The sequence below is a fragment of the Styela clava genome, chromosome 10, assembly GCF_964204865.1.
Source record: "Styela clava chromosome 10, kaStyClav1.hap1.2, whole genome shotgun sequence".
Classification (NCBI taxonomy): domain Eukaryota; kingdom Metazoa; phylum Chordata; class Ascidiacea; order Stolidobranchia; family Styelidae; genus Styela; species Styela clava.
The window spans coordinates 18,831,469-18,889,648 of NC_135259.1; the positions used below are offsets into that span (position 1 = coordinate 18,831,469).

Consider the following 58,180-nt stretch of genomic DNA (forward strand, 5'->3'; position numbering starts at 1 on the left):
CTTAGACTAGCCGAGCACAATATTAACTTTACTAGATGCCTCAACTAGCCATAATACTGAGCAACACAATATGTGATTTTTCTCCTAATGCAACGCGGACCACAAATAATGAAGCGGCGGGCCTGGGTTTGCGCCTCTGATTACTCTGCGTGGGTTCGCAGTTTCGAATCCCAGATGTGGATGGGGATGTGCGATAGAATTGTTAGACTCCTCGCTGCCATAGGGTGGTTCACGTAATCTCTGGTCGGTTACGACTTCCTCAACCATGCTTCCGAAAACAAATAACTAGCTAATCCCATACCCGACATGAAATGGTAACGGACGGGAGGCCGTGGTTCGCCCTAGGGTTAAGCCGTCGTATCGGCTTTCCTATCTCCATGGATTAATATGTGAAACCCATATAATTTGCTGATGATTTTGAAGACACTTGCATACATATACATAGCAAGTGAATATACCCAAGTTTCTCTAGATCAGAATTTTAGCTTGCAATCTGTATCGCGAAGTATCATTTTTACGTCCCTACGAACCTAAATTACTACACTCATCGAAGCTAGCGCTGCATGTCCATCTTTTTCATAGACTTTAAAAAAGTAAATGGATTACAAAAAGAAAAAGTTAAAAAAGTGAACTGCTAAAACTGACATGGGGAAATTACCCCCCGCGGGCCAAATCCGGCCCGTTGTGTAATTTAATCTGGCCAGCCTGATGCTGTCACAACCAAACTGATATCGAATTTTGATGTATTAGCTAAATAATTAGCTCAAAGAATTTGTTGAGATTGCGATTAAATTGAGTTTTGGCACGAGGACTATTGTTTTCCACTTTTGCTTTTGTAACACTTCATAATAATAAAATACAAACAATAATAAAACTTTTTACGCCACACTCACAAGGACCGCCAGTCTTGGTGGGCAAAGTCTTTGGCCCCTGGTCCAAGCCATACGTTTTGCTGATTATCCCATCATTCTAAGCAGCCCAATGCCACAGAGTATTCCCAACAAATAATGCAGGCACATGGCAAAAGCATTCACATATGTGTATGTGTACCAAGATGTCGGATACCGAAATGTAATATATGTACCAGGTTAGGGTAAGGTCATAATTTTAAGTACTACTATTATGGGAGTCACTCGGCCAGTCCCCGAAATTGTAATAGAACTAAAATAAAGAAAATCGGAATAAAATTATGGCTCAACCCTAACCTGGTACACATATTACATTTCAGTGTCCGCCATCTTGGTACGCATACTTCAGGACTACCAACATAAAAATGTAATTTTGTAGACAGGGCCAATCAGGACGTGAGTGCTTGATAGATTATGGAACTGATAACCTTTGACCCTGGTGGTCTTGTATAAACTTGACTCATTTAAGTAATCATTTATTATCAACTAGCACTGACTTTATATAATCAAAATGAAATTAATAAAACTAAAATAAATTAAAAGCATGCACTACATAAATAATCAAAATAATATTAGTCAGAAATCTTCAAACTAATCAGGCTCACAAGTATTAACAAGAAATAATAATACTTGATATAAAATTAAAATATTGCATTACATGGTTAATAAAACAGATGTAGTTACAAATTATCGACTAAAGGGGTCTAACAGTAATAAAAATATTGATAGTCTAACTTTAGACAGCTTGTCAAAATGCTTTATTTATGGCCTCACGGGGGAACATGATTTCATATAAATCATCGTGTAAATATCTTATGTCCAAATTGTTATATAACGAAAACATTACATCACATTTTTATGTAAGTGAAATGTGAACCATTGAGTTGGTAAGAAAATTGGATGAGTTATTTGTATATTGTCACTGATATCTGTTTTTCTGAAGCCATGGAACTTTTGAAAGCTCCATTCATAGAAGTGACACAATATCTACCTAAAGAATAATAGGTCTAATTGCTTCAATGACCGTGCAATACAGGGTTATAGTTTATAACTTTTATGCCTTGACCTTGGATGGCATTCACAGCTGCGCTTGATGGTTCCGTTGAAGCTGAAATAATTGATAAATAGACATAAATGTCGGTGGTTTGCTCCAGCCAAGCAGATAAAATTGTTAGGGCAAAACTTAGTTCGACATTTTACTGTCAAGACAACACTCAAAAATCGAGAAAATGTGTTTTCCAATAACTGAGGGTAAATTATATTTCAAATTGCAGTTGAAACATTGTGTTGTGTGTCTGTTTTTTCGACTTGATTTAGTATTGTGTGTTTACAATGTTTCATGCATGACGAAAATAAATTAACTGAATCTGAATATCTGAATGTATGACTTTCAGATTAAGAATATGCCAGAAGTTCCTTTTGTCATATGCTGCTACATTTAGGTATTTTAGACGAATAGATTTAAATAAATTTCAATAATGTGGCATATCCGAATACTTACTGATTGCATTTTTATCTAGAGGGTATGACACTTGAGTTTTCTTTTCAACTGGTCGGGGTGAGTCATCCAATAATCGACTGAACAGAAGAGTGATTCTGTCTTGACCGACGACTTTATCCATTTGAAAATCTTGCATGTGGGACCATTCTTTGACAAAATCATAATTGAGAGTTGTTTGCCATTCACCAATTAGCCTCTCTGGCTCAACACCAAGACATTTGAGGAAAAAGCCAGCGGTTTTATCGAAAGTTAGTTCAAAAGTTGGGATAATTAATGGAGATGGTATATAGTTAGCCTCCATTAACGTTGTTTTACATTTCTGCTTGATAGATTCATAATCCAAACATGTGACACACATAAAATTGTCATTCTTGTCAAAGTACACCATGTTGTGCATCCAGAAAGAAATATTGGGAATCAGACTGTATGGCAATTGAATAATTATTGCTAATGTATATGGAGAAAAATGGTCACACCTAAACTCGACTGCACTATTTTCAGTCAAAACACTGGAGCATACTTTATCCCACTTATTGTCCTCAAAGCACATTACATCGACAGATATAGTTTTTTTTACAATGATATGGGGTAAAGTAAGTTTGCAGATAACAGGCTCATCAAATTTTTTTTGTGATGAACGAAAGTCCATTATAGGTGTAATGCAGAAGTATTCATCAGGGAAGGTTGGTACACTCTCCGCACAATCTGATATTTCAATTTTGGTTCCATTCTTCACAGCGCGTTCCGGAAAAATAAGTGTGCAATTTCCAGCACGAACAATGTCTCCTCCCTCTCCAATTGTTTTACCTAGTAAAATAAATTTAATAACTCAAATATGTGGTAATTCAAACAATACAAAGGGTTGAAAGAATAAAGAGATCCCTAACAGGTACATATTTCAAATTGCATTTTCGTACCCAGAGAAAATAGAGAGCCATTGACCATCACCAAAAAAGCTATAGATGGCTCGCACGCCATGGGTCCCTGGACCTCGCTCTTCACAAATAAAAATGTAGTGTTTATTTGATAAAGCTGGCTTGTCAGTTGACATATAAGTGCTACCAACATGCTTGTCATTGCTACTTGGTTTGCTCTTTGCCATAATAGGGTGTTTCACGTAACCGCTGGTCGTTGTGGTCCCTCCGGAGTGGAATGATAACCCGACGAGAGGCCATGTAAATGGGCCATCTTACAGACTCTTTCCCATAATGAAACGGAAATCCCATCTTATTTCAAGTATGTTTAAATACGAAGATATTAATTATACAGAATGTTGACTTTATATAACATTGGGTTAGTTGTGTGAAAATCTACAACAAAACTGCAACCTACTTGTTTGAATGTCAGTTTTGGATATAAGCTTGTGGTAATGACCATCAGACATATCAAATATGGAGACAGAATATTTGTCTCCCGGATCTATGCCATTTATGACCGCTGAACTTCCAGTCGATGTTGTTGCAATTTCATGGCCGCTTGATAGAGATTTTGCGACAACTTTCATATTTCTTGGAGATTCATTTACCAACTGGACCCAGATTGACGATTCTGAAATAAAGAGGTTTCAGATATAAAGGATGAATAAATTTAGCATATAGTTTTTCAACTTGGAAATCGTAATCTAAGATTGATTTTTAGCGACATAATAAAACATATAGATATGTTCAATATACATATGTTACATATAGTAGAATGGGGCTACTAAACTAGCAAACTAGAAAAAAAATATGGCCTCACCCTAACCTGGTACACACACTACCGGAGTATCAAAAAATTACCTGGAATGTTTTCCACTATTCTAGATTTTTTTCCACTTGGTAAATATTGTTGCTTCGACCATTCATTGAACGTTATATGACTAATCACTGTAGTAGCACTCACGATTGAGCATGTGATGGTATCACTTTTCTGTTCTTGTCCTTTGACTGCGATCTCATGACATTTGAGGGTTTTTGAAATATTAATGTTTTCTGGGTCAAGATTATATTTCCAGTCAAATATGACGTTCTCAGACTTCTTTACCATAATATCGACTGTTTCTCCCATTTTCATGGTAAATCTTTGATGAGACACTGGTGATCTTGTTATGGTTTCCACACCATCATTCATTGAAACTTCACTAATTATTTGTGAATGTCCTACTGGGTAGATTTGGCAAGTGAAGTGAAAGAGGACATTTCTCGTACTTGCATCAGATGGCAAAACAATTGCGTAGGTTTCCCCAGCATCAAGCTCACAATGTACAAACTGTTGTCTTGATATTTGAACAGCCCCGATGTTTTTCCATTTATCCTTCTCTGATTGGACAATTGTAGCTATCACTGTTTTTTTTACGGAAGTGCAAAAAACAGGAATAGTGCATGAAACTTTTTCCAATTCAGAATGGAGAGATTTTGGAGTGGTGAATACCTTGCTTAGCTTTATGTAGCCTTGGAAAGAATGACTGTCTTCAATATTTATGAACTTTATTGGTAATCCAACATCGACGGGAAGTTTAGATATGCCTTCTCGGGCATGTAGGGTGCTGTAATCGCTCTGTGATACTATTGTGGAAGTATCTTTAGAGGCTTCTCCAATGGGTTCTAAAAACAAGAATTATTGAAGTTCAAAATACTATACATAAGTTAGTTTCAAAATGTTTCCAAACACTGAGGTGAGTTTCAAAATAAATATTGTATTACCTGTGTTTGACTTGTTTGACTTGTCTACAGAATATATTGATGACATTGACACACTTCGTAAGTTTTCACTGTGTGGGTGTGATTGATATTTGGATGAATGGCGTTTCAGAGACAAAATACTTGAAGAATCTTTGCTCTTCATCAAGATTAGCTGAAAAAATTGAATTATTTAGTTAACTTTTTCAAATTACAGATATTAGTACAATATATTAATTGTGTAGCAATTTCCAAGGATGGAGACCATAAGACAGATTGTCATTTCTATTTGTTTAAGCCATCATATCATCTTTTTCAATATTAAAATCCAAATTTCTTTAAATAGTCAATAGATAATTAAAATTGAAGTTTCTAATACAGATCACAATGCTCGGCACTCCCGAAGAAAGTGTACCAAGATGGCGCACAACCTGATAACCCTAACCTGGTACACATACTATGTTCAGGCTGTGCGCCATCTTGGTGCACATACTATGGGAGCACCAAATAATGTTCCCATCTGCCATCAAATTATATTTATGATATCGGGAGCACCCAATGCTCTACTAGCATTAATTTATTTCTTCGAATCTGGTTTGTGGATGAGTTGGTAGAGATGAAATAAACAAAAATATATTTTTGGTGTCCTAAAGTGGAACATTAAATCTCAAATGAAACACGAAATTTGTCAGTTTCAATAATATGCATTCGGGAATCTAAAAACTAAAATTCAATAAATATCTACGCAGAATATTCAACCCTTACATTGCCGTTTGGGTTCTCTCTTATTGCATTGTCTATCGACAATGTTTTTGTTGCATCATTACAGGCGTACTTCACTTTCACATTGGAGCAGAATTTTTTTGGTAGCCTTCTCAGAAACTCAGATGCTTTTTCCACTTCATCAATTGTGCTTTTGTCTAAAATTTCAATTTTCGTTTTGCACATTTGTAAAAGTTTTCCATCATTAAGTTCATTGCAGATTGAAAACCAGTTCAAAGTTATTTGTGGTTCAATGTAAATTTGATTTAGGATATTTCCAATATTGTCTTTGATAAATTTCTTTACAATCTCACATTTATTGAGAACTTCTCTTTCATCAATTACTATATCAGCTGGTTCAAATATTTTCTTCGCAGCTTTCATTGTTTCTTTTCTCAGCAATCCTGCAATCATTATCCATATCTTTGCAAATGAGCCAAACTTTAAAGATTTTTTTCTCAATCTTTTCTTGAAATCATCTAATTTGCAGAAAAATGCAAAGTACATGGCAATAGTAATGTAATCCTGCAAAACGTCACAGTTTATTGAAGGTTTTCTGCTGACAACGGATCTCTCTTCATACTCCAAGAATGATAGACCACCACTGTTTATAGACGATTCCATGACCGATGTAGCAACTTGTGATTGGCTGTTTGACCTGTCTTTTCTTTTTTTCACTTTCTCTGGATTAATATTAGCGGCTTCAATTCTTTTTGGTACTTCATTAATTTTCTGCCACAAATGATTTATTTTGACTTTCTTCTGAACCAATGGATATCTGCTTATGCTTTTAAGGAAAATTTGAACAAGTATGGAAGAGAATGAGTCGAGATCTGCCTCAATTTTATTATTTTTTATCATGTACAAACTACTTTTACAGAACCCTGGAATTGCACAAAAAAATTGGAAAACTTCGGGAAGATCAGCAATATCGCTTTTCTCTCCTAAAATGTTTTTCTTCATATTTAGGATTCTCGTACCATCAAAGCCATCAATATTTAGGGACAGTGTGGGGTTCAAAAACTGTTTCACCGAATCATGTGATGTAGAGCAGAATACTTGGGACTTGGGGAATACTTGACGATTGGTGACTAGTAAGTTATAAAAAATTTGATTTGGTAGACCTTCATTCTCATAAAGAAGATGCTGAGGCTTGAATTCAGGTGATAAGCTGAAATTGTCAACAATGAATACAACTTGGTTAGAATTATTCTTCATCCAGTGAAAAAAAAAATCCATTTCCTCATTAGACAGATTAAACATGTACTTATGCAGTATTGATTTCACATTAAATTTTGTTTTGAGTGTTTTGACTTCTTCGTAATTCAAAAAAAATGCCAGTTTCGCATTGGGTACATGTTGCAAGAAATAGCTGCAACATGCAGTTTTGCCTGTGAAAATCTCTCCCATAAGCATTATAGTGCCTCCTTCTTTAGTTTGAGTTGCAAGTAATCCAAGATCCTCTATGACATCACCACTCGGAACTTGAATGAGCTTTGGCGTGACGAACATATTTCTGTTTAGAAAGTTTTCAGCCATTTGTTTGAAGTTTTGTTGCAGAAGACGGACAACTGTAAAATAAATTTATGTACATATAAATGATTTGACTGCAACGACATATGCAGGTACAACAAAAAACGAGTTTTACTGTATTGCTCTTAAGCCAGCTCAACAGTGAATTTGCCCAGATATGGGCTCGTCCATGTGGCGCATCATGCTACACACAAGGAATAGCTTGCCCCCGCATCTATGATTACCCTGCATGGGCTCACAGGTTCGAATCTCATGTGCAGATAATTATGTGCGAGAGGATTGCTGAACTCCACACTGCCAAAGGGTGGTTCACGTACAGCAGGCCGGTTATGGCTTCTTCCACCATCAAGTCTATGCATCTGAAAATAAATAACTGGCTAACTAATCCCACACCCGATATGGACTGCTCACCGGACGAGAGGTCATGGTTTGTCATATGATTAAGCCGTCTTGTCGGTTTTCCTCTCCCTCGAGATAAATATATAAATCCTAGCCTATCGGGAGTTCACACACATATTAAAATGAATGGGATTGATAGCAGTCACTCACTATTTAGATATAATGTTGAATATCCCAACCATATTCAAGTATTCTGAATATTAGTACGCCATTTCATTAAAAAGCTAAAAAACTAAGCCAGTGGTTTTTAACCTTTGTAAGCCTGCCGAACCCCTACGCTATTCCGCAAGCTCCTGTTGAACCCCAAATTTTCAAACTAAGAGTGCAACCAGGCTCTATTAGGGGTAAGCGGATGTAACCATCTTTAATGGATAGAATGTGATTTCGTTGCCTTGCTGTTGAGCATAATAATGTTGTTTTTCCGGGTTAAATTTGAAGGTCATGCTTTGTCAAGAGAGTATCAACAAACGAAAGAACCCTGGTTGCGCCATTGGTTGTGGCAGAATAAAATGCAACAATCTATAAACTTTATTCATTTATTGGTGACACTTCTGCTGCCGTTTTTTGGTGACCAACCGAGAGATACGTAGCTTTGTTTAAGAAAGAGCAATTTTTATGTCATTTTCTCATTTGAGTCACTTTCAGTTGTGCAGGTAAAAGCCATACTGCACATAGCCATCGGACCAAGTTCTTTTCCTGGATGGCATATTTCATGAAAAAGACTCCTCGGAATTGCATGGAGTTTTTGGAGAAAGGAAACGTTGAACCACTCTGAAAATTGCGGTGCAATCATAGATACCAATACGGCCGTATTGTCAAAACCATTGTTATGTCACTATAGCGTCGGCAGAAATGGCTGGGAATTTTCGATTACCTGATGATATCAGAATCGAATCGATTATTTTTTTGAATCGAATCTCGAATACTTGGGAGTCAATGGGAGCGACTTTTTTATTTTAATTGATCCTGTATACAAATGATTTACTGAAAACATAGAAATACATCACTAAGACCAATTGCGGAGCGTTCACGCACGATAACAAAACACTCATTTATCAATAACTCACTACAGAAAATAGTCATATGTCAGAATTGCATTGAAAAAAATACGGCTACAATACAAAAAAAATGAGTTATTCAACAGGACCATTGGCGGGAAGTAATAGACAAGTATGTGGAGCTTCGAAATTTTTGCTCTGGACCGTTTCGAATAATTTGCTATTCGAATCGAAGTGCCCAGCCCTACTCCTTGGCAAAAAGAGTTTTTTTTTTGTTATAAAAGTTGGTGATTCAGAATTTGAGATAATGTAACGAAGACATTGGTGGCTCAAGTCATACACATCATAGATTTCAACATGCCGTCAGATAGGTATAAAAGCATTTGCCTATTTTTTCACAGAAACAGACATACGATATGTAAAAGCGGCTATGCGCTATATTGAGGTCGTCGACGGGTGTAATTCAAACGTGCCCTACTTTCTAATTCATGTATGTACACTTATTATATTCAACTTGATCGCAAAATTGAGCAACGCGGTATTAGTAGGTTATAAATAACAGGCAGTTCAAGAAAATATTCAGGTTCACAATCCCGAGATTTGTAATAACAACCTTAGATACAATAAGGCCATACGTAGGTACATCCAAGAGCGTGAGGTCTCTCATTGACATGTTTCATAAAACATTTATCTTCGCAATAGTACACATAAATGAGCTATTCTATGAATGGTCTGAATGTTGAAATTTGAATGTTTGCCTTAAATTATAGTTATTTTTACATATTTAATTGGTTCGAAAATAGAAATAAATCATATAATACACGAAAAGTTCACAGGACCTTCGTCGAACCCCTGGTACAGCTCCCCCGAACCCAAGAGGTTCGATCGGACCCAGGTTAAGAAACACTGGTCTAAGAGCATTAAAAAGCAGCAAATCTGAGGGGTCAAACACCCCTACTTATAAAAGGTTTATATAATGACAAAATGGTCAAACATATCTGAAATACGTATACATAATGTCTGTATTATGAATAAACATATCATTTTTGTCTTCAAATTGCAAGCTCTAAGAAGCTATAACTGACAAAACTGTTATGTCTACCGTACATTTTTACAATTCAAACTCCATTTTCATTTTTGTTCAATTATCACATATTGCGTTTATCGGCTGTAATGCAGACAGTCAAGTCGAAAGTTTATGTGAAACAACATGGTGGAAATTGGATGGTTATAGTGGACATTTCAGCGTACCTCTGATATAAGAAGTTTGCTAAATGTTACTAAAACAAGGAAAATAGTAATACAGAAGTCTCTATTTTTTAAATATCTAAATATGGAGTCTTTTTTTTAAAACATTGTAACTTTGTTCAAATATATTACCTTGTCTGAACTTCAACACCTCTGATAACTCGCTTTCCCCAGCATCATTGTAAGACTGCACAGTTACTTCTAAATTGACCTGGTTTTCACATTGCAATGTAAACTCAGGAATTTCAGAAACATAACTAATATTGTTGATTTTGAAAATATATCCGTCTGCACCTTCGCAGGATTTGCATGATATCTTGACCTCTTGGGTTGAAAGTATTTGTTGTTGAAGATCAGTTGGAACAGCAGGAACTGGAAAAAATTGATGAAAATGGGGTGAATAACTTTTTAATATACTGTAATGTTGTTCCTGTCACTATATTACTTATTTCTATATCGGATGGTGACGCTACCAATAATGCCATATTACAGGGGTCCTGAAACAGGGGTACTGGTACCCCCAGAGCTACATTTCTTTTTAAGGGGTACATTAGATTGAGTTAAAAGGATAATTAAAGGATAACCTATAATCTGCTTAATAAGTTGAAGATCTGAGGACCTTCTTGGGAAGTCACAATTTCATCCCCTTAGAAGCATTACCTATAACTACAGTAATTACCGAGTCTACTGTCATTTAACAAGACTTTATTGTCCAACCACAACATGAAAAGTAATATTGGGGGTACACGAACGATCAATAAAGTTTCTTAAATTTTCAATTTTTGGACCAATGTGAACACTATGATTTCAATAGTTTCCGATAATAATCTACACTAAGAAACATTTTAATCATTTTTACTTCTGCTTACCCGTGACAAACTGTACAATGGGAGACTTTTCACCTTCACCACTATCATTAATTGCAGTGACGTAGACTTCATATTTTTTCCCAGGTTCCAAGTTTTCCCAAATAAATTCGTCTTGATTAACAGTTTCTTGTTGCCAGGTTTTATGTTCTACTCTCCAATGAAATCTATATTCCGATACATTGACTATCTTGTTCCACATGAACTTTTGTTCGTCATGACTGATGCTCATGGTTTCACCAGACAGCGATGGCGGAACTAGAGAATAGAAACAAGGTAATGGGCTAGGAGTGTCATACTAATACCAGGAGAGGGGAAAGCGGATAGGACATCATATGGCGTTTCTCCGACCCTTTTCGATTACAAGTCCTTGCCATGTATGGAATAGGTTAGCCAGTTATTTGTTTCAGAGGCAACTCAATTTTGGAGGAAGAGTTTGCAACACTAAATTATATATTTATATTCAAAACTTATGGAATATCTTACGTGTCCATATCGGATCGGACAATATTTCTTCGCTATCTAGTTCTTCATCTGTTTCATGAACTGAAGTCACTCCTACTTTATATTTTGTACATTCATGTAGTTCATTCATTCTAATTATATTTCCAGATTTTATAATTTCTTCGACTGTCCCTTCTTTTATGTTGAATAATCTGAGTTTGTATTTTGTGGTCGAAGATGCTTCTGAACCTTCGAGTCTTACAATAAGTTCAGTGGTTGGATTTTTCTGGCTGTTCTCCATCAATACACTTTTCACTGGGCGAAGTGCTACAATACAAAGATTGTAAATTTGGTATACAGCAAAAATGAAAACTATATTTTTTTATCAAGCATCTAATATTATATATTACAGGCGAATTTAACAGCTGAATATTATGTACAAATTATCTTATATTCCATTGTTGTTGATACAATCAAAATGTTGTTTATTGTATTGGCATTTCCATGTTCGCATTACAACTGTAGAATTTGGTAGTTCATTTGGTAGTTATTCTGTTCGTTTTTAAAAACACCACCTCAGCCATGGTACAAGAATTTTTTTCATGAAAGTTTGCTCAAAGCCAGGCCTTGATGCTAACTAAAATGTAAAAAGCACTGATACAAAGGGTTGCAAGAGTGATGATTGGTTTCTAGTAGTTATTTATAAGTAAGTTTTGCGACAGAGACACCAGTAGAGATTGGTTGACACTAAACAAGAAACAATTTTAGTCATTACTACGAAAGAAACAACTATGAAAAAATTGGTTACAAAGAATAGAGGTGATTTTCATAGTTTTATAAATTAATTCCATAAATAATAATTTCCAAAAGTACAGTCCCACGTATACACTAAGAGCCCCACATCATTGCACAATTATTTACTGACCTGTTTCAAATAAAAAAAATTCCGATTTTTCTCCGAAACCACCAGGATTCAACGCTGTTACTGATACACTATATTGACAATTGAGTTCCAAATCTCCGAAATGTATATTATTAGCAGTTGTGGAATATGTGACTGGTGCAATTCCCTTTTTCTTTAGTTGTACATTGTATGAAGTTGCTCCTGGAACCTTATTCCATGTAATAATTTGTGAATTTGTTGAATCTTTACAAACTTGAATATTGGATATTTTGCAAGGACCTGAATACAAAACGAAAATGTTAAAAAATGTTTTTACAGATAACTGAGCTCATCGACTTGTATTTGTATTTTGGTATTGTATGGCAGAATGGAACTTGCTAATATACTGAAGTTAAAACAGATTATATATATCATGCTTTCCTGCGACTTCCTTATTGTAAAATTAGTCATCAATCCTTATTGGGAATAAGATTCTGTAAACTACCGTGAGCTAATTGAATAACTTAAACTAGTTCTGTAAATAAATTAATCTTGTCATTCAAACTCAGTAACAAATGACTATTAGCCTACTTCAATTTATATTCATATGTGTGAAATGCAGAGTTTAACACAACCGAGGTTAATACCGCATTAACATGTTTTGCACATAAGATTGACATTTAAGGTATTTACGTCCAAATTTGAAAATAAATATTAGGCAAATGAATGACCTTATAATAAGAATTTCAAAAAATTGTAGCTTTTATTTCATTTTCAACTTTGAATATAAAATATAGTCACACTCCAAATACCTAGGTATGTTCGCATTCTGTTTTTCGATGTTGCATGCTTTATATTATGAAACTTTTATTGGGTTATGATTAGTAAACTGTAAATTAAGATAGAAGTGACAGTTTACTCTTAACGATAGCAAAAATGCACTTGAAAAAAATTAAAATGTTTGATTTTTCCCTCTCATCAATTTATGTGAATGCTATATACTGGTACTAATTTTTTAGATAGATATCTGGTATCTATTTTGTTTTGAACAATAGACTTACTTGTCCATATCTTTGTAGAAAGAACTTTTTCACTATTTAGTTTTTCATCTTCTTCATACACCGACCATGCTTGAACAACATATTGTACCCCAGGTAAAAGGCCACATATTCTGGCCATACAGAAATTTGTGTCTATTTTCTGAATTTTGCTTCTATGTTGCCCCGAAACCGTAATTGCCAGTGCATGATAGAATGATGGCTTGTTTTGGGGTTGAATTAATGTGCAGTTGATGGATGTACTAGGATTGTCCGGATTGTTAGAAACTTCCAAACCTGAAGGAGGCATCATTCCTGAAGAAATACAGGCAAGTTTGTTTGAATAGATTTCACAAAATCCTCCAAAACATGCATACAGTACAATTGTTGCCATTCATAGAAAAAAATGTTCTAAACCTTTTTATGGTATTGCACTTTTTGCTTCTGTGAATGCAGTTATTTCAATTTTTGTCTCATCTCGTAAAGTCTCGTATTAAAATATGCGCTTGCCTTATCTTTCGTTATTTAAAACCCCACCTATTTATAAATTTAAATTTTATATAAATACTTGCTTTCGTATCATTATGCAGAAAGTCGAATTTCGCATACACATCCTAGCACTTTTTGATTGAAAAATATTTTACAGTACAAATATTTTATGTTTTATCGTAATCGTGCTGTCGATTTGTTTTACGATTTGTGGGGTCGGCTTATATGCTAATTTCTATGAATTCATCGTTGCAAGGCAGTTTTTAATGGGTCGGCTTATAAGCAAGTATATACAGTAATGGATTTATGTCTAGTTGTAGAAAATTAACAAATTTCAGGTGCACATATATCAAAGTTATTATTCATTTACAGTTTTGCCGACTTCTATGTTTATTTTCATACAAAATAACTGCTTCCATAATTACCTGTTGTAAACGAAATCGAATCTGAAAGTTCACTTGTTCCTGCTGAATTCACTGCGGCAACACAGACTTTATAAGTTTGACCACGATCTAGATTCGAAAGTGTGAGCTCTGTGTCTAATGTTGGAATTGTTTCGTAATTGCCATCAAATCTTTTCTTCTTAACTAAGTACGAATCGGCTCCAAATACAGGCTTCCAGCTGATTATTTCCGATGTTGGTGACATTTTGTCAGTTGTAAGACCTTCCACTTTTCCTGGATCTTAAATAAAAAGTTATGTGAAATTTGAAATATTCCACTTGATTAAATGTTTTTTAAATATATGAAATTTCAATTTTGATTTGCATGAGGTGTTTTATGGGTATTTTATCTCTTCGACTGTAACAAGTTACTGGTAGGCCCTAGATCAGGAGTGGGCAAGGTTTTTGGACCAGGGCCAAAAATTTTGCCCATGTAGATTGGCAGGCCCTGTGAGTGTGACGTGTAGAGAGAAATTTTAAAGACAGAATTTTATTCGTGCATAGAGCAATATGCTTCGTGCCAAAACTAAATTTATTGCAATCTCGACAAATTCAGACTTCAATAACAACAACTATGTAGTGCTTACAAAATTGGGTAAAAGCAGAAATTCATGTAGATGTGCTGCTTTGATATATACAACTAAAACCATATACCGTATGTATCAATAAATATTGTTTTATGTATTTCGTCTTGAATGTTCAATGTATGTATATGTATACTAACATATCCATTGTCAGAAATTTGATGACTAAATAGCTCCAACTAGCCAGCCAGTGGTGATGTTAACCATTCTACAAAGGTGAGGAGTCAAGCAATCTTCTCAAACATAAATATACACTACTACATTTGAACTTGTGAACCCATGTAGGGTAATCAGCAAATGGTGAGTATGTACATAACATGGGTGATGTGGCATGTCACATGTGTTCTCAATGCTTAATTCATGTGCAAGTCTTGTTCTTAGCAAAACAAGTCATAAATGTATCTTACATGTTTGTATTGGATCCTCAAGCTTGCAGGGTTCACTTTCAACCCCTTCCTTGGAGGCAACAACCCATATATAATAGGTATCACCAGGAGTGAGATTTCCAATGTTTGCAAATCCTTGGTTAGCTTTGGCTATTATTGTTTCTCCTATTGTTAAGCTTCTGTAGTAAACATCGTGTTCAATTCCTGGTAATTGTTGATAATTAAATTTCCCTATGAATGATGTATCTGGTGAACTGCGTCCAGGCTGTACACAAAGATCGGTTGGTTTCTCTAGATCTGAGAATACAGAACACAAAAGAATTAGGAAGAGATACATAAGCTATTCAAATGATTAAAGCCATCTCATAATGAATACAGTACCACAAGACACATAAAGCGTTTGCGGTTGTTCCATCACGCTGAATTTTTTTAGGGAATACCGATTGCTCTGTGTGGAGTTGCAGGTTCAAATCTGGTGGATATTAAATATCAATAAAACTTCTTATCCATCTCAGAATAGTGTTTGTTTACAAATCTGATTATATTTATGTTCCTTGATATAGTTCGGATTTATTCTTCGGAACAGTGAATGTCAGTTATAGACATTATAAATTGAATAATTTTAACCATTAGTGAAAATTCGTAAATGGAATTTATTTGTAGATATCTCTGTATACGTGGAATGTTCAATATCTATTGTTGAAATTGGGACACTAAACAAACACATCTCATTAAAATCGTTAAAATCAAATTTGAATCATTGATATAACTTGAATTCGAGACTGAAAAATAAATGTACAATGCCATATACATACTTGTAGCCAGTGGTATCTCACGTTGGCTCATAGCTCGGCTTTATTTGATTTCCATAAAATTCCCAAAAACTGAAACAAATATACATTGTTATTTTAATCAATACAACGTAACAATGTCAAACTCTTTGATTGCAAAATCCCTCTTCTAACATCATAATATTCTACAGTTTCTCAAATATGTTTTTAACAAAGTCATGATATGCGCTTGAATTTAATTTGTTGCCTTTTTCTACATTGCTTCTAATGTTATAATCTAAGAGTTGTCCAAACTAAGGGCTTTAAAATCCTAAATGCAGTAAACATTATGAAAACGCATTTTTGGGATGACAGGTTTTGTTCAAGGACGACAATTATAAGAAGATTGATATTATGAAAAATATGACGAAAGACTCATCGATTTTTATTATGATGTACGAAAGCTAAAATAACATACCTGTGACTAAAGTCTTCTGCCTTTTAAAAATTTATACAATCGTTTGTGATCAGACTGCAATAACCACAATTGATTGGTGTATATATCTCAATATTGTTTAGCTAGTAGTACACAAGTGTTGAATACTTTAACATTAGAGATCTAAAAGAAGAAGAAATACAAATTAGGATCAAATTACAAACAATTCAAATCAAACTACAAATAATGCATGAAGTATTCATTCCTAATCTCAGATTTAAAGTCCTAATTAATCTCTGGGAGTGCATGATATTATTACTTTGTATATATTCAAGATTTCAAGATATCAAAAGAAATTTTGAACTTCGTAGTTATACTTTCTAATTGTTTTAACTACTTCACTGTGAGGTGGATGAGGATCTGTGATTGAGATGAGTAAATATCAGATTCAGAATTTAATGCAGGTGCAATATTTTGGAGAATGCATAAATTAAAATTATATCTTTTTAGTTTATATCTATAAGTCCTCACATTTGTTAATGTTTATTTCACCTAGCTAGCTATTCCCTTATGACTTGACTCAACTTGGTTCAACCATCAATCGCTATCTTTTGGCATCTTTGTGATAAGGTAAATCAATACATAGTTTAGTATATCAGTGGTTATTTATAGCTCTGCTATAAGTATTCTTTCCTCTTTGGAGGCTTAGGTCTTAACTTTGAACAAATTTTTCCTCCTTATTTACGAACGTGTTGAAATATCTGGAAAAGTTACATAACAAAAGAATATAGATACTTTCAACAAGAAATATGCTGGATTGATATTTTATATCAATCACAATGAATATAAATAACTGTATTGTTAGGAATACAATAGTAAATTATTTTGTAATGTGGTCAAGTACCGGTTTGTGATGTGAGGCAATCAAATAGGATAGAATTCACATATTTATTAACTTATGAATTAACCATATTATGGCAAACCACAGTCTTTCGTCCTGTTACCATTCCATGTCGGGTATGGACAAAAAACAATTTTACCCAGTACTCTTTATATTAAATCAATGAAATGGAAAGTACTGATGATAAAAAAGTTGAAATTCGATCAATCATCAATCATTTTATTCTCGTAAATTTTTACCATCTGTCTAATTGGAAATGTTTTTTTTATATACGAAACTGACATGGGCGAACTACGGCCCACAGGTCAAATCCGGACCGTTGGTTGATTCAATCTGGTTCACCCGAAGCTGCCATAAATTTAAGGTTTCAACCAATTCCGCATGCACTCATAATTTTTGGTATTGAAATCTATATGATGCAATAGGTTTGTTAGATTATGATCGTAGTTTGTGTAAGCTGTATTTTAGTTTGTCACAGACCATTAACTTTCATTCTTGTTCATAGCTCACACATCCTTGCCATTCTGTTCATAAAGTGTAACTTTATACGTCACACTTTCATGGCCTGCCAGTCTAGGTAGGCAATATTTTTGGCCCCTGGTCCAAAAACCTTGCTCACCTCTTATATTGAACCATGAGAATATTGTTCTTGAACAATTATTTGAAACTTTTTACTTTCCCAAGTAGTTTTCAGTCCACATTTGAATCGATGTAGAAAAAAAGGTATTATGCAGACATCAGCATATTGGACAAATCAATAAGAATTTGTTTATATAAAATCAATAAGATTGCAAGAAATCACTTCCTCAGTTAGAACAATTTAAAGAGCTTAGATTCTACCAAATATTTAGTATGCGCTACATGATGGCATAAAAAAACAGTCTTACTCAGAACTAAGAGATACATCTTGGGTGAAAACTGATATCTAGTACAAAGCCAGCGTTATATACCATAACTTATAAAATAAAACTAAGGGCAAGGGCAATAATTGTTGAATGATATTTTTTTGTTCTGAGATTTGGTAAACACACATCGACATACTGGGATACCTATTTGTGTGAAAACGGATTTCTAAAAAAATAACTTATAACAAAGCCAGCTTGTATAGCTAATAAAATAATTCCTCACCTAATTTCATCATAATAACCTATACTTAATAGTTTATACTGAGTATATGTTGTTATATAAAGAAATTATATGGACAAAAAACAATTTCCCTCAGTACTTCTTTATAATAAATAAATTGAATTTTGAAAAGAGGTAACCAAGTTAAAATTTCTATACATTTTACCATGTTTTTACTTAGAAATTTTGTTTTTTGAAAGAGAATCAATAGTAGCAATAAATTATAATGTGCCAGAAAAAGTATTTGGTGGCTGAAATATTTTCAAGTTGTTCTCAGTCCACATTCAGATTGCAAAAAAAGTATTGTGCAAACAGAAGCATTGTTAAACAATGAGTCTAAGCATAATCTTCATGGCTATGTCTTATTATTTGTTAATAATAATGCAACTTGCTTAGTACTGTGCCTGTACCCTGATATAGTTCTTTTCCAACCTTTATGGCTCGTGGCCCTCTACAGGGGCTTTTAATACTCATGACCCCCCCCCCCCCCCCCCCCTAAATTAGGATTACTAAAATGAAAGAGTACTATTCTAAAATAACATAAAATATGTGATAAACTGCCAACTATAAATAAATTGGAGTCGTATTTTTGCGATTTGTCAAACTTGATTTGTTCTTTGGCAGTTGAGAATATTTTAATAAGCAAGATATATATCGTCGTTAAAAAAATCACAATGCCTGGGCAAAATACGAACAAAAGAAAATTTATTTTATTACATTCGGCTCCGTCGGTAGTTTCAGAATGTAAGAAAAGGTACATCGCACGCACAATTGACTGTGTTTCGATTTCGCAGTTACTACGATGAAATCCTAACATAACACCAAATTTTGTGATTCACAAAGTCTATAAAAGCGTTTTCAAGCTGAGGTGAGTCTGCTGAAACCAAACGTGTGATCTTCCATTTTAAGTTTTAGTTTTAATATTCTAGAATGCCACTTTTCAATCAATAGTTGCGGATTAACACTTTATTAATTATTATTTTTAGCATTTCGTCGCCAATGACTATAATATGGTAACATGTTTTTCACATTGAACTCATAATTCCCCACGAGAACAAAAAAGCAATTAACGTCGTCATTATGTAACAATACATGTACATGCCGGGGGAGATTTTTGATTTAGAGAGAATAAACACCGGCGTAAAGATGTTCAAAGGTTCAAAAACACACCATGCTGACAAAAAAAATCGGCGATTGTAATAAAATGCAATCGCGCATGCTATTAGCGGCCTTTTAGGTCTTCCAAAAATATCAAAAGAGAAAAGATTCGACCCCTAATTTATAAATATGTTTGTCAAGTGTCAAATTTACAGCTTTAGTATATATAATTTATGTTTGAAATTTAGATTTATTTATGACTTGTATTAACCCTATTAAAAAAGGCTCAGCATTTAAATTAAGTAAAGTATATTTAACTTGCTCAGGAATATTAATCCGGAAGTTACAATTTTAACATTTATTTTGGGGCTCCGTGAATAATAGTCAACCTTTTCAAGGGCTCCGTAACACCAAAAGTTTGAGAACCCCTGCACTATATCACGCTATCATATTCAAGATTAGATTTCAAGCCTTTTCCAAGTATCTATGACAGAAATGTCTCAGTTGTTAGATTGCTAAGCTATATCATCCATAGGTTTGCGATTTAAATCTGCCCCTTTCAAAGTCGGTGCAAGTGCAGCACAAAATTTTACGCGTTCTTCTAAAGTAGATTTATACTCATCTAACATCATTATAATGGCCTATACTGAATAGTTTATGATGGGTACAGTATATAGTGTTATAAGAAACAATCAGATGGACAAAAACTAATTTTACTCATTACTCTTTTTAATGAATAAAACAAATTTTGAAACAAGGTAGACAAGTTAAATTAAAGTTAAATTCTCATACATTTTACCATGTTTTTACTTGGAAATGTTGGTTTTGAAAAAAGAATGAGCAGCAATAAATGATAAGAACAAAGAATTGGTTCTTTATATCTTTCCAAGGTTTTCTCAGTCTACATTTAGATTTTAGATTAAAGCAAAAAACGTATTGTGCGGACAGAAGCATCGTTAATATTCAATGAGTCTAAGCTCAATTTCAATGATCATGTCTGATCAGAGGTCAATAATATTGAAAATGTTTCACTCTTTTTCTCACTATTAATAAATTTTGCAATCAATTCCTACCTATTATCTGCAAGGTAATAATTTTTTTTTTATCATTCAAAATAGCAGAATGGAACTTGCTAATATACTGAAGTTAAAACAGATTATATATATCATGCTTTCCTGCGACTTTTTCCATACTCTGATACAATGGTTCCCAACCTTTTATGGCTTGTGACTTTCTTTCTGAAGTTTTTAACACTCATGGAAAAAAGGGGAACTTCAACATTTGTGCAATTGTGGAACATTAGAGTTATTTATCCATTTATCCACACTTATCCATGCCTTTTGCTCCGAAATTGGCACTAAAAAAGCACCGCTGATATCTTTCATTACTGCATTATCTGTACAGCTACTAATTATTATTAGAAATGGCCCCAAAGTTAACCAATTCGCAAATGCCTGATCAAACATCCTAGGTGATTAGCCGATAAAGTTCAGATTCCCATGTTTAGAGCTGTATTCAGTCTGGATGGCACTTCTAATAACACAGACTCCCCCTTTTCCTAACTTCATCTATTTCTCAAGGTTTTCAAATTTCAAGTTAATTTCAGGCAAGTTTTCATGGTACTACTCTAACTAAAACTATATTTTCTTGCAATACAGGGTGTCCATAAAGTCCCTTTACAGTTTCAATCTTGTTATGAGGTCAGTTCTCAATATATCTTAACCAGGCTTGTTGTTTCATAATCAGTAATTGTTCTAGCATTTTTATTTCATTTAATACATCTGTGAGGGCCAAAACAATATATGATATTGATGAATTCCTTTGCAATTTTAAAATTTTTTAAAATTTTTCAAGACTTTATGGACACCCTATATAGAATAAAGTTATTGGTGATGAAATTCCCACAACTTATTTTATTTGTTATCTCCACTCCAATTCGGCACGTTGTTACAATACTCGTTTGGAGGATTTATTTTGTAAAAATATTTATCTTCATATAAATCTGTTTATATTACGCTTATTCACTTCTACCGCTCCGAACAAGGCCGTGTGCATAAGCCACTGATATTTTAACTCATCCACATACTAACATAATTCCCAAATACTAACTAACTGAATGATAATACCTCTTTTGTGCAAAGATTTAGAAAAAACAAGTGCCGCCGTATCAAGTGGGGTGAAAAACGATACCTAACAAAAGAACTTATAACAATGCTTGCGTGATATCACCGATTTATTAAAATTAATAGCTCAACAGATGGTTCCCAACCATTTTCGTTAAATTTCTATCTTCTGCTATTTTGGAACTCATCATAAGACTAATTCATTTATTCAATCTTTAATGAATCAGCTACCTTAACCCCATGTTGACCCCAAGAGGCATTTCCAGTTTTGTCCAGTTCAGGTTGTTTAGAATGTGTGTATAAAAATATTAAAATAATAATGAACCAAAGAATATTAATAATACTACATCAGATACAAAGCAAAAGTTCTCGCTAATAACTAGATTCTAGAATATCCTTCTCTGGGTAAAGGTTTAACTTTTTTTTATACTGGAATACTGCTTCACCAAGCCTGAGAACTAGTTGGCGTGAATGGCCGATGATGAAATTTATTGTTTCGTAACCACAGTAACACCAACCAGTTCAATGAACGCGTTTGTTAGTCAAGCATGGGCCAGACATATTTAATAGCCGTGATTAGAAATCGCCGTAAAAAAACTGTGAGCAGTTATAACAAGACGATTACCACCAGGTATGTTCATGAAGTCGATGAATAATAAAGCGAACTCGTTTCTGCCTGTGCGTAAATCGCTCTTTGAAAAGTCGCCAAGCTTTAAAAAATAACTTAGATCTATTATATCATGCTACTGTTTAAAAGATTACATTTACGTTTGTGTCCTTCATATCATGCCCTAAAGAAGTTTTTCTGCATAAAATTTTAAAACGTCGGTAAATTACGTTATTTTGTTAGCACGGTTGTACTTTTATTCATCCTCGGAAAGGCGATGCGATTTTCCGTGTATTGTAATACCGGACCTACAGAAATACCTACAGAAATACCGGACTCATACCGTAACAGAATTCGCCATGAAACAAGCCGTCTCATAGGCCTTTCTCACGCTCTAGATAAATATGAATTCTACCCAGTACTAAGCCCTGCGCGAAAATGTAGACAGAATGGGGAACCCACAAGCCGACCGTAACGATCGAATGGTAACACTCATGACTAACTAGCAATAAGAAAACGCCATGTTGCTGTCTTAGAAAAAGCTTTACCTGAAGGTTAATGGTCTGGCAGTTTTTGACCTAAAAACGAAGCAGCAAAATATGAATGCGTCCACAATAAAGCACTGGGTAGAAAGGCCTCATCGTACCCATATGGCACCAATACAAGAATAAATTATTATAAAGTGTGGGATCACAACCCTAATTTTCCTGATCTACCAGCAAACACACACATGAAGTCAAAAATCGAACTGTTTGTCAGAAGAATATTTAATCGTATAATGTTTGAAATAGTACATATAGTAATTACAAAATATTGGTATTTTATTCAACCCAACAAATTTTAGGCAAACTTTAAAATAATAAAGAAAAACTCCATATTCAGTACAAAAACGGCGTTTTGCAGATATATTTACCCCGTGGATGCAAATTGACATAAACAGGTATAGTTGCAGTGGGTGCTTAGGTCAGTGAAATGAAGTTTAACACAAAAGTTCACAAAAAAAAATTGTTTTGAGTGGATTTCAAACATGAATCTGCATGAACATATATAACATCGTAACATGAAGAGATAAGGTTAATTTTTGGTACTCCGGTAGTGTGTGTACCAGGTTAGGGTTAGGGCATAATTTCAATTCAATTTTAAATATTTTAGTTCTATTACGAGTTTTGCAACTGTCTGTCTTACCCAAGTGAATATACCCTCTGCCCATAGGCTTCCGTCACTTTACACAACTTGATGTAGAGTAGGCGAACGAAATTGGTTACCTCCAATTTGGTGCACATACTTCTGGAGCTCCTAATTTCGTATATACGCTAAATTTTTTTGGAGACCATTTTTGGACTGGATGTTGAATAAATCGAGCAAATAGACAGGAATTCACAATGAAATACCTAACATTTTTCAAAACAATGAAGAAGTCTACAAATATTTAATGATAAATAGATTTCAAGGCAATATATCGTTAAGCCTACTGGAGCAATAATAGTCATTGTCAAAATATTTTATCAACGTCAAGCCTTAATCAAATGCATATACAAGCAAACTGCCCAACTATGAGTTTCAATTCAAGAGTTTAAAATAATGTTATTGCATTATGGTATAATAGCGCCCCCAGTGGCGGACCATTCCTATAATTCGTTTAAGACTTTATTCAGATTGCAAAAACAACAGAAAAAGAATAGACTTCAATCGAAAGAAATCTGAAATATTTTTTTCCCATTGTATAATTTTAAAAATAGGGCTATATTGATGGCACAATATCAGTAAATTATACAGCTAGATCTATATAAGTAATAAACTAAGTATAGCAACTGAGTGTAAAGAGAAAAAATGGAAAATTCAGTTATCGAGGAGTATAACAGAAACAATATGCATGACACACTGATGGTGATTACATGTTAGAAACAGACAAGGCATCTGCACGATAGCCAAAATATTTAGAACAGGGTGGTCCAAGGTTGTTTTTGCATTGTTCGCGGGTCACAATAGTGAATAGTGCCAAGAATAGGTAAACAGTGCAATACAAACAATTTTATTGTGCAAACACACACGTTATCGGTAATTATAACAGAACAATACGCATGACCCACTGATGTTGATTACATATTAGAAACAAGCAAGACATCTGCACAATGACCAAAACATTTAGAACATGTAGAGAAGGGTTTCCCAAACTGGGGTCCGTGATGAATGCACAGGGGGTTCGCAACAATTTGAAAAGAGTCTGATCGATCTTTAATGATTGATTTCAATCAAGAAGCTGTTGCATCTTTTTGGTTGCTCGAGAATAGGCATTAACAATTTTAGGCAGTATTTGCAGCCACTACCAATATGATGACAAAATACAGGTTGAGATTTGCCGCAAGAGTCGTACATACGAGTTTGCTTGTCACAAAATTGCTCCGAGAAAAGAAATTGTGCAGTGAAAAGCAACCTCATCAATCATATTAATGTTGTTTGTGTTGTAAGGATGGGACATGTCAAGACTAAGATTTACAAACAGGGGTCCGCAGCCCAAAAAGTTTGGAAAAATCTGATTTAGAGCACAATCAGTGTTAGCAAAACGATATGATTTGCTAATGTTTGGTGAAAACACTTGCATACATATATATATACAGCAAGTGAATATACCCAAGTGTCTCAATAGCCGGTGGTGATGATGCACAGTGAGGCCCTGATTCAGTGAGGTACCGCAATCACATTTTTAAACGTGGCCGTTAATACCGAATTGATAAACAGAAGTGAACAGGGAAAAAACATTTAATAAAATATATCCCTCATGGAAATGAGTAGGATATCACCGTCATATTTGGCAAGAAATATATTATTATTCCACCGGAAATATATTCTACGAAGACTCCAAACTGCCGAGGATTTGGAATACAGTGGCTCCCAAACTGGGGGTCGCACCTTTCAGGGGTCAAGTGAATAAAGTGAAAAAAATGTTGAATGCGCGCTTTCTTTTTTGATTAATATCGGTTCTATTTCCTCATTTCTTCTCCAGTTACGTGCCACTGCACTCTTGTTTCTAGAAAAATACATAAGGGTGTCGCAGCACCTTGAAATATATATTCAAAGGGAGTAGTAGAGCAAAAACGCTTGGGAATCACTGGTTCAGAATGTCAACTTATCGACTTCAGGCAGAGCTCAGGCCATAGCAGAAGTGCATTATTGTAAGTTGTTCCAAAAGTTTTCTTCCAAATGAGAAACACTAATCAAACTGATTGTTTTTGGTTTTTAGTGTTCTTCTCGATAAGTTCAATATTTTCCATTGCTGCGAGAGGTAACCGAGTTCCAGGACCGAATATACTTGCTATACATAACGCGCCCCAACCAAAGATCTGTGCAAAACAAGCTTGCACCTATATTTAACGATAAGTAATCAGTTACCCTTTTGGAAGGACTGAAATCTTTCTGTCTCTGCACTGCCTACCTACTTTTACTATACCCTGAGGTAGTGGGCATGGTATGTGGAACCTATGATGCCAAACTATCTAAGTCTAATGATTCATAGAATTAACGTAACCTCTTTCCACGAAATAGCAAGTTTATTTATTAGCTTTCGTTAGATCATAGTCTAACTAACTTCTTCAGATAAAACAAGATATGGCTGCAAATGGTAAAAATCAATAGTCAGTTAAAAATAATATACTAAAAAATAGGAGAATATTGGGGATCGATGGGTTGAGTCTGTCTCTATTGTGCTGTCTAAAAGATTGATGTTGGGTGATTCCAGGTTTGAGAACATTTTGTTTGTCTTGTTGTTGTTTGTGTTTGTTTTAATTTTGTTCTAATGATTTACCCACTAAACAGTGATTTTCAACCAGGTTTGTGCAGAACCCTGGAGCTATGCCAGTACAGACCACAAGTCACCATTCAAATCCGAGAGTCTTCATTAATAGTTTTATATTGTTTAAACGTAATTCAATGGGTTTATCACTATTATTAAACTTGCAACATTTTGAAGATAATTTAGTTTTGCCAGTATTAGATTTGCTTCTATATATATTATCATACATGCAATTCAAAAAATCAAACTATTGCACAAGGGTTCCTTGAGCCTCAACTCCATAAAAAAAAACTCATGGTCTTTCCAGTAACGAATTATCAACACCCATCACTGCGAGAACGATTTTATATTTATCTTTTATATAATTATCTCAATCAACTTGAATAGCTCAGGACATCCTCATGTCAACGTGTATCAATACACCATGTTGGGCTCACAGTTTAGAGGTTTCTGACTAAAACTACAGGCATGAATATAACCTTTTAGGCAGGCTGAGCAAAACCAGAATAGATACATATTAGTTTGAGACAAATCAGAGCTTTCCTTCCCTGTTATGAGATATTATGTAAAACATACAAAATCATCACTCATCACCAAACTCCAGGCTTACCTCCGGCCAATACAAGTATGTAAGATCTTCCCATTTCTTAATAATAAATAATAATGTGACAGAAAATGTATTCTATGCTTTTCAAATTTCCCAGCAGTTCTCAGTCTACATTTGAATTGGTGCAAAAGAAAAAGGGAATGGATTGACAAAATGAACATCTTTGAGTCTAAACTCAATTGCAATGTCTGATAAAAACTGAACAATATTACAACCAATTACTACCTATTATCTACAAGGTAGTATTCTCTTTGGGTACTCCCATAGTGTGTCTGCCAAGTTAAGGTTATGCATAATTTTATTCCAATTTCCCTTTATTTTAGTTATTTTACGAGTCCGGGGACGGTCTATGATAGCCAAGTGAATATGTCCCCTGCCCTTAGGTTTCAGTCCGTTTACACCACTTTATGTAACGTAGGGTAACAAAATTAGTTACCTCCATATTGGTACACACACTTGTGGAGCGCCCTTTTTCCTATTTTTAAACATGGAACATATAATGGATATCTTGTAGTGGCATTTTAGTTAGTTAGAAGCAGTGCCATGTCCAACTTTTCTGCTGCCCAGGGCGAGTTTCTGATAATGCTGCCCCTTATTGTAACTTCAAAAATAATTTTGTGGATAAAAAAATATATGTTGTTGTTATACATGAGAATAAATAAATAAAAAGTCAAGTAAGAGTGAAATGTTTGTAATATTATTATTAAAATCATCAAACTGAGCAACAAACTCACCCATATAAGGTGCTGCCCGTGGCGGCTTCCGCTTTGACCCCCTCTAGACATGCCACTGGTTAGATGGCTTTATATATATCATTATTACATACTGTTGAGTTCACTTTAAAAATCGTATTATTGCTCTCGATATCTAAATTTATCTTTTATAGTACAATCCATTCCATGAAAGTATATATAACTCAATTTAACATCTCCCAGGAGCCAGACACTAAGGTTATCTTATCAAAATACTTTCCCATGCAATTAAAAAACATTAGAATTGTTTATACAAAACTTATTCGTGCCTTCCGCTCCGAACAAGGCCCTCTAAAAGCATCTTTCGTTATTGAAATCCGATTTATTACACCCTATGTCAGGGGTGTACAAACTGTGGCCCGCGGGCCAAATGCCACCCGCAGAGAAGTGCCACTTATGAATGATGTGCCCGCGAAACGAGTTTTTAGTTTAGATAATCTGGTAAGTGCAAGAAATTCCAATCTCTTTGCGTCTCTAAATCTATACAAGTATCTGTGTGCCACTGTCATATTAGTAAAACTAGCTAGCAAAATCCTGTTGCAAAATTCACAATGTTATAAAAACACGATTCTTCCTGAATTTGCTTAAAGTCGGTGTGACAATAAATTCAGAAATTTTAATAGCAGTTTTTTTTCAGAAATTTTTGCGTTTTAACTCACTTTTTCTGCAAGGACCCCTAGCAATGCCATAAGATCAATAACAAAAAGAAACAATTTTTTGTTCCTGCAATTACTAGAAAGACTGTTTTAAATAAAGGTGAGGCCCGCGGCTTCAACCAGTTACTCGTATCTGGTCCTATTTAATAAACGTTGCACATCCCTGCCCTAGGTGATTTGCATTGCAATTTGGACATCAAACCATCATGCAAAGTTTATGAATCATGAATTAGGTATTGATTACACTTATAACATATCCTTTCTTATCCAATAATATCATCCATTGGGCTAGATTTTTGATTTTTTTTTCAATTCTCATTATTTCCAATGTTCATCTGACACTACTCTGTCTGAAACTATATTTTTCTAAAATAAAATGGAGTAATTTGTGATAAAATTTTTACATTTTCTTCTATTTGTTTGTTACGTTCACCAAGCTTTGAATTAATTATTACAATATTCATTCCGAGTCATACTAAAAATGAAAAATATACCCTAATATATCTTTTTATACCAGCTTATTCACGACTTCCACAATCAGTGTTAGCAAAACGATATAATTTGCTAATGTTTGGTGAAAACACTTGCATACATACATATATATACAGCAAGTGAATATACCCAAGTGTCTCAATAGCCGATGGTTATGATGCAAAGTGAGGCCCTGCCTGATTCAGTGAGGTACCGCAATTACATTTTCAAACGTGGCCGTAAATACCGAATTGATAAACAGAAGTGAACAGGGAAAAAAACATTTAATAAAATATAGCTCTCATGGAAATGAGTAGGATATCACCGTCATATTTGGCACGAAATATTTTATTACTCCACCGGAAATAAATTCTACGAACACTCCAAACTGCCGAGGATTTGGAATACAGTGGCTCCCAACCTGGGGGTCGCACCTTTCAGGGGTCAAGTGAATAAAGTGAAAAAAAGTTGAATGCGCGCTTTTTTTTTTTGATTAATATCGGTTATATTTACTCATTTCTTCTCCAGGTACGTGCCACTGCACTCTTGTTTCTAGAAAAATACATAAGGGTGTCGCAGCACCTTGAAATATACATTCAAAGGGGGTAGGTAGCAGAGCAAAAAATCTTGGAAACCACTGGTTCAGAATGTCAACTTATCGACTTCAAGCTGAGTTCAGTTCATAACAGAAGTGCGTTATCCAAGAGTATTCTTCCAAATGAGAAACACCAATCAAATTGATTGTTTTTGTTTTTTAGTGTTCTTCTCAATAAGTTCAATAACCTCCATTGCTGCGAGAGGTAACCGAGTTCCAGGACCGAATATACTTGCTATACCAACCAAAGATCTGTGCAAAACAAGCTTGCACCTATATTTAACGATAAGTAATCAGTTACCCTTTTGGAAGGACTGAAATCTTTCTGTCTCTGCACTGCCTACCGACTTTTACTATACCCTGAGGTGGTGGGCATGGTATGTGGAACCTATGATGCCAAATTATCTAAGTCTAATGATTCATAGAAATAACGTAACCTCTTTCCACGAAATAGCAAGTTTATTTATTAGCTTTCGTTAGATCATAGTCTAACTATGTTCTTCAGATAAAACAAGATATGACTGCAAATGGTAAAGATCAATAGTCAGTTAAAAATAATAAACTAAAAAATATGAGAATATTGGGGATCGATGGGTTGAGTCTGTCTCTATTGTGCTGATTTTCAACCAGGTTTGTGCAGAACCCTGGAGCTATGCCAGTACAGACCACAAGTCATCATTCAAATCCAAGAGTCTTCATTAATAGATTTATATTGTTTAAACATAATTCAATGGGTTGATCACTATTATTAAACTTGCAACACTTTGAAGATAATTTAGTTTTGCCAGTATTAGATTTGCTTTTATATATATTATCATACATGCAATTCAAAAAATCAAACTATTGCACAAGGGTTCCTTGAGCCTCAACTCCATAAAAAAAAAAACTCATGGTCTTTCCAGTAACGAATTATCAACACCCATCACTGCGAGAACGTTTTTATATATATCTTTTGTATAATTAGTTTTAGTCAACTTGAATAGCTCAGGACATCCTCATGTCAACGTGTATCAATACACCATGTTGGGCTCACAGTTTAGAGATTTATGACTAAAACTACAGGCATGAATATAACCTATTCGGCAGGCTGAGCAAAACCAGAAAAAGTAAGTTGATAGATACATATTAGTTTGAGTCTACATTTGAATTGGTGCAAAAGAAAAAGGGAATGGATTGACAAAATGAACATCTTTGAGTTTAAACTCAATTGCAATGTCTGAAAAAAACTGAACAATATTACAACCAATTACTATCTATTATCTACAAGGTAGTATTCTCTTTGAGTACTCCCATAGTGTGTCTACCAAGTTAAGGTTATGCATAATTTTATTCCAATTTCCCTTTATTTTAGTTCTATTACGAGTCCGTGGACTATCTATGATAGCCAAGTGAATATGTCCCCTGCAATAGGTTTCAGTCCGTTTACACCACATTATGTAGAAATTAGGGTAACAAAATTAGTTACCTCCATATTGGAACACACACTTCTGGAGCGCCCTTTTTCCTATTATTAAACATGGAACATATAATGGATATCTTGTAGTGGCATTTTAGTCAGTTAGAAGCCATATCCAACTTTTCTGCTGCCCAGGGCGAGTTTCTGATAATGCTGCCCCTTATTGTAACCTCAAAAATAATTTGGAGGATAAAAAAATATATGTTGTTGTTATACATGAGAATAAATAAATAAAAAGTCAAGTAAGAGTGAAATGTTTGTAATATTATTATTAAAATCATCAAACTGAGCAACAAACTCACCCATATAAGGTGCTGCCCGTGGCGGCTTCCGCTTTGACCCCCTCTAGACATGCCACTGGTTAGATGGCTTTATATATATCATTATTACATGCTGTTGAGTACACTTTAAAAATTGTATTATTGCTCTAGATATCTAAATTTATCTTTTATAGTACAATCCATTCCATTAGGGTGACCATACGTCATCTTTTTGGAGGATTTGTCATCCTTTTTCGTTGAAAATTTTGTGTCCTCCGAGGACGCTCTAAAAAGTCAAAATGTCCTCCTTTTTCGCGGGATAAAATATTTAAATTCTCTTATGATATACTCAACAGTTTTTGATGTGTTAAGAAAATTTCAAAGTAAGTAGAAACTTATCAATATCATTACACATATGACACGCATGACGCAATTTATTGCATTGAGATAGCATACGATACCTTTAGGTCAGTGTTTCAAACCTGGGTTCGGTGGAGCTGTTCCACAGATTCGCCGGAGGGCCTCTACAATAGTTATATAAAATAAAATCTGTCTAGTACACAGCTTACAAATTAAGAAAAAATATCAAAATTACGATAGTCCATCGAAGATATACAATCTTACACGTAACAACTCGTGAAATGGCTCAGCCGGGTGTATATGTTTTACTGGACATGTCAATGACCGTTACATCTTGAATTCAGTACATTTCATTAAAACTCAGATCAAAATGGCTCTAGTTCATAATGTAAGCTATGTCAATTTCGGCAAAAATCCGTGAAAAAAAAAAACGCTTTATTCCGCATTCGGATGCAGTTTGAAGTTTTGGACACGAATGACTTAAGCTACCAACATTTTTGAGGTATCATATCATCTTTCGAATCTCCAAAATGCAACTTTTATACAACAAAAGGTGGTTGCTGCGACACCATTGTGACACAACAATCCCTATTTACACACACAGCGTATTAATTAGTATCTAGTTCTAAGGTTACATCACATTGATCATTTTATATAACTTTGCAAAATATTAGCTTCCCCTTTGTGAAGTTCTGATTGAGATCCTAGTTTAAACCTTTGACGGGAGCTTGCACAATAGTGGAGAGGTTCGGCAGACCCGCAAAACTTAAGAAGCACTGCCCTAGGTTAAATGCATATTTGTTATGCATAGCCGTTTATCACGGAAAATCGTGTTGTTCTGCAATTATTTTTACGTCATTTCATTTGTATTTCGCAATTTAGTGAAGTTTCGATTTTGACAGAAAATTTCGTTTGTAGACCCAGAAAAAACCCATTTTACCCAAGAATTAAAGCAGAAGTATCCATGCCTCAGAAAAGATAAAACTAATAGCGAAGCGGGGTGCATTACTTGCGGATACGATACTTTCGTTTCTGAGGTGAATAAGATTAGCTTTTTGTTGCACGTTGACAAGACAAAAATGCATTATTGCATCGTCGTCGCATCGTCTATAGTAACTTCTATATTTAAGCATAGATATTTAGTAGATATATAATGTATACATATCAGGCACGGGGAAAACATGCTTCTACCAAATGATGTGTCCTCCATTTGGGGTTTGGAAATATGGTCAACCTAATTCCATGAAAGTATATATAACTCAATTTAACATCTCCCAGGAGCCAGACACTAAGGTTATCTTATCAAAATACTTTCCCATGCAATTAAAAAACATTAGAATTGTTTATACAAAACTTATTCGTGCCTTTCGCTCCGAACAAGGCCCTGTAAAAGCATCATTCGTTATTGAAATCCGATTTATTACACCCTATGTCAGGGATGTACAAACTGTGGCCCGCGGGCCAAATACCACCCGCAGAGAAGTGCCAATTTTGAATGATGTGCCCGCGAAACAAGTTTTTAGTTTAGATAATCTGGTACGTGCGAGAAATTCCAATCTCTTTGCGTCTCTAAATCTATACAAGTATCTGTGTGCCACTGTCATATTAGTAAAACTAGCTAGCAAAATCCTGTTGCAAAATTCACAATGTTATAAAAACACGTTTCTTCCTGAATTTGCTTAAAGTCGGTGTGACAATAAATTCAGAAATTTTAATAGCAGTTTTTTTCAGAAATTTTTGCGTTTTAACTCACTTTTTCTGCAAGGACCCCTAGCAATGCCATAAGATCAATAACAAAAAGAAACAATTTTTTGTGCCTGCAATTACTAGAAAGACTGTTTTAAATAAAGGTGAGGCCCGCGGCTTCAACCAGTTACTCGTATCTGGTCCTATTTAATAAACGTTGCACATCCCTGCCCTAGGTGATTTGCATTGCAATTTGGACATCAAACCATCATGCAAAGTTTAGAGCTGAATTAGGTATTGATTACACTTATAACATATCCTTTCTTATGCAATAATATCATCCATTGGGCTAGATTTTTGATTTTTTTTCCAATTCTCATTATTTTCAATGTTCATCTGACACTACTCTGTCTGAAACTATATTTTTCTAAAATAAAATGGAGGAATTTGTGATAAAATTTTTACATTTTCTTTTATTTGTTTGTTACGTTCACCAAGCTTTAAATTAATTATTAAAATATTCATTCCGAGTCATATTAAAAATGAAAAATATACCCTGATATATCATTTTATACCAGCTTATTCACGTCTTCCGCACGAAACAAGACCGTGTGCAAAGGGCCACTGATATTTTGTGCGCGAACATAAATCACCCAGACAATTACCAAAATAAACTTTTATACAAACCCCATCCAAAAAAAAACGCCACCGCTCAAAATTATTAAAAAATAGTAATTATACCGTTAGGGTGAGGGCTATAAATGAAGAGTGCGTTGAAAATTCAAATTTTCAATTCAAGCCTAACCCGAATTTTAACGGGTTAACAAATAAACAGGTTGCTCGTAACTCTTTTCATTGTATTCCTTTCTTCGCCTAATTTTAAACTTTTTATACCTCCCGTAAAAACATCATATTACTAATTTATTTATCCAATCTTTAATGGATAAGCTAGTGTCGCTTTCGCCCAGTTCAAGTGGTTTATAATTTGTGTATGATTTCTTATATTCATAATAAAAAACATTCAGTAATGCTACAGCAAACACAAAGCAAAATTTCTCGCTATGGAATTCATAGTTTCGTAACCACAGCAACACCAACCAGTTCAATAACCGCGTTTGTTAACCCAATCATGGGCTAGACATATTTAATAGCCGTGATTGGAAATCGTCGTAGAAAACTGTGAACAATTATATCAAGGTGATTGCCACCAGGTATATTCGTGAAATCGATGAATAATAAAGCTAACTTTTTTCTGCCTGTGCGTGAATCGCTCTAAAAGTCGCCAAGCTTGTTCGAACTTTAAAAAATAACTTCGCTCTATTATATCATGCTACCGTATAAGAGATTACATTTACGTTTGTGTCCTTCATATCATGCCCTAAAGAAGTTTTTCTGCATAAAATTGGAAACGTCGGTAAATTACGTCATTTTGTTAGCACGGTTGTACTTTTATTTATCATCGGAAAGGTGATGCCGTTTTCCGTGTTTCGTAACTACAGAAATACCGTGCTCATACCGTGACAGAATTCGACATTAAACAAGCTGTCTCGTAGGCCTTTCTCATGCTCGCGATAAATATGAAAACCCTCTCCTACCCAGTACTACGCCTGCGTGCAAATGTAGAGAAGATAAGAAAACCCACAAAACCCGCAAGTCGGTGACACACATGACTAACTCACATTAGGAAAACGCCATATTGCTGCCTTATAAAAAAGTTTTAGCTGAAGGTTAATGGTCTGGCAGTTTTTGACTGAAAAACGACGAAACAGAATATCTAACGTTTTTGTCTTATATTTGTCAAAAGGGGTGCATGTCGCACATTCGTATTTGAGGCCAGTAGGTCTTGTGCATGCATCCCGTCTTGAATATTAATAATTGTCAATTAATATTGCTCACTGTTACGAGACGAATAAACAAACATACATATGCGTCAACAGAAAAGCACTTTGGTACAAAGGCTTCACCGTACACATAATTTATGGCACCGATACAAGAATAAATTATCAGAAAGTGTTGGACGCATTCCGCCTTGTAAAAGTCACTTATAAATAGGTATAAAAAAAAGAGTTCTTTCCGGTTGTGAAATTTAATGCAGCATGGGTTAGGTAACTCCTTAAGCCAAACGCACACAAGAAGTCAAAAATCATGTATGTATGTATTGTATGCCAGAAGAATATTTATTCGTATAATGTTTGAAATAGTACATATAATAATTACACAACATTGAAATTTTATTCAATTCAACATCTTTCAGGCAAACTTTAAAATAATAAAGAAAAACTCCATATTTAGTAGGCTACAAAAACGGCGAATTACAGATGTTTACTCTTTGGATGCAAATTATCATAAACACGTAGTTACAGTGAGTCCTGCGGCCAGTGAAAAAAGTTTAACACAAAACTTCAAAGAAATTGTTTTAAGTGGATTTGAAGGCATGCATCTGCATGAACAAAAATAATATCGTGACATGAAGAGATAAGGTCTAATTTTTGGTACTCCCGTAGTGTGTGTACCAGGTTAGGTTTAGTTCTATTACGAGTTCTGCAACTGTCTGTCTTACCCAAGTGAATATACCCTCTGCCCATAGGCTTCCGTCACTTTACACAACTTGATGTAGAGTAGGCGAACGAAATTGGTTACCTCCAATTTGGTGCACATACTTCTGGAGCTCCTAATTTTGTATATGAGTTAAAATTTTTTGGAGAACATTTTTGGACTGGATGTTGAATTAATCGAGCTAATAGACAGGAATTCACAATGAAATACCTAACATTTTTCAAAACAATGAGGAAGTCTACAAATATTTAATGATAAATAGATTTCAAGGCAATATATCGATAAGCCTATTGGAGCAATAATAGTCATTGTTGAAAACATTTTATCAACGTTATGCATTATGGTCTAATAGCGCCCCCAGTGGCAGACCCTCCCTATAATTTATTTAGGACATTATTATGATTGAAATAACAACAAAAAAGGATAGACTTCAATCGGAAGAAATCTGAAATCTTTTTTATCCATTGTATAATTTTGAAAATAGGACTATATTGATGCATGGAACTCCCACCCATAAGAACAATATCAGTAAATTACACAGCTAGATATATATACAGTAATAAACTAAGCAGGTATAGCAACTAAGCGGAAAGAGGAAATATGAAAAAATCCGCTGCTGAAGAGTATAACAGAACAATACGCATGACCCACTGATGGTGATTACATATTAGGAACAAGCAGGACATCTGCACAATGACCAAAACATTTAGAACATGTAGAGAAGGGTTTCCCAAACTGGGGTCCGTAATGAATTCACAGGGGGTTCGCAACAATTTGAAAAGAGTCTGATCGATCTTTAATGATTGATTTCAATCAAGAAGCTGTTGCATCTTTTTGGTTGCTCAAGAATAGGCAATTAAAATTTTAGGCAGTATTTGCAGCCACTACCAATATGGTGACAACATACAGGTTGAGACTTGTCGTAGAGTCGGACCTTGCTCTGAGAATTGTGCAGTGCAGTAAAGTAACCCCATCCATCATATCAATGTTGTTTGTGTAGTTAGAATGGTGGTTTGTCAAGACTAAGATTTACAAACAGAGGTCCGCAGCCCAAAAAATTTGGGTAAAATCTGATATAGAGCACAATCAGTATTAGCAAAATGATATAATTTGCTGATGTTAGGTGAGGACGCTTGCATGTATATGCATAGTAAGTGAAATAAGTCCATGCTCCCGACCTGGACTGGTAACCAGACAAGAGGCCGTGGTTTGACATATGATTAGTTCAGTGAACAGGGAAAAAAAGAAGTGGAGAAAATATTCAATATAATACATCCCCCATGCAAATGAAAGCAATAGCGCTGACCTATATATTTGGCAATAAAATCATTCTATCGAAAATATATTCTATGAACACACCAAACTGCTGAGCCTTTATAATACAGTGGTTCCGAACCTGGGGGTCACGGAGCAAAATAATTTCATGTGGAATTTTATCACTAATTTTTTCTCCTAATTAATAATGAAAGTAAAATATTGTATGTCAGCGAAAAAAATAAAAATGAAAAACCCCGGGATATCAATTTTTAAGGCTTAGGTTTGACCGATTCTAGAATTAGACAAGGGTCTACCATTCCAGCGCTGAGCGCTCTTACCAATATGATATCCTGTATGTTAAATGTGTGCTATCGTTTTTGATTAATATAGATTATATTTTATCATTTCCTCCTCAGTGCACCAATGTACTCTCGTTTCAAGACAAAATTTAAGGAAAATCTTCAAGGGTGTCTGTCACCTTGAAATATATATTCAAAGGGGGTCGTGAAGCAAAAAAGGTTGGGAACCACTGGTTTAATATGTCGACTTTCGACTTCGGGCAGAGTTAAGTTCGAAACAGAAGTGCATTATTGTGAGTTCTTCCAAGAGTTTTCTTTTAAATGAGAAACACCAATCATACTGATTGCTTTTGGTTTTTAGTGTTCTTCTCAATTAATTCAATAACTTCCATTGCTGCGAGAGGTAAACGGGTCCCAGGACCGAATATACTTGCAACACCGGCATTAAAAAGGAATTCGTAGTCTTGCGGTGGAATCACACCTGAAACAAGAAAGGAATTTGAAACAGACAAGCTAAGATTTTTAGCAGCTTTTAACAATATTTCACATTCAAATCCGAGAGTCTATATCAGACATGGGCAAAGTACGGCCCGCAGGCCAAATCCGGCCAGTTGGGTAGTTCAATCTGGCCCGCCTGATGCTGCCACAACCCAACTAAAACCAAATTTTATTTTGACTGTTCAGATTGCGATTAAATTTAGTTTTGGAAAGAGGCTAATTGTTTTTTGCATTTACTTTTGTAACACTGCAAAAATTATTCATAAAATGTAACTTTTTACGTCACACATACATGGTCCGCCAGTCCAGGTGGCAAAATTTTTGGCCCTTGGTTCAAAAACCTTGCCCACCCCTGGTATATATTAATGTATTTATATTGTTTAAACATAATCAAATTGGTTTATTTAGTTTTGTCAGCGTTGACATCCTCATGTCATTGCGTATCAATACACCATGTTAGTTGGGCTTACAGTTTAGAGAATTCTGGCTGTAACTACAGGCATAAATATAAACTATTAGGCAGGTTGAGCAAAATATAAAAAAGTTAGTTGAGTTTAGTTTTAAATACATATTTGCTCGATACAGATCAAAGCTTGCTTGCCCCTGGCCTTGCTATGAGAGATGATGTAAAACATATGAAATCATCACCAAACCTCAGGCTTACCTCCGGCTAATACAAGTATGTCAGATCTTCCCATTTCTTTCAAAGCTTTGATGAGTTCAGGAACGAGTGTTTTATGACCTGCAGCCAGTGAACTGACGCCTACACAGTGTACATCAGCATCAATTGCTTGCTGGGCTACTTCTGATGGGGTCTGCGAAAAGAAACATTAATAACGCTACAAGAAGACTACGTACATAAACGCATGGCTACTAAAATTCAATTTGTTGTAAATGAAATGGAGTAGTTATAAAACAATTATCAAAGGCGGCAAACAGTTGACAGCTGGAAGAGTATGTAATGTACAAAAATGAGCACACATCCAGTGAAATTGAAAGTTACATTTTTTTTGCCTCTTCGTTTTATTTTTATTTAATATATAATAAGCAAATATCAATACATACATTTTTATCGGGTTTTTTCGTATGTAAAAGCATATTTCATTAGTCAGAGCAGTATGTCTACAGGAAGAATTTTCGTAACTCGGAAATTTCCTATCTGGGGTCATTCGTAGAAAGAGGTTCTACCGTATACCTGGAACAAAGGACCGATATCGACATCAAATCCAAGGTCAGCAAACCCAGTTGCAATGACCTTTGCCCCTCGATCATGTCCATCCTGCCCCATCTTCGCAACAAGAATCCTCGGCCTTCTACCTTCTTCCTCAGAAAACTCGTCAACTCTTCTCAGAGCATCTTTAATTTCAGAATCCTCTCCGTATTCTGTTCTGAAATAGGCAGAAAGATGATATACCGGTAGTTGGATAATTGATACAGTCGATGGATGTTCTGCGAAGTATTTAATTTCACAAAATGGAATTCATTCCACTTTAAGCATGTACATCCAGATATAACTATCTATGTATTATATATTAGTGAATACTCCCGAAGTATGCGAACCAAGATGGCGGACACCGGAATGTAGTTTGTGTACCAGGTTAGGGTTGGGCCATAATTTTATTCCAATTTTCCATATTTTAGTTCTATTGCGAGTTCGGAGACTGAACTTCGGGGACTAGCCACGTAACTTCTGTAGTATTTGTATCCGATAATATGGCCTAACCCTGAACTGGTACACATACTACGTTCCGGTGTCTGCCATCTTGGTTCACATACTTCGGGAGTACCCATTAATGTCATATAATGTGCAACAGAGAATAAACCTGAAAGATTATTGGGCACTCTACCAGGGCTGTGGATGAAAGTGCCAAATCAGGATGTAAAGTTAAAGAAAAGTCGGAATGGTTTCAAGGCAAAAGAGCAAATCTTGTCATTTCAAAAACTTGGTACTTGAAAATATTACAAACAAATAGCTGTTTTTCAAGCCAGTATGGTATCTGTTCTAATAGCAATTCACCGAATTCAAATTCTATTAAGAAAAGTTACAAGCGACTGAAAATCAAAAATATTTTGTTTACTAATTTTCCCTACTAAGCTGCTTTTTCAAGCTTATGAGTTAATAGGCCTCAAATAGCAAAATGGCTGAGAAATATTATCATTCACAATGAATATGAGCTTCAAAATTACTCTTTAAGAAGCCTAGTCCTCGAAATCAGTGAATTTATGATAAAACAATAAGTGCTAGAAAGATTTAAAAACAAATGAAACGACAACCCTTTACCCAAAAAAAAGTTTCTGCCTTGAAATATTGTGTTGGTTCAATAAATGAAGAGAAAGGCAATATCAATTTATCCAAACTTAGTTCATAGGCATCCAGCCTAAATCCATGATGCGCTACAATTCACTACTAAGATTTCGAAATGATGAGATGACATTCCTGGTGCCAATGGAAACTAGTAAAACAGGTATTCTATGTTCATTCATACTTGTAAGCTCCGCTGACCATCCTATCTTTTGCTTGATGCCTTCCGAATATTTTCTCCATCGCAGAAGATATTTCGCCAACAGTGCAACGACATCTTGCTGCATCAACCGCCAATCCTAATAAATTGCCTTCCTTTGACCTGTAAATTCAGAATAACATAAATTCATAAACTTTCAATGTGTTTCTTCTAAACAATGATTCGAATAAGCAGTCACTCAGAACAAACTATGAAACATATAAATCGGATCAGCGTAGTAATATTCGCTTGTAGTGTAGTTTTCTAGCTCTGTCTGCTTACATTACCATTTGTAAAAACCAGTTGTTTTCAACGAGGGATCAGTGGCACCCCAGGATTCAAAACGTTGTACTACATGTATTACTTTTTAAAAGTAATCAAATACCAGTTGAATTTGCCACTATTACAATACTTGTTCTTACACTTTGTATTACCAGTATTATGTTTGCTTTTATATGTATTTATAGTTCCTATAATTCAGACAGAAAATGACAGCCTCTGAAATGTTTTATTGAGGTGTTGGTTCACGAAAAAGGTTGAAAATCACTGATGTAAGAAGATGAAACTCATCCTTGTTCTTGTGTAAAAATCAACCCATACAACACAGCCTCATCCTTTTAGGAGCTTTTAAGCTTTTTCAAAAAGTTTATCAAATCACCTAAAGATAGTAAATGTTACCTTGCACATTCAGTAATATCTGTTAGAGCTTGCTGTGCTTTGTCCTCATCTCTTGTTTTGCGGATTTCTTTTAATTTTCTTATCTGAACAAAATCCCAGATTTTCCTTGAAGCCAACGATAATCTATCACAGGGGTGGGCAAGGTTTTTTGACCAGGAGCCTAAAATTTTGCCCATCTAAACCGACGGGCTAAGTGTGACGGAAAAAGTTACATTTTATGAGCAATATTTCATACATAAGCAAATGCGGAAAACAATAAGCCTCTTGCCAGAACTAAATTTAATCACAATGTAAGCAAATTCCTTGAGCTCTATTTCAGCTAAAACATAGAAATTTGGTTTTTGTTTGGTTGTGGCAGCGTCAGGTTGGCCGGATTGAATTACTCAACGGGCCAGATTCAGCCCACTGGTCTTAGTTTGCCCATGTCAAACCGATCACCAAATAATATGTTTGAATACTCTTTAACACAACAAGGGCAGCAATATCAAGATCGAAGGTTGCCACAACTTTGTTTGAAGATGAGTCTTTTTTACTTGTGTTAGTGAGTTCATGCGACCTGGGTTTGAACATATTCTATTGGAAAAGAGTTCAATCAGGAGAATGAAGTGTCAATTTTTATTGCCGAATAATACAGGCCTAACGGAGCCAGAAGTGACACATATATGAGTTCTATATATTTTCACTATGCGCATGCAATTCTAGCTGCAATCAGAAATGAGCCCCTATACTTTTTTAGAAAGCAATATGAAATGTAATTTGTATATGTGCCACCAAAGCCTAATCCATATATTTCTTAACTAATTCTTCGAGATCAAAGAAAATTTATTAACCACTGTTTGTGTATGATTGATTGTACCTAAAAACTTCAGTAATTTAAGATGCTTTGCACAGAAGTTATGTTCTCTCCAGAATATGTTCAAAATGTCCAGGGTTTTGGGTTTTTGAGTCACCCTGTATTAATTGAATAGCAAATTTACAATGACTAACTATTCTACATTTAAATATAACATACGCAACATACCTGGCTTTCTCTAACTTCAGCATTATCAATCGATAAAACTTCAACATTTTCTTCTTTTTCAAGTCTGTATTTGTTGACGCCAACAATGGTTTCAGAAGCTTAAAGAAATGGAAAGCAATTAATTAAATATTGTATATTTATAAAAGTATATATAATGAAGGAGAGAAGAGTAACAAGGAAACTACAATTTCTTTATCATCTGGTGAAACACAGACTTATTACTGTAGGGCTGACCATTTTCGAATACCTGGTGAATTCAGAATCGAATCGAATATTTTTTTCGAATCGAATCTCGAATACTTGGAAAATATATAATTGTAATCGACTTTTTATTGTAATTAGTTCTGTCAACAAATGAATTACTGAAAACATAGAATACTTCACTCAGACAGTTCACACACAATAAGAAACACTTTTTATCAATAACTCACTACAGAAAATAGTCATATGTCACAATTGCAAATATGGCTTCAATATAAAAAAAATTGGGAATTCACCTCGACCATTGGCGGAAAGAAACAAAACAAGATGGCGTCGATTCAGAAATTTTGCTCTGAACCGATTTGAATAATTTACTATTCGATTCAATTTGAATATTCGATTCGAAATGCTCAGCCCTACTTACCAGCTAATTTTCCCAAATATATGGACTGAAACTCTTCCAAGAGCAGTGGTTCCCAACCTTTTTCAATATGCCCCTCACTTTGCCTATTTTAGACCTCTTTATTCCTACCTCAATATGCCAAAAATACTCCTTTTCCTTATCTGACATCTAGAAGAAGGTCACACACAACTCGTACTCCCGCATTCTAAAAACTTTACCTGTCCATAAATATATACTGCAATATACTAAATAACTAAACAAAATTAGTAAAACTACGTCAATACAAAATAATATTGCTGTATTTATTCCCAATAAACAACAAAATTCTTCCCTGCCGCAGAATTCCTCAACAGTTGAAAAACCATGTCTTAAAGCTTCAGGGACAAGTGAAACATCCTCACCAGTTACCTGAGTCAATCCTAGCTTGTCTTCTGGCAGCACATTCTTCAATCTTCAACTTTGGAATTCCCTCTGAAACTGCTTTTGCCATTCCGCCCATATTTTCTATTTCTTCAATGATCTGGAACAGAACAACTAATATAAATCATGTGAACGTAAGGGCATACATATTCAAATAACCTCGTTAGTTTAGTTTTATTTCATTTCCAAATTTTCTGTTGCTCTGAATGACCTAGAAAGGCTTTGACACGGAGGGCAAAATGATTTACACACTTAGTAAAATGTGCTTTATTAAGGAATAATCTTTCTCAATATAACTATTCAATTCATCGACTTCTGTAATCCAATTCATAATGTAATATTTTACAATGATTACAAGGAAAAAAGCATATGTGATCATCATACAAATTCGCTAACATTTGATAAAAGACAAATAACAAAATACCTTTGAGTTATCTAGTTATCTAGCTCTGCAACGAGAAATGACAGAAATGCATATTCTGACATGAACTTTTATTCATGTCACATATGAACATAATTGGACCTTACAGTCACAGGAATAAAAATGAGTAATTCCAAATTGAATTTAAAACCATAAGAAATAAATCTAGGTACCGGTAACAAAATTGTTGTGTTAGCCAAGTGAATATACCCCTGCCCATAGGTTTCAGTCCATTTGCACAACTTGATGTAAAGTAGGTGAACAAAATTAGTTACCTCCATATTGGTACACACACTTCTGGAGCGCCTAAAATTGTGCAAATTATTATTTATTAATTATCCATCTCAAAAAATTATGATTTCCTTAAGACAATTGATGAGATGGCAAGAACTTTTTTATTTCAACTCACCTCCAAAGCTTGATCGTGGACCATATTTGTGAGATTTTCCATCATATATGAACCTCCCCAAGGATCTGCAACATGAGGGATGCCAGTTTCTTCCTGAAAATCAAAAAAAAAAATTGTAAAAATTTTGAAAGATATATTTTATGAAAGTGATGATTTTCGAAGGATATTGAGTGTACAAACATAACTAAATTATAAACTGATGACTGAAATTACAATGCATGAAGTGCTGTAGATTATGAAAAAATGAACAGACATTTTGACTTGAAAAATCTAGAATCTGACACACAATTTTGAATTAGAAAAAACTCTAAAGAAAATCAAAGAAAAAGTTTGGTGGGTGCAAATGCAAGTCTTCTCTATTTGTTATTACCTCTCACTCAACTAAATTTGCTTCGAGTTTTTGTAGAAAAAGGTAACTTTGGTTGTTGTCGTGATTAGCCTGGAGATGCTTCCTACGCAACTCTAGCTAAGTCAAAATTTTAGCACCGATTTCGAAGAGTTTGAAAATACGACTCTTGCTCAGACCAAGAGGATTCCTCACACAAGAATTACCTTTGGGAAAGGGTCCAAATTGTGGAACACTCCATACGACCCACTTGCAATGAAGATCAAATACTTCAATTTTGGATCGAGTGTATTCAATAAATAATAATCTAGCAAGTAGTGTTTTCACTAATTGAGCTTAGAACCAGATTAAATCTGACCCTCTAAATTTGAGCGACGGCCACTAAATCACGGTTTTAGAAATAAGTGCCCAGGAAATTTCGCTGCACACAAAAAAACGCCACATGAGCATTTTGCTGTAAAGCAAGTATGTGATAAAAGCAGTTAGGTTCTTGAAGTATCATTTTATATAAAAAGATCTGTTGTTTAAAAGCATACCCTAACCCTGACCCTACAAACTGTTTTTATCACAACTACTTGTTTTATAGCCATTTGCTCTAATTGTGGCAAATTTCCCTGAGGCAAAATTTCTGGACACACCAAATTACACAGTCAACTAACCTGCAAAATAATCTGTGTGTTCCTTGCAATTCTAGCACTTGTTACTGTTGGTAGGCCAAGCGCTTCATCAAATGAATTAGTATGCAATGACTGAGTTCCACCAAACACTGCAGCCATTGCTTCAATCGTAGTTCGAATTATATTATTGTAAGGGTCTTGCTCTGTCAGTGACCAACCTGAAAATGGATTTAAAAACAAACTTATGAGTTGAAATATTATTAATAGCACATGAACCACTTTCTAGAGGTAAGATCGGGCCCAAAAATTCCAGCCCGGCCCGACCCAGGCCCGTGGGTATTAAACCCAACCCGAGCCTGACTAATTAACTGCATATGCAGGTCGGAGCCCGAAGAAAACCTGAAATTTCATATTTTATTTATGAGTTCTTTGAATTGTCATTGCAAGAGTTTAGTACAGTATGTGTCGTATTGATGAGGCATTTTCTGTTTTTTTGCAGACAACGATCTCTCATGGCCAAAACACGGCCAAAACACCTCATTAAAAAAAAAAGTCAGCGATAGAGAAACCCGACCAGACATGAACGTAATGATTGAAATTTCAGGCCAGGGTCGGGCTCGGGCTTCAGATCTTAGCTCTACCACATTCATCATATGACAATGGGTAGTTACTGTTATAATTCTTTATTATCTCAGTAGCACTTAGCACCTTAGTGGTTGCCTCTAACTTCGGTTAGAGATGAGTGTCTTTTAAAAATGTGTGGGTGACACTATTTTGAACGATATTTTTTACAAAAAACTCGAGTGCCAGTTTGTTGCTCATAAATAATATTGCTGGATGGTGAGAGATTGTGCCTAAGTCATAGATTAAAGTTTGAGAAAATTAAATTAAAAGCAATTTGGAATATAAATTATGGCATTCTCCAGTTTGTAAGCCGTGTGAAGTGCATTTTACAAAACAAAGTAAAAAATCAGAAATGAGACCCCTGGGGCCCATACTCATCTGGCATATCAGTTTAAACAAGTTTTATTTAAAAAAAAACTGGGGATGCATAATGATTTCTAAATTAAACTTCAAAATATGACCCCTGCGACTTCTAATTTTGTGTTAATTACAACCAATAGTTCAGCTACGTACTACAAACGCTGTTCAACAGTCATTGTCAAGACATATATCCGTGGACAGATAATTTTAATTCGTTTTGCAACTTTTGTTGCTTTGAATGTTGGTGCATTGAAAATGAAGTTGATTAAAGGCCATGAAAATTTAGCTTGCGGAACCGTTTGCCAACCGTTATCATCTGTATGATAGATCATCTATGACATTCGCATTTCCCTGGGCTACATCAAGGAAAATATCTATCGTCATAAAATTCATGGTATTTTTAAGCTGGTGGAATGGGCCAAAAGAAACATTTTCAAATCACTCTCCACTTTCCCTCTTTCGCAAGAATAGTAAAAATAGAGCTATCCCTTCTGAGCCTAAATATTAATTATTGATAGTCCCAGAGGGCTGAGATAAAGGGCAGTCAGCAGAACCAATACAAGTATACTGCTTCAAATGAGCTGATGAAGTCTAATTAGGTACCTATTAAAATTTGAGATATTCCAAGGTGTAATCTGACTTCCCAAGGGAATAATTTACCTTGATAAGAAGCCAGTGAAACTATTTGATTTAATGAACTTCCTTGCGTCAGATGTGTAATTATGTTGGTAGTTTATTGGAGTAAATACAGGCTACAGTAATGGCATTTACTAATTATACACTGATTGTAACTTGACAGTTTTCAATATGAATGTTAGACAACACAACTTTGGTATGACCAATCAAATTATTCCAACAAATATGAACTGATTCAGTTGTATTTTCACATTATGAGCCCTCAAATCAAACAGCAAAAATATGACTTTGATTTTGAAATATCATATCGACCTATCGAGTTAAAAATTTCAAAGAAAATGTGCGATGGTCACAGGTGGTTGAAGCATTGACCCATGACCTCACCAAAGATGTAATAAATCGGATGGCCAATGGTGAACCAGAAAGATTCCATTTCTTCCAAAAGAAAGTAGCCATATATACATAGTACTTTCTGTTTGAGTCTTGTTCAGAGTGAAGGCCTATGAAAAAATCAAATTCAATACCTGAAGTCTGTGAATGCGTTCGCAATAAACATGATTTTGGATTCTTAGGTTGAAATTTGTCTGTGATAAGGTGAGCCCATAATCTTCTAGCTGCTCTCATCTTGGCTATTTCCATATAAAAGCTCATTCCAACTCCCCAGAAGAAAGATAATCGTGGTGCAAAGTTATCAATGTCTAAACCTGCCTGCAAAAAATAAAATAATTATGAAATGAAAAATTATGGTGATAAAGGCTTTATAATAAATATTCCATTAAGTATCAATATTTAAATTGATTTAAAAAAAATTATAATGAATGCACATAGATCAGGATTTCAAAGAAAATTAGAATAACTTTGATTACTCAATATAACAAATTTTTTCGAAAAGCAATACTGAAATATTAGATTTTATTCCTTGACACACACCTTAAGTCACATGAGACAAATCTGAGATAAACTCAATTCAATTGAACATAAATTCAATTAAATTCAGTTTAGTTTATAAGATGGCTCATGCCTAAAAAACAAAATTGCACCTCAAACTTTCCCTCTCCACTAATTGGGACTGAATAGTGCAAGTTCTCAGAGATTGCTTGCTTGCAACTATTCTATCAGGGTTTGTTTATTTAAGCATGAAGAAAATAAATCAAAATTGAACACTTACTAACCTGAATTCCAGTTTTGCAATACTGGATGCCATCAGCAATTGTATAGGCTAATTCAAGAACGGTGTCAGCACCGGCTTCTTGCATATGATAACCACTGATAGAAATACTGTTGAACCTGAAACATAAATCTTATGGTGAAAATGAATTCTGATAGTGCAGATGTCAAGGATGGCCAGGGGGTTTACCCGAAGTATGTGAATCAAGATGGCGGACACCGGAATGTAGTATGTGCACCAGGTTAGGGTTAGGCCCTAATTTCAGGTACAAATACTACGAGAGCCACTCGGCTAGTCCCGGTAATAGAACTAAAATAAGAAAAATTGGAAAAAAACTATGGCCCAACCCTAACCTGGTATGCATACTACGTTCCGATGTCCGCCATCTTGGTTCACATACTTCAGGAGTAGCGACCAGGGTGTGTGTGAAGGGGTTCAGTGAAAGTGTTGAGGATTATAGAACAAAATGCTGGATGATGGAAGTGAAATTAGTCAGAGTTATGCTAAAAACATTAAAATCTTCAATCATGAAAAAAAATTTGAAAGAGAAATGTTACCAAAAAAATACAGATGTGATTTTGATTGAGTAGTGTACAGGACTGCACACTATTCAATTAATAGAAAACGTAGTGCCATAGACATGCCATGACATTGGGGAACTGAAGTTCGATTACTTCTGCCTCTCTCGATCAAATGTGCCTTTGCATGTGAGCTAGCTCTCAAATGTACAGCAGATTATAACAAACAAACACAACTTCCAGAATGTATGTATTACTTACTTTGGCATATTATTTGAAGTGAACGCGAATATATCCGATATTATCCTCATTGATGGTTCAGGAGGATAGATGTAAGTGTTTCTTACCATGAATTCTGGAAAAACAAATACATGATTCATACAAGGTGCATCATATTACCGGTAATATCAAGTTATTTTTGCAGGACAAAGTACCGGCATCACAGAACATCTTCTGTGGCTTGGGCCATAGATGTGGTTGAAAATGGAAATTTTTACCACTCACTGCTTGTGTAAAGTGAAATCTTAGCGGGATATAAATATTGTTTTAAATATTTTGAATGAAAACTGTTTTACATCAAGATATTGATTTGATAAAAATCATGATCCACTGTCAAAAATATACATATACAGAGTTGTAAAGTTGTATTTGCAAATTTCTTATAGTCTGTAGTTTGAAATTTCTAACTCTAATGCTTTTCGGCCAAGGGCTAAGAGCACTTTTTGCTAATAATAATCGCAGATCTTAAGGAAGGCCTATGACAACGGTTTCCAAAGAGGGCGCTAGTGCACAACGGTGATTTGCTAGGTGTGCCCCGAGAATAAACATAATTGTGTTAAACATAACTAATATGGGATTGCATATTTTACATATTGTATTTATTATAAATGTATTTTTTTTGCTGTGTTATGACTCAATCAATAAATTCATTTTACTATTTTATGTCGCTCACTTTCGGTTACATAGTGCTCTGTTATATTCACAAAATTGGATTTTTATTTGAAGGCAACAATTATTGACATGTTATACTATGACAAAATATTTCTCCCACCTTTCAAAATATCATTCTGTATTGTCCCAGTTAACTTATCAGCACTCACACCCTGCTCTTCCCCAGCAACAATGAACATGGCCATGATGGGAATGACGGCTCCATTCATTGTCATTGATACTGACATCTTATCGAGAGGAATGCCTTCAAATAACCTGTAAAAATTCCAATAGATATACTGTTCACATCCAATCCACTGATTTTTATAAGTGAACTGCCAATGCAAATAAGACAAGCAGTAACATTCCACCTGTATGTTACCTAATTTATTTACCTTGTACAAGATTATGGGCATGGGACAGGCCAATCCAATGTGCTAACACTATGCCATTAACTTTTACCATGTCCTGGTATGCCTATTGCATTAATAAATTATACCAATCATGACCAATGCCCTAATGGTCACCAATGTAATAACCAATAATAGAATTCCCAAAGCCCTCTTCCACATCAACTTATATTTAATTGTAATAAAACTCAATGTTACTAGATAGAGTATATTTATTAGATTCATGAGTGGTTTCAGGGTATCAAGAAGGTCGACGCAGAGGAGATATTTCGGGGAATTTATAAATGGCTACATAGTGGATAGCGGAAACTTTACATGACACTCCAAATTTTGAGCCTATGATGCAGTCATTGACGGACTAACTGAAAGAAATAAAATTGAGCATCCAAAACACATGAAAGAACTTATTATATATGGTGTCAATGAAGTCTCTAAATTTTTTTCAAATTGCAAAGTGAATTTATCGATTCCATATATTGCTTTGGCCTTCATAGATGTATTAAATGAAGTAAAAATAACAATTACTGATCGAAAAACAACAAACCCGGTATTGAGAACTGACTCCATAACAAAATTGGACACTTTATGGTGGACACCCTGTACCCACTCCTATTCCATTCAAATATCAATCTAGCTTACTTTTTCATGTCTTCCACACTGTCGATTGCAACACCAGCCATTCCAACATCTCCTTGCACTCTTATATTATCTGAATCATATCCTCTGTGGGTTGCCAGATCAAAAGCAACACTCAGTCCTTGCTGCCCAGCTTTTATATTGTCTCTGAAAATCATTTCAATTTGAATGGTAAATTCACCCGTTTAATGAGTTTTCTCCAAACATAGCTCTGAAAGCCATTTAAATGGCCATTACCAACTTTAGTGCCAAGAGATTGTTCTAATAAAGGAGTGTGCAACATTTTTTGTCGGTGTGCGGTGTGGGCCAAATAACCAACTTAAGACATCTAGCTGGACCACACAAAAAATTTAGCGAAAGGCCATCGCTTAGCCTCACGGTAATAAAGAGCACCGGCCACTGGGCAAAATGGCGCAAGATTTTTTAGCGCAGCGACAACAGTAAAAAATCCCATATGTATTTTTACCCATGCCTTTTTAAACATAAAGAAGCAGTAACAGACTCACCTATAAAATTTATTACTTTGTTCAACAGTGCTAAATCCTGCATATTGCCTGATAGTCCAAGGTCTGTTTGTATACATCGTGGGATATGGTCCCCTGGTGTATGGATATTTGCCTGAAAATTTAGTAAATATTTTTTGTTTTGCTTATGGAAGGAACAAGGAAGACAAGAAGTCACTGAAATAGAAAAAGCTATTTTTGGAAGAGGGTTGGTCAGGTTCGGCATTGCCCAAAAACTTTATAAATCAGGAGTGGATATGGGAATTAAGACTGGGATCTTTAACCAGACAGAACAGTTCAACCCAGGGGTGAGCGTGCCCACCTAAACTGGCTGGCCATGTAATTGTGACGTAAAAAGTTACATTTTATGCGCAATATTTACAGTGTTACAAAAGCAAAAGTGGAAAACAGTAAGCCTCATGCGAAAACTAAATTTAATTGCAATCTCATTATATAACTTGAGCTATTTTTAGCTAAAACGTTTGTTTGGTTGTGGCAACATCAGGCAGACCAGATTGAATTACCCAATGGGCCGGATTTGTTCCTGGGCCTGGATTTGGCCCGCGGGCCATAGTTTGTCCATATCAGGCCTAGATGGTTAGTATGAAAAATACCTGGTAATTCATCTTCAAAGTTGCTGGAGTCATCTTTCGAATAAAGTGGTTTCACTTTAATGCCATCTGGTGTTGTCCATGTTAATTTCTTATCTGGGTCAGCTCCTTTTAACTGTTTTGTTGCCAAAGCCATCCATTCTTCATTTAAAGGCAGCTGAGGATTTTTGTTCGATGAAGAGCGGATGGATTTTAGGAATAATCGTTTAACGTTTGCTATCTTTAACAAATCCTTTGTAAAAATTATTCTATCCATTTTAGTTTCTACAAAAGAAGACAAATCACTTGAGTTACAAAATTTTAATACTGAGTCAAAGTAAGAAAACACATTATTTAACATGAACAAATAAAAATATGAATCGAGACATAAATTAGAGGTTTGGGTTACCTTAGTACCATTCGGACTCAACCACCAAAAACAACTCAAGCATAACTATTCGGAATAATGTTATCTGAATATGCAAGTGCTGATGCTGTCACTTTTTGCTTTGTTTTCGGGCTTGAGCTGAGACTTATTTTGTCGAATAATAAGTTATCACAAATCGACAATTGAGGCAAGTTCAATATGTTCAAAAAATTTAATACCAGCATATTGATGTTAACTGATAGCCTAAAGTCATTTCAGTGAAAATGATAAGACGGTAAAAAAGTAATTTATATGAATTGACATTAAAACATGGATACTCCCGTAGTGTGTTTACCATGTTAGGGTTAGGGCATAATTTTATACCGATTTCCTTATTTTAGTTCTATTACGAGTTCGGGGACTGTCTGTGTTAGCCAAGTGAATATACCCCCAGCCCATATGTTTCAGTCCTTTTACACAACTTGATGTAAAGTAGGCGAACGAAAATAGTTACTGCCAGATTGGTACACACACTCCTGGAGCACCAAAATATGATTAGGTATAACAAGGATGAGAAAAATTTAAGCTTGTGCTTTCTCTTTGGGATGTCAACACCAGTGTCATAAGCATAACCAACAACAATATCAAACGCATCATGTGAGTTTGCTATTGTAATTATGATTTTTAATATTTTAACCGGAACAGCAAAAATTAAAACAAGGGTACTTGTAGAACTTGAAGAGTTTTCATAGCTAAATTTACAGCAGCCTTCCCTTTATCTGTATCTGGTAAGTGGTATTATATATTTGAAAATATTATTTTGCTATTATTTTCTAAAATTACCAAACACTTATTATGAAATTACACAGCAAAGGACAATTATACCAAAATGCAGAACAGGTATTTTACAGAAATGTCTCAAAAATATAAAAACTGTATTCCAAAAAAAAAGATATTATAACATAGTAGGCATCTCTAAATTCATTTTCTAACGGATTGCTCTTCAACTAAAGATATAAATGAATGTGCAAAATGAATTTTAAACAGATACAAAAAAGCACCATAGTCAGTAAGATTACTCAAAAGAAAATATATCACAATAGCGAGTGTACAAATTCATGCAAAACAATATGTGTCCGTTGTGCTGTCGGAGCGTTAGGAACATACCACACATAACATTCTACAGGTTTCAACCTCATGGGGATGGTTATATGCAAGAAGATTAGTGTAGTTTTTGTTATCTTAGTGTGGCTTACATGACCTCTGCCCTTATATACCAAGCCCATATATTAATCTGGGATCTCATCTATTATTTATAGTTCTCTGACATTTGAGCAAACTACAACACATTGAATATGCAAATGATTAAATCGGCTGCAGAGGCCAATTTATGAACAACATATTAGACATATGTAAACATTGTTAATAAGGTGATTACCGCATCATACAATGGACAACAGTGAAGAGAAATCAGTGCAATGACCCTACACCATGTTCTCGTTAATTGTCATAAGTTAAATAAGAATTAATAAAAGCCTTTTTCAATAACACAAATTTCACAAAAAAATATACACTTGACCAGCAAGTTTGGAACGCAGTAATGAAGGCAGTTTTATTTTTACAAAGAAAAAGATGACATTTATTTAATTAGGCTAAAAATGTTGGTAATTCAGTGACTTTCAGATCAATCAGTAGCTTCTATATTCAAAAGTGAAAAAAATTATGCTGAATAAGCAAATAATACTGTTTGACAGGATTTTAATAAAAAAATTCTGCACTGACTCCATATTTAACAACTAAATCCTGTATAAATTCAACCTTTAGGTTGTCAATGCAATTCTTATATTCAGTTGATGAGCGATATTTTACAACGTCAAGACTGGCCATGTGTGGCAAGTGAATGACAAAACCATAAGGTAAAACTAAAAATTTAAAACCTAAAGCATCCAGTTCCATTATATGAGAAACTTTGTTCCAACCGAAACCGAAAAATCTTTTATCATAAGCCGGACAAAGATGTTTCGGTAACACAACATAAGGTTCAAAATCCTTTGTTCGATTTACCGAGTAAATCTTATTGGAATTTCTCCATTTTGTATAATTTGTTGCGGCATGGCCAACCTTCCACATGTATGATCGGAAAGGTGTTATTACACCTCTATCCCATTGGTCTATCAGTTCAGATTTCGAAGGCGGAAAATCAAACTTGTGCCACAAACTTTCAAAAGCAGGAATAATAAAAGCAAACTTTGAAGAATTTGGATACAATGGCAAGACAGCATTTTTCAAATGCTCATATAAATTATCAGAAGGTAAAAAATCAACATCACATAAAAATACAAATTCAGTAACTGCTTGCTGCCAAGCAATATTACGCAATAGATTAATAGGATAAGAAGTATCATCAAAATTCTGAAAAACCAAATGAAAACCAATATTTCTACGATTTGATAATGTGGGAGAAATTTCAATATGTTTAAGTAATTTTATTGTGTCAGAATCGCTTAGAAAGACTGCAACACTGATCGGACCTTCCCAATGTTTACATATAATATCTAACATTGGGATTCGATCTATCGATAAGTGAAGAGTTAAAGTAACATCTGTGTGATCGGAAGAAATGTAGTCAAAAGGAAGGTAATATAAATGTGTTCTACGCAGCTGTACACTTTTATGCAACATTTCTTGACAAAAATCTTTGCTAAATTCTTCTCTGCTTTCTTCTACTTCGGTGCATTTGCCAACAGGATTGCGCAATAGTGCACCATCATACACTGCGTAACTATAAAACATGTTTTGGAACAACGAGGCATGAATGTTCTGTAATTCATTTTTAAATGGTGAATTCCAATGTAGAACTTTGATACTTGATATATCTTTCCCATAACACGATTCTGAATTTGTATTCATAGATAATTGAACATTCCAGAAGCAGGGAAGAATAAAAACAGTATCTTGATGTTCCTTAATCACAGCGTTTATTATATCTTGGTCAGCAAGGGCGGTTGCAGAAAATGTCAACAGTTCTTTTTTTGTTACACTTTCCCATATTTCGTTCCATTTAATCTGTCTCAGTTTTTCACAGTGTAAAAGCATCAAGCCTGTGTTGAAGCCACGTCCCAAGGCAGGCCAAGGATGTTTGGTCACTTTGCCTAAATACCAGTCCGACTGGTTTTCAACCAGACCAATTACTTGGTTGTCAACAAATTGAGAAAACTGATCCCAGAGTTTCCCAATATCCTCTAGAAATATTAAATCGATGTCCAGAATTATTACTTTATCAATTCCCACTGGTAAAACATCCAATAACAGTAATTTCATTAGGCCGTAAACACCAGAATAATGCAAATTAGGAATCCAGGACACTTTTGGTTCTAATTTATCAGCAAGATAGAAAGAAACCGTAAAATCCGAAACATCCCATGTCCGAAACAAAGTACCCAATATTTTCTTAGCAGGTGCATCGACAATAAAATGCATATGAATGGGCAAGTGTCTGTGAAAAAGCACAGATTTAATCAAAGTAACGACTTCTCTACTCGCTTTATATCCAGCACAAACAACTGCAATTTGTATCGTTTCACATTTTTCCGCTTCTTCTGTTAAAAATCCATTATACACTTCTACATGAGACTCCTCCGCCGTTTCAAAATATGACATTTGTCTGGGTTTTTTAATCTTATTAGTTCCATAAAGTAATGACGATTTCTTTATCTCAAAAACTACAAGAATAAGTACCAAGATGCAGAATAGTAGAATCAATTTTCTTCTTGTTGTGTATCTCCAGAAAGTAGCATTCATGCTTCCAGCCAACCAGTGAATGTTTTACCATTGTTCACATATTTTTAATATAGGAAATATTGCCGAGTGTCATAATAATTTCAACTATTTTAAAACAACACTGTTACTGAAAAAAGAAAAGTACTTGTCAAGATGTTTGCAATCCATGGCACAAATTTTCCTTTCCCATAAAATTTTTCAATCAATTAACGATAGCACTCTCATAAGCAGAAAGATGGAGAAAAACGCAAACACAATTATTAGAGTTCTGCTGATTATTGAAGATTATGAAACTTTGGAAATGAAAACATTCAATAAAATAGTCATTCAATAATCAACAACCAAAGTATGAATATCAATTGTAAATGTTAACACAAGAAAAAATAGGCTACCGAATAAATTGATTGTTTGATTGATTTGATAAACAAGACATAGTAGGTGCATGTCATGCTGCTAATAGAAATAATACAACTATTATTCTTGGTGCCTCAGTGTTTTTCTATATTGCTCCAGTTCCAGGATAACCTTTAAAATATGTTCCTTTTTGCATCACAAAAAGAATAAGAAACTGAAATAGAAATGACAGTAAAAAATATCCTGTCAATTTAACGTGTCTTGGAATACCAAATAAAACACGTCACCAGCATTTTGCAGTCTGTAATATAACACAAGAAACAAGCAGAATCAAGATATTTAAAATACCAAATTTTGATTTATATAAACTGTCAGAATACAGGAATAATGTCACTTCAATCAAGATAGAAATATTCTGATAATTCGCTTTATCACGTAAGTTATATCTTCTATGCAAGTGTGATAATGTACAGCACTGAACCAAAAAATTACCTGCAATTGCTCTAAAGTTAATTCCTATTTAACAGATCTTGTTTTGTATTTTCAACGCATTTAGTAAATTCTGCAACAGTTTTAGAACAGTTTAAAATTTTTTTGGGGTTTTCTGCGTAACACTGTAAAACAGAATCTCGAAAACTCTCACATATTGGTTTTAACGAAGGTTTTCTAAGTTTACTTTCGGTTTGATTGACAGCGTCCTCAAATTCTTGAATAGTGAGGTCATAAAAGTTTTTATGTTTTTGTTTTTCATTTTCCAGTTTATCCTTCCATGTTTCCACCAAATCAGTCATCTGTTTTTCCCGCTCCTGCAGCAATTCTCGAGTTGCAGTTGCAACCCTCTCGACTTCCTCCAGCTTTTGTCGCTCTTTGACAATAACATCAGCAGCCGCCTTTCTAACCCGCTCGACATCTTCGTTGTTTTCGTTCTCCGTTTCTTGGCTAAGCATTCGGTCCAATAAAGCCGGAGATAGCTTAATCCCATCACCTGTTAATACATATTTGTCGTCTTCTCGTTCCAATGTAACGTCGCTACTTCCAGAATTTCCCATTTTATAATAATTTCAGCAATGCGACCTTGAAAGTCGACAGAAACAGCAATAGTCTGAGAGCAAATTGTGTAAACTGACCAAGCATGACAATATTTTTGCACGTGACTGTATGCTTCATTGAAAATCGCAGGAGAGGTCAAGCGCATTGTATTTTTGGACACAGAGAAAGATTTTAATTATTTCTTCAACCAAAGTAGAATAGCAGTCATCGAAATAATAGAAATTATAACAATAAAATAATTTGGTATAGATAGGAGGGAGTGATACGACCACGCGATCATCAAAGTCAACTCCCCCCTCACACTACTATGTTTGAGCAATGACATTAAACAACATGATAGGCAACTCTGACGTCACTCCATAAGACTACAGGCAAAACATTGTATTTCGTGATACGCTCCAATGCACATATTTCTCGTCGCCTTTCGCGTCCGTTTTCCGCTCGCTTTTGCTACTCGGCGTCTTTTTTACGTGTAGTACCTGCCTTTTGCGCCTGTAACGAAACAAAATAATCTCTATATCTAAGAAGTTTTGCTTACTTGGAAAGCTGGAATAACAGGCAAGCTGTAAAGAGCAATTCTGGACATCATAGTGTTTTTTTTTTTATCAGAGAAGATTACAAACGCGATAGCGGAAAGATTTGTGTGGAACATTTTGCAGATAATGACAAAGTTCAAAGTTAGTAATTTTAATGTTTGCGCTTAATCATTGAAATTTCATTTAAAGAGGGTGTCATACAAAACTGTTCTGCGATACAATTCCATAACACAAAGTTTGCACCTATCGAACTTGCTTTTGTAGGTGAATTTATTAGACATATTACATATTCAGTTAATCGTAGGTAACATTGCTGGTACATAATGCATCGTAGATAGGTTTGTTTAAATTTAGGAATTTAGCTCATACCCCACTAATTAATATTATCTTCTATGCAGGAGGTTGCAGGGCTGAATTCAGCTTGCAGCCTTACCGATCACCTGACGATGCTCATTTAGTTTGGCTCGAGCAAGTCTTCTTGAAATGCTTGTGTGGATGGAAACTACCTATATTTTTTGCCTTCCTCCGATTTTAGACAAATTTATTCTGAGGGATTTCGCATATAATTCTCACTGATTGTTGGCTGTTTATAATTCCTATTGATTGTGAATTCTGATTATAACAATGAGTTGAAAATTTTTTTACCTAATTTACTGGCACCTTTTTCTTGTCAATACTCCAAGCTGAGGTAATAAACATGACAATACATTTATGTCATCTGGAAGCAAAATATGCACACTAATTAATAGTTTGGCACATTGAGATAATACATCATGACAGAAAATACAAGTTAAAGATATGTATGACCATCACATGGTAATTAAAATTAAAAAAAATTAATATGGGCTGTGGAGTATGGAAAGTTCAAGACAAAGAAAAGAACAAATGTTCATAGCTCATGAACTCTCAATTTTGCCTCCATTGCTTTGTGAAGGCCAATATATTTCGAGTGGCTGAATTGGTTTACCTTTATGATAGCAACGATTTTGTATTTAATATAGCGAGATTATTTCAATTTAATTGAAGTGATATAATTTCCCAAAGCAATGCTTGAATCGTCTAGAATAGATCAGTGGTGTCAAACTCATGGGTTTTCGAGAGCCGCATTGCATTTTGAAAATTGTAAAAAGAGCCGCAAACAGTTTTTGATAATGTATACTTAAAAGATATTTTTAAGATAGTTTTAGTTTGTGACATATATTGTGATGCAACTAAACAGTTGGATTAAGTTTTATTATTTTCTTCAATTTCAAATGCAATT

General features: G+C 34.8%; 4 protein-coding genes across 4 annotated transcripts; all 4 read right to left on the reverse strand.

Annotated features, from left to right (window-relative positions):
• Positions 1-787: 787 nt before the first annotated feature.
• LOC120338101 (uncharacterized) lies at positions 788-16,031 on the reverse strand. Its single transcript, XM_078117504.1, has 14 exons — positions 15,953-16,031; positions 15,159-15,434; positions 14,151-14,408; positions 13,261-13,551; positions 12,242-12,499; positions 11,359-11,643; positions 10,876-11,130; positions 10,139-10,378; positions 5,832-7,399; positions 5,091-5,241; positions 4,188-4,991; positions 3,742-3,957; positions 2,410-3,216; positions 788-2,016 (listed from the first exon to the last, which is right to left on the reverse strand). Exons 1-14 carry the CDS (start codon positions 15,981-15,983, stop codon positions 1,925-1,927), a joined length of 5,532 nt encoding a protein of 1,843 aa, XP_077973630.1. The 5' UTR covers positions 15,984-16,031; the 3' UTR covers positions 788-1,924.
• Positions 16,032-34,988: 18,957 nt separating this feature from the next.
• On the reverse strand, positions 34,989-51,193 carry LOC120338496 (methylmalonyl-CoA mutase, mitochondrial-like). The gene is made up of 16 exons (XM_039406515.2): positions 50,857-51,193; positions 50,246-50,357; positions 49,743-49,886; positions 48,815-48,969; positions 48,025-48,118; positions 47,250-47,364; positions 46,602-46,785; positions 44,500-44,675; positions 43,495-43,587; positions 42,653-42,764; positions 41,641-41,738; positions 40,620-40,702; positions 39,927-40,064; positions 38,636-38,828; positions 38,105-38,255; positions 34,989-37,423 (listed from the first exon to the last, which is right to left on the reverse strand). Exons 1-16 carry the CDS (start codon positions 51,191-51,193, stop codon positions 37,278-37,280), a joined length of 2,331 nt encoding a protein of 776 aa, XP_039262449.2. The 3' UTR covers positions 34,989-37,277.
• LOC120338497 (xylosyl- and glucuronyltransferase LARGE1-like) lies at positions 51,109-55,014 on the reverse strand. Its single transcript, XM_039406516.2, has one exon. The coding sequence runs from the start codon at positions 54,998-55,000 to the stop codon at positions 52,958-52,960; it is 2,043 nt and encodes a 680-aa protein (XP_039262450.2). The 5' UTR covers positions 55,001-55,014; the 3' UTR covers positions 51,109-52,957.
• An 89-nt stretch (positions 55,015-55,103) lies between these two features.
• LOC120338498 (MICOS complex subunit mic25-a-like) lies at positions 55,104-56,456 on the reverse strand. Its single transcript, XM_039406518.2, has one exon. It carries the CDS (start codon positions 56,380-56,382, stop codon positions 55,843-55,845), a length of 540 nt encoding a protein of 179 aa, XP_039262452.2. The 5' UTR covers positions 56,383-56,456; the 3' UTR covers positions 55,104-55,842.
• Positions 56,457-58,180: the final 1,724 nt, after the last annotated feature.

What these genes read in the sequence shown, in the direction of transcription:
- LOC120338498 (XM_039406518.2), bottom strand. Translation starts at nt 56,382, where the DNA reads ATGGGAAATTCTGGAAGTAGCGACGTTACATTGGAACGAGAAGACGAC.
- LOC120338496 (XM_039406515.2), bottom strand. Translation starts at nt 51,193, where the DNA reads ATGTTAAATAATGTGTTTTCTTACTTTGACTCAGTATTAAAATTTTGT. An exon ending in CAAAGTAATAAATTTTATAG is followed by an intron (nt 49,887 to 50,245) that starts GTGAGTCTGTTA and finishes AATGATTTTCAG; the next exon opens with AGACAATATAAAAGCTGGGC. An exon ending in ATTGCAAAACTGGAATTCAG is followed by an intron (nt 46,786 to 47,249) that starts GTTAGTAAGTGT and finishes TATTTTTTGCAG; the next exon opens with GCAGGTTTAGACATTGATAA.
- LOC120338101 (XM_078117504.1), bottom strand. Translation starts at nt 15,983, where the DNA reads ATGAGCCAACGTGAGATACCACTGGCTACAA. An exon ending in TTCGATTTCGTTTACAACAG is followed by an intron (nt 13,552 to 14,150) that starts GTAATTATGGAA and finishes GTATTTCTTCAG; the next exon opens with GAATGATGCCTCCTTCAGGT. An exon ending in ATTTTTTTTATTTGAAACAG is followed by an intron (nt 11,644 to 12,241) that starts GTCAGTAAATAA and finishes TTTGTATTGTAG; the next exon opens with CACTTCGCCCAGTGAAAAGT.
- LOC120338497 (XM_039406516.2), bottom strand. Translation starts at nt 55,000, where the DNA reads ATGAATGCTACTTTCTGGAGATACACAACAAGAAGAAAATTGATTCTA.